The 72089-nt window shown below is 42.1% G+C and overlaps 1 protein-coding gene and 1 pseudogene across 1 annotated transcript; one reads left to right on the top strand and one right to left on the bottom strand.

Moving 5' to 3' along the window:
• The first annotated feature begins 21977 nt into the window (after positions 1 to 21977).
• On the top strand, positions 21978 to 23219 carry LOC142841239 (glyceraldehyde-3-phosphate dehydrogenase pseudogene; annotated as a pseudogene).
• Positions 23220 to 37852: 14633 nt separating this feature from the next.
• Positions 37853 to 66028, bottom strand: Fam199x (family with sequence similarity 199, X-linked). Its single transcript, XM_075956756.1, has 6 exons — positions 65578 to 66028; positions 56512 to 56731; positions 44219 to 44368; positions 43726 to 43887; positions 42030 to 42296; positions 37853 to 40764 (listed from the first exon to the last, which is right to left on the bottom strand). Exons 1-6 carry the CDS (start codon positions 65772 to 65774, stop codon positions 40594 to 40596), a joined length of 1167 nt encoding a protein of 388 aa, XP_075812871.1. The 5' UTR covers positions 65775 to 66028; the 3' UTR covers positions 37853 to 40593.
• Positions 66029 to 72089: the final 6061 nt, after the last annotated feature.

The raw sequence follows: 72089 nt of genomic DNA, 5'->3' as shown, positions 1-72089 counted from the left end.
GCCATAAATAAAGGACATTGAGCCTATAATTCATGACCCTAGAGAAGCTAAATAGGAAGGTGTGCCCCCCCCCAAAAAAACCATGCAGTTATCCTCCTGGATATTGGAAGTAAACATTTAACTTTTTCAAGTAAAGGGTTTCTAATTGAATAATTGCCAGTTATTTTATGAGCGTGATTGTACTGTGAAGTTATTGTAGTTCCTTCAGATAAAGTATTGTATCTATACCAGAATTTGTAGGATAAAATTATTGTAGGCCCTTCAGAAAAAAAGTGTCGAATCTACACCAGACTTGCCTCTCAGCGGAGGTAGAGACTATCAAAAATCATTATTGTGGCATTGTGGTGCATGCCTGTATGACCAGAATTTAGGAGGCTCAATTCTAGAAGTCAGAGACCTGCTGAGGCAACATAGTGAGCATTGTGAGACTCCATCTCAATGAGAGAGAGGAAAAAGAAAGAAAGGGAAGAGAGAGGCAGCCAGAGAAAGCGTGGTAGAAGGGAGCTATTTGCTTGGGAAAACATACTGTTTAGTGTTGTAAATTTGTATTACATTTTATTTATTTTTATTTCTCTCACACACATCATGTACATACACACATACACATGCGTACACACACATGCATTCTCTCTCTCTCTCTCTCTCTCTCTCTCTCTCTCTCTCTCACACACACACACACACACACACACACACACAAACAAACACACTCACTAAAGGTCAGAGGACAAGTTGGGGAAATCAGCCCTCTCCTTTCACTATCTGGGACCGTAATCTACAGAGCCGTCTCACCCTACCAAACCAGTTTTCGTGACTCACCCAATACTTTTCATTCCTTTCTCATCCACAACTGTGGATTGCAAACACCATCAAAAGCAGTGGTCTATCTAATGTGATTCTTTTACTTGCTGTCACAGGGTCACTGCCCCATAGGCAGCTTAGAGGAAGGAACATTCAGGAATGCATCCCCATAAATGCCCAATGTTGTCCTTTTCCAGGTGATTTTGAAATCCAATAATTGTAACTTCTTGTTGTTTCCACTCTGAACTATGGGATTTTTGTACAAATAAAAGTTTCAGGAACCTTTCATGCCTTGATACCTTTAGGCTCAAAAGTCAAACATGATCCAACAAAATTTCCCCACACTTGGTTGAAGAGATGGCTCAGAGGTTAAAAGTACTGGCTGCTCTTCCAGAGGACCCAGGATCAAATACCAGGACCCATGTGGCAACCCGCAATTGTCTGTAACTATAGTCCCAAGAAATCGTACACCCTCTTCCGACCTCTGAAAGCACCAAGGACATATATACCTGGTGCAAAGACATACGTGCAGGTAAAACATCCATACACATAAAAAGAAATTTAAAAAATTGAATTTCCATAATTGGCTCTCATATTCGGCCTGACATACACAAACAAAAAAGTTATTTCTTCTCATGGTAACTTGGTATGTGGGAAAGCAAAACTGTGAAAACTTTCACATAATGTATGAGGGCTTCCAGAGACATTACACTATTTTTAAAAATCATACAGATTTCAGCAAATTACTGTTTTCTTCAGTTTAGGTTTTAAATGTTTACTGCTAATACTGCTGCTACTACTACTACTACTACTACTACTACTACTACTACTACGTCTGTGTCTGTGTGTGCGTGCGCGCGCAGGCGCCGCGCGCTCTTCTGTGACCCGGGAACATTTATGGAGGTTAAAGGACAGCTTGCAGGAGATGGTTCTCTCTTTCCACCGTGTGGGACTCGGGTCATCAGATTTGGCATTAAGTGCCTTTATTTGCTGAGTCATCTCATTATCTCACTGGCCTCAAACTAGTTTTTTGTTGTTGTTGTTTTTATTTTTAAACAATCTTTTTTATTTTACGTACCAATCCCCGTTCCCTCTCCTTCCATTCCTCCTGCTCCCCACACCTTCTCCCGACCACCCTGCCTGCACCTGGAGGTGAGAGTCTGGGTTACTCCAGCGACACATCCCGAGCACCACCCCCACCCACTGAAGGCCCAGAGACCTGATAGCAGCCTCCCCTTATCCCCAACCAGTAGCCCGTGGCACCGGACTGGAGCCTTGGCCCCACCTGCTTCTGGAGGAGGTGGGTGTCTGGCCTCCCAGCCCTGCTCTGTAGGCCCTAGCTTCCCCTGCCCCAACATGGCACGTCCCAATCAATCTCCACCCCTGCCCACCGAAGCTCAAACTAGATTTTAACTGAGGATGTGCCAGGCACGATAGCACAGTACTGTAATCCCAGCACACGGTAAACAGGCAGTTGTAGCACAAGTTTGAAACCAGCCTGTTCTACATAGTGAGCTTCAGGCCAGCCAGGGGCCTAGGGAGACACTTTTTTTTCCTAAAAGAAAGGTTGGGAAGAAATATTCTAAAATAATCTCATCTCTCTCTCTCTCACACACACACACACACACAGCATTCATTCATGCCCACATGCTAAATAAATATGCCATGAATGAATGGTAAAAAAAAAAAGAAGAAGAAAAGTGAAGTGCCTCCCTTGAAATAGGTGGGAAGATTATTGTTTAAACCAGGAGGGAAGCCGGCAGGGGGATCTCTGTGAGCTTGAGGCCAGCCTGGTGAGTACCAGGACAGGCTCCAAAGCTACAGAGAAACCCTGTCTTGAAAAAAATAAAAGGAGGGAAATTACTATTAATTATATATACAAAAAAAACAGAGGAACAGACCTTATTTTGAATTGTTTTCAATTCATGAAATCATGAATCATGCTGGAATCATGCTGCATTGTACCTAATACTGGGAATGCTGCAGGCACAGGTGCCTCTGCTGGGGAGTTGTATCCATTGATACAAGAGGAAAAGTTGGTACACACTGGCCCATACAGTTTGGCCAGGCATTCTCAACCCTTGAATGGACAAACGCACGGGAGGAAACTTCTATCTTAATACAAAAATCTCATCACGAACCCCCTTTCTGGGAAAACAGTGCAAGAGATTTCAGGAGGCAGGATTTATTTATTCCCTACTATCCTCAGTTTTTTCAAGGCACTCTGGAAGGCAGCAAGCCCTCAACCCAGCAGCTCCTTCCTAGCAAAGGCATTCTCACTTGCTTTGGAGGCGCCTTCACACAAGATTACCTTAATTTCCCACGTGAGCCAGGCAGATGTCCCCGAGTCTCTTAGGAAAAGGTTGGGAACAGGATTCCAGTCCTATTCTTTCACACCACTCTTCCAAGAATTGCGCTTTTTTTTTTTCCTGCTGGGAGACATCTGATTTAAAGGAAGGAACTGCAGGGACTTTCAGTCACCCAGCACCCTTCATTTTACACAGGAGGGAGCCCGGGGTTGGGACAGTGCGACAACCTGTCTAAGATGACATGCAGAGTTCTCAGCAGAAAAGGCAAGCCTCTGTGTGATTATGTTGCTCCCCAGTGAGGAGCAGCGCACCACAGCCCAGTTATAACTCCTTAGTGGTTATCCCCCTCCATCTGCCCAGAATGATTTCTTTTCTTTTCTTTTTTCTTTTATTTTTATTGAGCTCTACATTTTTCTCTGCTCTCCTCCCTGCCTCTCCCCTCCCCTTCCACCCTCTCCCATGGTCCCCATGCTTCCAGTTTATTCGGGAGATCTTGTCTTTTTCTAATTCCCATGTAGATTAGATCTCTGTACGTCTCTCTTAGGGTCCTCATTGTTTTCTAGGTTCTCTGGGATTGTGATTTGTAAGGCTGGTTTGCTTTGCTTTATGATTAAAAATCACTTATGAGTGAGTACATGTGATAGTCGTCTTTCTGTATTTGGGCTACCTCACTCACAATGATGTTTTCTAGCCCCATCCAGGCAGAATACTGGATCTCCTCCCCAAGCTTAAATACTGGGCCACTTTATCTCTAAGAAAAGTGAGCAGTTTCTCCTGAAGACATGCAGTATGGCGTCCATTCTCCACCTCTGAACTGCAGGGCCTGGAGAGAGCGATACAATTTGGACCCTCCTCACAAAGGGCTGAGTGTGCTTCCAGGTTCCAGGATAGCCCTTACTTCTCCCAACCCCCTTGGAAAGCTGTGTCTCTCAACTGGCACCACAACACATAAGCAAGAGCCAGCTCTGGGCTTGTGCCGAATTAACGTTCTTGTAAAGCGGGCGAATAGTTTGGAAAGTGTCATTAGACAATTTGCAACCGTGTTGAAATATGGTAATTTATGCTTTGCCTTGATCGATGCGCGCAGGTCTGTAGGCTCCCCATGCAGAGCACAGATCTTAAGGAGACTAGAGTCCCAACATGGACATATAAATATTAGACTCTAAGAATACAAAACGACTCGTGAAACATACTCTGTTGTGTTTCGCGGACAAAGGGACACAGGCGATTGAAGAGGTGGCATACAGACATGGGCAGCATGATTGTTATACCTGGACCCTCCAGAAACACAGCGGCTGCAGGAAACTGGGGCCTCTGAGGAATGCAGTGTTCGAATATAATTTTCCACTTCAGGTCTTAGCCATTATACAACTAACGGGTTAAGAACACTGACTGCAAAAAAAAAAAAAAATAAATAAATAAAAAAAAAAAAAGAACACTGACTGCTGGTGCAGAGGACCCAGGCTTGAGTCCAGCAGACACATAGCAGCTTACAACTGTCTGTAACTCCACTTCTAGGGGATCCAACACCAATGTACATTTTTTAAAAAAGGAATAGAAGTCAACAAAATAATGTGATATTCAAAAAAAAATACAGTATCGGTACTGAAATTCTTTGCCTCTTACCTCCCCTCCACCGGCGGGTGCACAATCTCTGCAGTTAGGGGCACATCTCATCATGCCTTGGGTACTTTTAGAATAATCTCATCACACAGTTGTTAGGATAGGACTATCATTTTGTTCCCTGACACCACACACACACACACACACACACACACACACACAAAACAATGGGAATGGGAGAGAGAGAGAGAGTAATGGGATACATGTGGCCAGAGAGAGAGAGAGAGAGAGAGAGAGAGAGAGAGAGAGAGAGAGAACCTGGGGAAAAGGAAGGGAATGAGCTAGAAGGAGCAGTGGTTTGAGGAGGGCAGGGGGGGCTGAGAAGAAGTAGAACGAAGTATAATATGCTACATATGGATGAAAATTCCATCACAACACCCATTACTTTATATAATCATTTAAAATTATTTTTTTAAAAAGTATAAACATGACCCTGGTGCTTAGCTGCCTTTTGGGAACGTGTTCCCCATACTGTATGAGCTCGCCCAGCCTTGACTGAAGGGGAGGAGCTCAGACCTGCCTCAACTTAATGAGCCTACTTTGTTCTAGCCCCTGGCAGGCCCGCTGCTTTCTGAATGGAGGTAGAGGAGGAGTGGATGCGGACAGGGGTAGATGGGAGTCCCAGGGAGGGAGGGAGGGAGGGAAGTAAAACTATGGTCTGTTTGTAAAATAAATGAAAAAATGCTAATTAAGTTAAATTAAATTTTTTAAAAAATTAAAAAGTATAAATATGTTCAAAGAAAGAAGTTCCTGAACAATAAATATCTAAAAATTCAGAATCATTTACTGAAATAGACATTGGGCTCACACCTATAATCCAGCACTCAGTTCACTGAGGCAAATGAGTTTAGGGTCAGTCTGAGATACATACTAATTCCATGCCTGTCTGAACTACACTGTAAGACACAGGCCAAATAAACACACAAAAGGGTCATTTATTGAGAGGTCATTTCTTTGGTCCCTAAGATCACCGGCTTCTCATAGCCCAAAATAAATCTGACAGAAAATGGGGATGACAATGGCACTGGAGAAGCAGTTGATAAAATGGAACCACAGTCAGCCTGCGTACAAGGTACAGGCAAGCAGTTCCCTGGAGCCTTTGGAAACTGCCCCAAGCCTTTACAGTCTCAGTCTCTGTCAATGCAAGGCAAATTGCCAGATAACAGTGGGTTGCCCCTGTAATCCCAGCATTTGAGAGACTGACTTAGGAAGGCCCTGTCCATGGGGCCCACCTGAGCTGTATACACAGTGACTTCCAGGCCAGCCAGACCTAGTGTGAAACTGAAAAGAAAAGAAAAGAAAAGAAAAGAAAAGAAAAGAAAAGAAAAGAAAAGAAAAGAAAAGATGGAATATTACTCTTTAAAAAATAAGAACAAAATAAAGCAAAGCTTTCATTTTAAGATGAATCTCAAGAAACAAGTCAGATTCAAAGCTAGGCTGGTGCCTGCGGCTGAATCTATCTCATGCAAACTTCTGAAGCTTCTGAGCTACTGAGGAACAATGTGGAACCTCAAAACTCAGTGGAACTACGAAATGAACTGGTAAAAATTATCTACAAAAAAAACCCCACTTGGTCATCTTAACTAAAAGAGAAAGTACCTTAAAAAAAGCCGGGCAGTGGTGGCGCACTCCTTTAATCCCAGCACTCGGGAGGCAGGCGGATCTCTGTGAGTTCTAGGCCAGCCTGGTCTACAGAGCTAGTTCCAGGACAGGCTCCAAAGCCACAGAGAAACCCTGTCTCGAAAAACTTTATAAAAAAAAAAAGAGAGAGAGAGAGAGAAAGTACTTTATTAAAATCTAACTGCCAAGCCATAGTTCTTCATCGGGCCTTTTGACTTGGGCAGGCAGAAATTAACCAGCTCCCCCACCCCCACCCCCCACCCCCCACCCCCCATCCCACCCCTACCCCTGCCTCTGGTCAGCATCATTATTGTGAGAGAATACAGGGTGGGGATTGGGAGAAAGAGGCAGAATGGTTCATGACCTGGGGAGAGGAGCAGATCTTAGCGGGTGACGCTGGGAAGGAACCAGCTGATGTGAATGTCCTGCTTGCTACCCAGGTCTATGGTGATCTCCAGGTAAGAATGTGACACTATATAGGGGTCGTGCCGATCTGAGAGGCCTGTACCAGGGACCAAGTGATGTCCGGGCCTGAAATACTGCCAAGGACCATGTCTGAGTCCATGGTCCAATCACAGGCAGAATCTGTGTCGACAGCCTTGGCCATGTTGTCACCTAGGGCCACTGGGACATCAGGGGTCTGGATGGCCACCTAGAACTGTGCTCATATCCAATAGCTATTGATGCCTCTGCCGGAGGCATACAGATCTGTGTGGCCTGCACTACCACCCAGGGCCATGGCGTCGTCTGGGCCTGGGCTGCTACCCAAGAGGCCCAGGTCTGTGGCCCTGCGGAATCTGCAATCTGTGTTGAAGTTTGTAGCTCCTATTACCACCCAGGGCAGTAAGGACAGAGCTATGCAGAGTCGGCCCCGCTCCCACCCACCAGCTGCTGCACTAGGGACACCTGGACTTGCCCCTACCAACTGCAGCACCCATTGCAGGCTGGGAAATGGTGCTCCCAGGGTCACAAGAATGGGGTAGCTGACTCTGCTCTTCACTGGGTACAGCACTCAGGAGAGCAGGTCCCTCACCTCATGCACAGCACAGGAGAGCAGACCCTGCTGGACGTGGGGCTAGGTGATCCAGAACCTGTGTGGGGGACCTGAGGCCACCCCTCATCTAAGTGACCTTCCCTCCTCATGCCCTCTCCCCTCCCTGCCTGTGGCAGTAACAGAGCTGACCCAGAGATTGTGAGATTGGGAGAGCTAGCACTGACTTGGAGCACACTGGAGAGGGGGCCTTGCACTTTACCTGTGCAGCACAGCAGAGCTAACCCTCATTATTGCTGGAATGTAGGTAAGATGGCCCTGAGGGCAGGAGAGCAGGAGAGCTGACCTGCCCCCATTCCTATGCCCCATACAGCAATCAGGAGAAAGGGCCCTGTTCCTTGCCTGGGGAAAATGGGAGAGCTGGCCCTGGAGGGGTGAGTGCAGGTAAGCAGGATCAGGGGGCAGGAGAGCAGAAGAACTGGTTCTGTTCCTTACTGCCGGCCACATTGGGAGAGCTAGCCAGGACAGTGCTGGAGAGCTCGCCCTGGTGGTGGTGATGAGGGAGAGCTGGCGGGCTGACCAACACAGCCACTACCCAGGCCCAGATCCAGGGATGAGTTAGCCCACCTGGCATCCACCTTATCCATGAACTGCAGGAGCATGTGAAGGGGCTGGACCTACAGATCCAAAGCTACAGGATCTCCACGACACAGGACAACATCAGGATATCAAAGAGGAGTCCCAGTGAGGGCGCAGTATCCATAGTGTAACAGAATACTTAAAAAATACATGAACTAAAGGTGTATTGGGTAATTTACTAGGCCACTCTACAGCTTCCACATCAAAAATTCTCCTTCATATTCTCTCTCGCTCTCTGTGTGTGTGTGTGTGTGTGTGTGTGTGTGTGTGTGTGTGTGTGTGATTTTGACTTGTTTTAATTTTGTCTTGTTTTTGTGGAAGGTTGCAAGGGCAGATGTGAGGGGGTAGAGAGATGAGTGGGATCAGAATGCATGATGTGACATCTACAAAGAATCAATAAAACACTTTAAAATAATAATCTGAGGAAGAGGGAAAGAAAAACAGAAATTTAAAATAATTGCCCTATAAATGAAAAAATGTGTAAACAAAGGTAAATATAACAAGAAGAATAAAAAATAAAAATATGAAACTTACAAAAACTAAGTTTCATTTTTCAAAAGATTTCTAGCTAGTCTCTTTGTTTTGTTTTAAGGTAGGGTCCTCATTTTGTAGTCCTAGAATTCAGGTTCCCCCCACCCCAGGCTCCCAAGTACTTCAATTGCAGGTATGTGCCAACATTCCCAGCTTCAAAGTCTACTGAACTTTTTCCTCTTTTTTGAGTCAGGGCCTCTATATAGCTCAGGTTTACCTACACCTCACTGTGTAACCACGCTGGTTTTGAACTTGAAGCTATTTTCCAGCCTTAGCTTTCCCAGTGCTGGGATTACTGGAATATACTACCATGCCTGATTCAAATTCCATTATTGATTTTTTTAACATCTTAATATTATAGGAGTGGATTACAAATTCCTTTCAGCAACTGAAGGACAACTCTGACAAGCAGTTACTTACATGTTAGCAATGCTGGGATGAATCAATTATAACTTTGTTATGAGATCCGCATCTCTCTGACTAGCTTGTTCTATGTCAGTATTAGATAGCCTCCCTTACATACGCTGCAACATAAAGCCATTGCCAGACACAGAGCATATATTCTCCAGAACCGTGAACTAAATACACCTCTGTTCTTTTTTCCAAGCTTTTAAAAAAAGTTTTTATTTATTTATTATGTACACTGTGTTCCACCGGCATGTTTGTCTGATTGCCAGAAGAGGGCACCAGATTTCCTTGATGGACGGTTGTAGAACCTGAACTCGGGACCTCTGGAAAAAGCAGCCAGTGCTCTTAACCTCCCGAGCCATCTCTCTAGCCCCTACACCTCGATTCTTATTGGATTACTCTGTAGATGTTCTGTTACAGCAACAGAAAATGAACTCCAACACAAGATGGCCTCACATCTTCTCTGTCCCTGCTTCTGTATAAAACTATGATTCAACGCTGGGGACAGAGCTGTTTTGGTACTTGTCTAGCAAGTTCCATATAAACTGAGCTTGGTGGTGCAGGCCTGCAATCCCAGCACTTAGGAAGCAGAGCCAGGAGGATGAGAAATTCAAGGTCATTCTCAGCTACCTAGCAAGTTGGAGACCAGTCTGAGAAACATGAGACCTTTGGTATAAATGAGCAATTAAGACATAAACAAACTCTTCGATTTGAGGCATCCTCCCTTTTCTCTTTCTGTCTATACAAGCTATGATAAAGCTGGCTGATTGAGACATAGGAAACCTCCAGCGAAGGGGCCATGTCGTGGATGTCAGCCTGGCATCAAGTCTGCCTTATTTCACTTGTCTCTTCCTCTTCCTCCTCTCCTTCGTTTTTTTTTTTTTTTTTTTTTTTTGAGTCAAGATCTCACTATGTAAGCCTGGCCTTTAACTCACAAAATCTCCATTCCTTTGCCTCCTGAATGCTGGGATTAAAGGTATTCACCATTTCTGGTCCTTCTGTCATTTTTTTTTTGAGTTTGGATATTGCCATACAGTCTTTGCGCTTTCCCAGAACACACTATATAGATCACACTGGTCTTGAACTTCCCGTGATCCTCCTGCTTCTGACTCGCAAATGTTAGGATTGTGGGTTTGTGCCACCAGGCCTGACCTCTTCTTTCTGTGTCATTTATCTCAAACTAGATTGTTAGCTTATTTCCAATGCACCCTCTATTTTCCCTTATCCTCTCCATCAACATTGATCTCTGTGAAGTAATCTTAACATATCAGAAATTCTTCTTTAATTAATCAATTCATTCTAATTAACAAATCAGAAAATATCCCTCCTCTTTCATGGCTTGTAATTTCATACAATTTAGTAAGAAATGTTTGACTTCCAGGACCTTTATGCACAGCCTACAAATGCTTTACCACTGAACTCCGTGCCCAGCTCTCAGTCTATAAGCTTTTTATCATCATGGCCCATTTGCTTTGTCTCTGATTCAAGCAAAGGCCATGATTTAGTATGCACCCAGTGGAGCAAAACAGTGCAATGAAAAACTAAAGTGAATCATATATGTAAAATTCACTAGTAATCACAACTTTAAAAAAAATAAAGATAAAATTAAGCAGCTCTATATTTTAATTACTATCAAAATATCGCAAAAAAGCATATAATAAAATCTTTTTTCTTTTAAAATGTTTTGTCTGCATTTATGTCTGTTTACCACATTCATGCTTGGTGCCCATGGAGGCCAGAAGAAGGGGTCAGATCCCCTGGAACTGTAGTTATAGATGGCTCTAAGCCATCATATGGGTGCTGGCACCTCAAACTAGGTCTTCTGCAAGAGCAGTCAGTGCTCTTAACTGCTAAGACATTTCACCAGTCACTCAAAATACTACTGAGAGTTTGTATTCTTTCATAAAATGTCTCTGAAGCCAGGTGCATCCTTTAAGTTGACAGTACATATCAATTAGGACTAGTCACATTCCAAGTATCCAGTAGCCCCATTTTACTAGTGGTTACAACATTAGACAATAAAATCTAGAAGGGAGTCTTATGCTGCAGTTCAAATCTCAGCTCTAACTTAGAGCTGTGTGATCTGTACTAATAGCTTAACCACCCTGTGCCTAATATACCTGTAAGATATAGGAACACCAGTGCCAACGACATAGGGTAGGTATAGTGAAGATTAAATGGAAAATTGTAAGAAGAGTGCTTGTCCATGAAGTCCAGCTCATAGGAAATGAACCACTATTTTTAGCATTATTTTTGCAGCTACTGAAATATCTGGTTAATTAATTAATGCATGAACTGAAATCTCAGAATTCCTCAAATAGTGAATGCTTAGATTAAAAATTATTGCTGCAGGGGCTGGAGAGATGGCTCAGAGGTTAAGAGCACTGCCTGCTCTTCCAGAGGTCCTGAGTTCAATTCCCAGCAACCGTTACATGGTGGCTCATAACCATCTGTAATGAGATCTGGTGCCCCCTTCTGGCCAGCAAGCATACATGCAGACAGAACCCTTTATACAAAATAAATAAATCAATCTTTAAAAAAATATTATTAGCCGGGCGGTGGTGGCGCACGCCTTTAATCCCAGCACTCGGGAGGCAGAGGCAGGCGGATCTCTGGGAGTTCGAGGCCAGCCTGGTCTACAAGAGCTAGTTCCGGGACAGGCACCAAAGCTACAGAGAAACTGTCTTGAAAAAAAAAAACAAAAAAAAAAACAAAAAAAATTATTATTGCTGCAGGAGCACAGTGGCATACATCTGCAACCACAACAGTCAGGAGGTTGAAGCAGGAGGGCTGTGTATTCCAAGCCCACCTGGGTTACAAAAATGTGATCTTGTTGGCTGAGGCAGGGGACTTGCCTGAGCACAGGAATGCAAAGGCCAGCCTAGATAACACAGTGAGATCCCATCTCAAGGAAAACAGAAGGGAAATACACTTCTTTTTTTAAACTGGCCCCAGTGGAAATATGTGCTAGCACTCACAGATGACCAAGCTTGGCCCCAAACTGTGAACATCAGAGTTTTGAAAAGTATAATTGTCTGGGCCCTTTGGCCAACAATTCTGTTGTTCTGATGTACTAAGTAGTACAGGTGGGGCTTGGACACTGTTTCCTCTGAAATCACTCCAGGCGATGCTGCTACACAGCCCAAACTGGGAGCTGCAGCACAAGCTCTAATAGGTCTTAATAATAAAAGCTTGGAGTCAGATAATAGGGAGCCATTGATTCAGCCATATTGTTTTAAACGGTGGCTAACTTTCTTTTTTTCTTTTTATTTATTTTAAGACAAGTTCTGTGTAGCCCTGGTTTTCCTGTAACTAGATCTATAGACCAGGCTAGTTTCAGGTTCGGAAATTTGCCTGGTCCTGCCTCTCATGTTCTAGGATTAAAGTGATGCGACACCATGCCCAGCCTTGAGCCATTATTCTTAAAGGCTACCCAGATCAGGCATGAGACACTTGCCAAAGGAGCAGATTTCTGGGTTACGTGGCAAGAAAGAGTCAAAAGTATGTTGATGTGGGAAGATTTCTGGAGGAATAGTTCAGTTGATAGAGTGCTTACTGTACAGGTACGAAGATCTGAGTTCAATTCCCAGGATTAAAGATGCCAGGAATGGTGGTACATGTCTGCAATCCCAGAGCTTTGGAGGTAGAGATGGGAAAATACCTTGGGCTTGTTGGCTAGCCAGCCTGACCAAATCAATCTGTTTCAGGTTCAATAAGAGACCCTGTGTCAAAAAAAGTTGGGGGGTCAGTTGAAGAAGACACTGGTGCTGCCTTATGGCCTCAACATGCGCGTGCGTATTTGCTGAATGTGTATACACCCACATGCACATACTTGAACACATACACATAAATGCACCCACAGGCAAAATTAGCAGGGAATTTGGATCACAGGGAGTCTACTTTTGAAGACATTCCTTAGATGATGTTGCCTTCCTAGCATTCTCCCTACCCCTTCACCTAAATACACAACTTTCAAGCTATTCTGTAATGTAAAACATTAACCAGCCCAACTACACATATTTAGTTAGGGACTGATTCACTGTCTTTGGTCTCTGGACAAAAAATAAAGTCTCTTCCAAGACTGGGGATATAGCTCGAGTGTAGAGTGCCTGCCTAGCGCATTCAAAACTCCAGATTTGATCCCTAGCCATGCACATGGAAACTCTGTCACCTCCACTGGATCTCCCAGCAATGGCTACTCCATGGTTGAAATGTGAACTCACTCCTATGGTAAGCTCTGGTTTGGCATATCACCCATCCCACAGCAGCAGGAGGGATTCCCAGAGAAGTGGGCATCGGACACAGACCTTACGCCCTGAAACTAGCTGCTCTGTGTTTTAAGAATGAATTGAACTTGACTTTGAAGCACAGAGCGTACAATGTGACCAGGTTACAGAATCTCTCTGAGCCTCTGTTGCTGCATCTACTAAACAGATATGACTGGTTTAACTCTTGACAGCTTGAAGCCATGAAGTTTAAATAAGCTGCCAGTGTAGAAGACAAAACATTAGATTTATAACCAGATGGGTAGAGCTCCAAATTTAGCTCAGCCATTTAGTAGCTGTTTGACTGTGGGCGGGTTTTTCCTTTCTGAATACTGTTTAATTTTTAGGCTTTATCTTAATCATTTGTATCTGTGTATGTCTGTGTGTGGGTATGTATATATGAATGCAGATGTCCTGAGGCCTGAGGTGTCAAATCTTCCTGGAGCTGGAGTTACAGACTGTTGTGAGCCACTTGACATAGGACCTGCACAATAGCATTCTTGTCTCTCTTCACTGCTGAGCCTTCTCTCTAGCCCTGAATACTGGTTTCTTCATGATGTGTAAAAATGTGAGAAATTATACAGTTCATTCTCTTAATAAATATTTGTTAAATGCTAAATACTATACTCTGTGCAGCTCTGATGAGAAGCTAAACATTATTTGTTTCTAAGAATCTTACATTCAGCTGGGCCATGGTGGTGTAGCACTCCCCAGCACCCTGTCTAGAAAAAAAAACAGAAAAAGAAAGAAAAGGAGAGGGGGAGGGAGGGAGGGACGGAGGGACAGAGGGAGGGACAGAGGGAGCAAGGGAAGGAGAGAAGAGAAGAATCTTACATCCAGATGCAGTGACATATGCCTGAAATTCCAGCACCTGATTGGCTGAAAAAAGAGGATTGATAAAATTTTGAGTGAAGCATTACGGTACTCTTTGAGGAGTGGAGGATGTCTACAGTGCGGGGAAGGTGGGTGGCGTGGAAGGAGGGGAGGGAGTGGGATCTGAGATAGGTATGTAAAATGAGAAAAGATTGTTTAAAAATTAAATTTAATAAAAAAGTTTGAGTCTAACCTGGGCTAAGAAATGAGTTCTAGGCCTGCCTTAGCTACACAATGGCACTCTTTCTCAAAGAGGGTGAGAGGGAGGAAGAAAGAGCGAGTAAGAGGAGGGAGGGAGGTAGAAAGAGAGACTTAAGATTTTTCCAGCATGAAATGACAAACAGACATAATACCTTAGTGTTAAGTACTGTGCTGCAACAGGGAACCATAGAAAGGAGTCGAAAATGTGCTGTGAGGGCAAGGGTGCAAAGAGGAGCAGGGCACCAGGAGATTTAAACGAGATGTTTTAGGCGTCATATGAAAAATGGGTGAAGGCAGGTCAAAAATGCTAAATGATGTATAGCTATTTCAGTTTGCTTGCTTGCTTTCCGGAAGCACTGGGAATTGAACCCAGGACCTAGCACATGCTAGGCAGTGTTCTGCCATTTAGCTATATCCATAGTCCTCTTTTTACTTATTAAGGCAGGAGCTCACTGCTATACCCAGGCTGGACTTGAACTTATTTTGTAGCCTCCTTGGTCCTTGAACTTTTAATCCTCCTGCCTCAGCCTTTGTAGAATTGGGATCACAGGTCTAGAACACCAAGTTCAACTGAGATTTAAGTATTTGTCCCTTTCTTTCTTTCTTTCTTTCTTTCTTTCTTTCTTTCTTTCTTTCTTTCTTTCTTCCTTCCTTCCTTTCTTTCTTCCAAGTTTAAAAATCTTGGGCTCGATCAATCAGTCTTCAGCCTGAACCTCTCAGCTGTCTGGAACTATTGAATAAGAACATGTGCTACCACACTTAGCTATCTCTTACAAAACATACAAAAAGGTACAGAGAAAATAACTTCACAGTTGAATGTACTGCTACAAATTACAAATGTATAAAGCACCATAAAGTTCTCAACAGCACCCAAGGTGGTTTCCCCAATACTCACCCATATTACTATTCCTTTCCTCTCCAAAGGCCAACATCTTCACATTCCAAAAGAGCCAGGAATGCAGAGACGGCCTAGTGGTTAAGAACACATGTTGCTCTTCCCTAGGATCCAGGTTGGAGTTCTAACTCTTATATGGGGGCTCATAATTGTCTGTAACTCCACCTGTAGGGGACCTGGCAGCCCTCTTTTGTCCCCCAAATGGGCACCAGGCACAAATGTGGTGCACAGGCATATGTGCAGGCAAAACACCCATACACCCACACGCATACAAAAAACATGCTAAAGTAGAAAATAACAATAAAAAAGGGAAACTTTAGCCCTGGCTGTCCTGGAACTCACTACATAGACCAGACTGGCCTCAGTCTCGCAGAGATCCACCTGGCTCTGCCTCCCAAGTGCTGGGATCAATGGTGTGTGACACCACACCCAGCCCTTCAAGTATCTCTTAATGGAGAGGACCACAACCATCAGCACACAATCTTCGTGCCTTTCTGTTTCCCTTGAAACTTTTGTTGAGGAAACCGAGTCGTTATCCAGCTGAAGGTCTGACTATGGAATGGACAAGCTGCAGCCTTTCCTTTCCTCTCAGTTTATTCAAACTTGAGCCAAATATGTCATAGTCCTTAACCAGAGAGCACACCTATAAACTAGACCATCAAAACTTATACTTTACAGGGCCAGAGATATGGTTCAGGGATTAAGTGCACTTGCTGCTCTTCTAAAGAACCTGAATTTGGATCCCAGTACCCGTATCAATTCAAACGTGCCTGTATCTCCAGCTCCAGGGGATTTGGCAACCTCTTCTGGCCTATGCAGGCACCCATACACATATGGCATAGATACACACACACACACTGAATCTTATTTTAAAAACGTATACTTCTTCCAGCAATAGAAAAAGCACCCATTTTATATTAGTGCCAACATTGACAATTGATGGTTACTGGGAAAGGGAAAGACAAGGGCCTTGAGAGGCTTCCCGGGCACCAGGAGATGGTCCTACAGGCATGCACAAACAGGTAGCATTAAATAGATTCTATAGATTCTATGTTGGTTTTTTTTCTCATTTATTATTTTTATGTGCAGGAGGTATTGAAACAAAAATTTAAGGGTTTTTTTTCTTCTTTTCTATGGGTTTTTAAAAAAGAACACATGAAATAGAGAAAGAGGGGCTGGAGAGATGGCTCAGAGGTTAAGAGCATTGCCTGCTCTTCCAAAGGTCCTGAGTTCAATTCCCAGCAACCACATGGTGGCTCACAACCATCTGTAATGGGGTCTGGTGCCCTCTTCTGGCCTGCAGGCATACACACAGACAGAATATTGTATACATAATAAATAAATATTTTTAAAAAAAGAAATAAAGAAAGTGGTGGGGTATATATGGAAGAAATTCGAGGGAAGGGAATGGAAGGGTTGGTTTTTATCAGAGCACATTATATGCATGTATGATATTTCCAAACAAAAATTAAAATGGATATGTCAATACCAATACATAGGAGGTGGAGATAGGAAGAGCAGAAGTTCAAAATTACGAGATGTTGTGTCAAAACAGCAACCGAAACAAAAGAAAAAGACGCACACAATATCCATAAAATACAACAAGTAGCAAATTTACAACTGAAGATAAGATAGGTCTGGTAGCCCTGGTTGGGAACCCCAGACACTCACAATCTAAAGGCAGGAGGATTGCAAATCCAAGATCCGACTGGGCCACACACTGAGGATAATACTAAATATTTTTTTTAAGAAATATTAGCCAAGCATTGGTGGCACACACCTTTATTAATCCCAGCACTTGGAAGGCAGAGGCGGTCAGATCTCTCTGAGTGTGAGCCAGCCTGGTCTATAAAGTGATTTCCAGGACAGCCAGGCTGCACAGAGACCCTGTCTTGAAAAATCAAAGAAAGAAAGAAATATATGCATTGACATTGGGAAAAATAGATAATTAATTTTAATTTTTAGCTGAAAATACCTCAGAAATTAAGGAAATCAGTGTGTCCACGTTGGGCTACACTCTTTTGTTATAAGTACTACAGCATCAATCTTAATTTTCTTAGCTTTTTAAATGATTATACTTCCAGTGGGAAGATAAATATCATGAGGCCTGTCTCCTTTAAGTTATTCTCATAGTTACTGCTGAAAAGGCAATTTCCTAAATGCACGTGAAATAAATTGGATTAATACTGATGGACAAACTTGATCAAGGATGATTTACCAAGAATACTGACTAATTACAAATTAATGGCAACATTATGAAACCATTCTGCCCTTGGCAGGCACACAGCCAGCTCTAAATTTATACGCCACTGTGTTCATTCTTGCCATAAGCAGTAATTAATTGCATGGTACTTTGTGGTCCATTTGTAATGCCTTTCTATGTTTTGGCACATTATTGTAAAATATTATATAAACATAAAATAGCAGGATACTTTGCATAAATTTTGAAAAATGATCTCCTAAAAAAACTAGTGGAGAACATCCATAATATATTTATTGTTTACCTTGTGATGGTTAAGACTTACAACCTTATTAGGTCTCATTATTATAATCTAAATACTTTAGAAAGAAATAAAGAGTTCTGAAAAGGAAACACGTTAGTGGCATGAAAAACCACTTTCCCAAAACAAGAGAAAATCGTGACAGCACTCAGATTAACAAATCCACAATTAATATCAAATCACTACCGTTCTTCATACATGCAAAACACTTTTATGGATGTGAGAAAATGAGGACTAGAGGGGAGGACAGAAAAAGAAACCTAACTCTATGGCAGAATAGCATATGAGGTAAATAAACATCCTAAGGTAAGTTAGGGTTGCCTTAAAATGAACTAGACAAGAACTTCAGAAATACCTGTACGTAAGCCAGACCAGAATGAAGTCTTCGCTGATTTTTAACAAAATATCCGCACTGACAGCGTGGAAAGGTTTTCCATTCCACGAACCGTGTCTTGGTTCTCTCTTTTGCGAGACTCAGAAAACCAGTGCAAAAGTCAGACTGTGTGTGGTAGTTTACCTCTCACCCATAGGAGCTTAACACAACGCCTAGCCATTAGTAGGCGTTCCACAAGTACTGCTCAACAAATGAATGAGAGGAAGCAGCATCCGTTCGCCTTTGAAGACTGAGAAAGATCTGGAAGTTGTTTCATTTCTGTTCTGTAGACGATGTATCAGTTACCTAGCGCCAAATAACAAATCACCCCCAAATTTGGCACAACTTCCGTATTATATTATAGCAGAGTCCCCAGATCAAGACACCATATATGCCGAGATGATTACTCTGTCTCAGGTCTTCTCAGAAGGCTGCCATCAATATATTCTGGCATTCTATTGCTCAGTAGGACGACTAGAGATAATAATATAATGGACGCTTCAGAAAGAAGAGCAAAAAGAACTTGGAATGTATTCACTACAACGACAACAAAATATTTTATTCATACATATTTACCCCAATGTAAATATTAAATTATATATATATACATACATACAGAGGTATCAAACCATTACAATGTACTTCATATGTGTGTATAATTTTATGTGTCATTTAAAATAAGTTTCAATTAAGGCTGGGGATGTAGCTCAGTTGGTAGAGCACTTGCTAAGCATGCATAAAAGTCCTGAGTTTAATTCCAGCATACCATAAAACAGCAACACTTAGGATATAGGAGTAGGAGATCAAGGCCAGCTGGGGCTACATGAGACCCTTTCTCAAAAATAAAACATCATGTTCAATGCCAGAAAAGCTTCAATAACAAAATAAACAAAGTAATACTGAATCACAACCCAAAGCATAAACGGAACTAGAGGTTTGGGAGATGGCTCAGTGGGTAAAGTGTTTACTAGGTGAACATTTAGATCTGAGCTCAGGTCTCCAGTGCCTGCATAAAAGTTGGATGTGGTGGCATATGCATGTAATCCTATCACTGGGAAGGGCAGAAACTGGCAAATCCCTGGAGCTCGCTAGCCAGTTGGTCTAGCTATAATACCAAGTTCAGGGTTCAGGGACAGGCTCTGACTCTAAAAGTAAGGTTGATTAAGCCGGGCGATGGTGGCGCACGCCTTTAATCCCAGCACTCGGGAGGCAGAGGCAGGCAGATCTCTGTGAGTTCGAGGCCAGCCTGGTCTACAGAGCTAGTTCCAGGACAGGCTCCAAAGCCACAGAGAAACCCTGTCTCGAAAAACCAAAAAAGAAAAAAGTAAGGTTGATTTCAGCACTGAGGAGTCAGAGACAGGTAGATCTCTATGAGTTTGAGGCCAGCCTGATCTACATAGAGAGTTCCAAGCCAACCAGGGCTACAAGGTAAGAGACTTACTGAAAATAAATGAACAAAAAAACAAAAAGAAGATGGAAACAGAGGAAGAAATCCAGCATCAACCTCTGGCCTCCACAGGTATGCATTAGCATGTATACCTCACACATGCGAACACATACCACACACACACACACACACACACACACACAGAGAGAGAGAGAGAGAGAGAGAGAGAGAGAGAGAATATATTAGTGTATTATACATACAGTGTTCTGCCTGTATGTATGCCTGCTGGCCAGAAGAGGGCACCAGATCTCATTCTAGATGGTTGTGAGCCACCATGTGGTTGTAGGAATTGAACTCAGGACCTCTGGAAGAGTAGCTAGCGCTCTTAACCTCTGAGCCATCTTTCCAGCCCTGGAACCAGTATTTTCTAAAAGATCTGTACATGATTCTGATGTTCAGGGGAAGAGGGAAATATTATTCCAGTGGTTCTCAAATTTAAATATGCATCAGAATCATCAAGATGAACTGACATAGCATGAACCACTCCTACAAACATCTGTTTATATCCAGGGGAAAGGCTACACTCAGCCTTAAAAAGAGAAGCCTCTCCTTGCAGTGAAAGAAGATAAAGACAAAGCCGGGCGATGGTGGCGCACGCCTTTAATCCCAGCACTCGGGAGGCAGAGGCAGGCGGATCTCTGTGAGTTCGAGACCAGCCTGGTCTACAGAGCGAGTTCCAGGACAGGCTCCAAAGCCACAGAGAAACCCTGTCTCGAAACCCCCCCCCCAAAAAAAAGAAGACTCATGGCTGCACAAGATGCTGAGAATAAAGGACTGGTGAGGGCTCAGACTCAGACAAAATACTTACACCACTTGCTTAAAGCTCGGAAACCATTGTGAGAGAAGGAAGAGAATATATGAACTGGAAGACGGGGAAGGGAGCTGCAAAATACCATTCTCTAAGCAGGCTATGTGCATGATGAGAACCACAAGCATGACAGCAGCTGTGCAGGATACTCCTAACAGTCAGCTATGAAGGTAGAAGGGACCCATGGAGCCCCGCAATACGCTGCTGATCTGTACACAAACAACAGATTCTAGGAGGAGGGGAGAAGCATGGTATCAAATTGTGTACCAACTTGTGAGTCCATGAGGCTCTGAAGGCTGGTTCTAAACTTAGGATCACACGGACAGTCCTGATGAAATTTTCCATGAGACACAAAAGAACAACACAAATAGAGAAAAGAGATTTATAAAGGGGTGCTGGTAAGACCCAGAGGAAAATAGGAGAATATGGGAGTGAAAAGAAAGAGGAACCAAACATCCTGAGTGTACATGTCTGAAAGTGTAAAGGAGCAAACTTTACTAAGAGAAAAAATAAAGCAAATTCCCAAGCCTAGCCCTAAAGCTCCTGGCAGCTCCAAGGCTGGCTACCAACATCACCGGGATAAGCCTCCTGGGAATTATGATCTACTACTTAAGTTTGCAAACCACCACGGGAAACAATCTACAAAATCCCGGCAAACTCTCAAGATGTATCGGTTAACTGGCAATTGGACAGTCTGATAAGTTAAAAGGAAAAGAAAATTCAATAGTCTCAGAAACATAGTTTAAGAGTTGTTAAACACTGGGGGGGGAGCTAAAAAACTCCATTTCCTTATGTCTTCTATATGATCTTAATGAGTCTTTATAGTCACTTCTTTACCCAAATATTGTTTATAAATGTTCTTTTACATTTAAAGGGGATATGATATAGATATGAATAATTTGCATTGGTATGGATTTTAAGGTTAATTTTGTTATATGTATATGTATTTCTGATATTGATTAAGGTATTTTTATTGTGTAGTTCATTTAAAATGTAATGTATAAATAGGAAATATAGGTTGCTAATGGATAATCATCAATGATAGTAAAGCTTGTAGTCATGTTAGTTAGATTTTCTAGATATATAGAGATATATTTCAGTTAGATAGGCATTCTTCATATCTTTCAAAGACTGCAGAATATGGCATTTAAATGTTTTAATAACTTAGGGCTTTTCATGACAATGAGACACGTCTGCTCCTGACAGCGCCAATCTACTTAAAGAGGAAGATGGGCATCGAAGAGGCTCCTTATGGAGCTTGATAGCCATTTGGGCAAGAAACTGCTCTTGCCTGGACTGATGCATAAACTGGACACAGAGAACCCGCAGAGAGAGGACTGCTGAACTTGCCTAAAGGTTAGATGGTCTTTTGGTGTTCTTGATTCATGAAAGAGTCTGCGAGACATTCAGCAGGACACAGCAGAAAGTGACTGAACTGTCTTTGAAATTTCCTGTTTCATGAAAATGTCTCTGGATACCATGGGCCTGTAGGCAGAAGATGGATGCCCCAATGGTACAAAAGAACTTTGGGTGACTGTCCAGGCAGCGAGATGTCTCTGTCATTTCTAGAGTTTTCTTATTTCTTGTTTACTTAGGTAGTATTATATCCTTCTGGAGTCTTTGATGGAGTTGAAGAATGGATAGTTATAGTTTTCCTTAGTTATGATAAAAGATAAAATAGGGCTCTCTGCTCCTCCCTGTTCTGGAGACAGCCGCTTCTTTTTGTGCAGTGCCAGCCTCGTTCCAGAGACACGATGGTGAAAGTCGGAGTGAACGGATTTGGCCGTATTGGACGCCTGGTTACCAGGTCTGCCTTCACTTCTGGCAAAGTGGACGTTGTTGCCATCAATGACCCTTTCATCGACCTCAACTACATGGTCTACATGTTCCAGTATGACTCCACCCATGGCAACTTCAAAGGCACAGTTAAGGCTGAGAATGGGAAGCTTGTCATCAATGGGAAGGCCATCACCATCTTCCAGGAGCGAGATCCCGCCAACATCAAATGGGGGGATGCCGGCGCCGAGTATGTTGTGGAGTCTACCGGTGTCTTCACCACCATGGAGAAGGCTGGGGCCCACTTGAAGGGTGGGGCCAAGAGGGTCATTATCTCCGCCCCTTCTGCCGATGCCCCCATGTTTGTGATGGGTGTGAACCATGACAAGTATGACAATTCCCTCAAGATTGTCAGCAACGCTTCCTGCACCACCAACTGCTTAGCCCCCTTGGCCAAGGTCATCCATGACAACTTTGGCATTGTGGAAGGACTCATGACAACAGTCCATGCCATCATGGCCACCCAGAAGACTGTGGATGGCCCCTCTGGGAAGCTGTGGCGAGATGGCCGTGGTGCTGCCCAGAACATCATCCCTGTGTCCACTGGCGCTGCCAAGGCTGTGGGAAAAGTCATCCCAGAGCTGAACGGGAAGCTCATGGGCATGGCCTTCAGCGTTCCTACCCCCAATGTGTCCTTCGTGGATCTGACATGCCGCCTGGAGAAAGCTGCCAAGTATGATGACATCAAGAAGGTGGTGAAGCAGGCATCCGAGGGCCCACTAAAGGGCATCCTGGGCTACACTGAGGACCAGGTCGTCTCCTGTGACTTTAACAGTGACTCCCACTCTTCCATCTTCGATGCTGGGGCTGGCATTGCTCTCAATGACAACTTTGTAAAGCTCATTTCCTGGTACGACAATGAATTCGGCTACAGCAACAGAGTGGTGGACCTCATGGCCTACATGGCCTCCAAGGAGTAAGAAGCCCGCCCTGGACCACCCATCCCAGCAAGGACACAGCAAGAGAGAGGTCCTCGGCTGCTGAGCAGTCCCTGTTCCTAACCCTTAACACTGAGCATCTCCCTCACAGTTTCCATCCCAGACCCCCAGAATAGCAGGAGGGGGCTTAGGGAGCCCTACTCTCTTGAATACCATCAATAAAGTTCATTGCACCCCTCTAAAAAAAAGATAAAATAGATATAAATATTGTAACTGTAATTCTTGCTTGATAATTGTTTTGCTATATGTAATTTTACTATGTTAAAATGAAAGCCCTCTTTTTTGTTTAAACAGAAAAAAGGGGAAATGATATGGTAGTGATTTCTTTCTAATCTGTTGCTTTCATTGGTTAATTAATAAAGAAACTGCCTAGGCCCATTTGATAGGCCAACCCTTAGGTAGGCGGAGAAAACAGAACAGAATGCTGGGAGAAAGAAGCTGAATCAGGGAGTCGCCATGATTCTCCCACTCCAGACAGACGCAGGTTAAGATCTTCCCTGGTAAGCCACCTTGTGGGCTACACAGATTATTAGAAATGGGTTAGATCAATATGTAAGAGCTAGCCAATAAGAGGCTGGAACTAATGGGCCAGGCAGTGTTCAAAAGAATACAGTTTCCGTGTAATTATTTCGGGTAAAGCTAGCCGTGTGGGTGGTCGGGCACCAGGAACATAGCCCACCGCTCCGTATTTCAACAGTGGGAGCTCATGGACTCTGGGCTGATAACTGGGGAACCTGCATCAGACTGAACTAAGACCCCTAAATGCAGATGGCAATGGTGTGGCTTGGGTGGTGTGTGGGGCCACTGGCAGTTGTAGTAGCATTTCATTTTTATTTTAATAAATAAAGCTTGCCTGAAGATAAGCAAAGTAAAACAGTCACACTGGCCAGCCTTACAGATCAGGTTGCAATGACACACACCATTAATCCCAGTAGCTATACTAGCTTGCCATAGAAACCAGGCAGTAGTGGTGCACATCCTTAATCCCAGAATTAGGGAGCATTATAAAACGGGAGGAGACAGTTCTCTTAGTCTCATTCTGCTGTTGGAAATTCTATAGCCAGTAGGCTTTAAGTTACCTGCCCACTTGGGTGTAGCCTCTTCTACTGTTTATGCTGGTGTAAAGAGCACATGCGACCAGCCTCTTTTCCAGTTGCGGGATTTGGTTGCTGTTTTCCATTCCAGCAGAGGATTCTGATTTGTGAGTATAACCCCAAATAATTAAGTATCTATTATTCTCAATTCTGAGCTAGTGTTGGATTTCTTTTAAGAGTCCTTTTTCATCTGGTGCCCATGTGGATTCAGACTCCACACCTACCAGGTGGACAGCCTAAAGACCTAACCAGTTCACAGCCCAGAAAGTCTCCCAACCCTGCCCACTTGGCTTGCTTTTACCTAAGTGGTTTTTTGTAGAACCCCCTCCACAGCAAAGCTTACTTTGTGTGTGCAGCGACTTAGAAATTTCCCAACTGCACACACACCTGCTGCCCCCACTGCCTCCCACTGCCCTGTTCCCTGGCACAGTTCCCTGTTGAGGTTCCTTGTCATATGACGACTTGTGCAGCTTCCAGTTTGTGCTCCCTGCTGTGAGTTCTGGGTTTCTTGGTCCGTATATGGAATTGATTTAATTGCTTTTAATTTGTCAAGAAAAGCATATTTCTCAGTATTTAACCAGTACCAAGGTGGAAAACTAAAGCAGCTCAGGGCTATTCCTGTTACAAAGCAGAAGAATTAAGTAAGGTGGAACAAAGCCCTTATAATTCTGTCCAGAAAATGCTATTCACATGGTGCTAAGGGATTTTAAAGAACCTCTTAATATAGTTACTGTAATGATTGTTCTCTTTAAGAGACAAGCCATGCCCGCTCCCTTCCTGCTTGCAGCCTCAGAGCCCTACTCCTCCTCTTCCTGTCCCCTCTCTCAAAGAGGCTGCCAACTTTCTCCCTCCCTTTTTCTCTACCTCTTTCTCTTTCTTTCTCTCTCTACCCCTTCTCTCCTTTTTGCTTCCCCTCCATAATACATCTAATAAATGTTTAACTTACTCTGTATGGTATATTTATCCATCTCTCTTGCCTGCTGGCCGCAGTCACATGGAGACCTGCCGTGTGTTCGCATGGTCTCGTGCACTATCCCCGCTCGGGACTGGCTGCTTTCAGGACCCTGGCCCTTGCAGCAAACCCATCTGCATGGTGTGCCTATCTGTCTGCCCCTTGCCCATCCACCGCCCACATGGCTAGCCACTGGGGATGCCCAGGGTGTTACGGTTTTGGCCCCTGGTCCCTTTAAGAGACAAGCTACACCTACTCCCTCCCCCATCAGCTGAGGCAGGCTGATCTTCAGCTTCCAGCCTGAGCTCACTCTCTTTTCCATCTTCCTCTCAGAGAGGCAGCTTCGCTTCTGCCTCTCTCCCCACTTCTCCGCTTCCCCCTGTCTCTTTCTCCTTCTCCTTTTCTCACTCTCTCTCTCTCTCTCTCTCTCCCTTCCTCTCCCACCTTCTCCCTTCTCCCTCCATAACCCCCTGAATAAATATTCAACCTCACTCTGCATGTCCTGTCTATCCATGTCTCAGTCTCCTACCCGCCCGCCATGTGTCTCCCTGCCTGGGACCAGCCACTGTTTGGGGGACCAACAGTCGTCTCTGCCTGGGACTGGCTGTTTCCAGGGCCCGCTGTCTGCCACCACATGGGCCACTACCACCATTTGGGACCTACAGCATTTCTGCTGCCTACTGCTGCTGGGGATCTTGCAGCATTTTAAAAAAAAAATAAAACAGTGGACCAGCCACCTTTGGAGACCTGCTGTGTGGTGGGACCAGGCCCTGCCCTGGACTGGCTGCTCTTGGGACCCGCTGCTCCCTGCCTGCTGGGCAACTGCAAATCCATTACATTTTAGTGCTACCACTCAGATAGACTCTTCCACTCCAGTTCCTCTCCAGATATTGGGATCCTGAACCAGGGTTTTTTTCCTACTCCCACCACCAGCTTCCAGGCTTTGATTGGTGAGTCTCCACCGTTCTGCTGTGGTTGCTTCCCTTAACTAAAATTGTGTCTGGCCTAACCCGGGTTAGTCAGCCCGCTCTAGCACTGCAAATTCTGTGTGGTGCATTCAACTGGGGACCCAGGGTCCCTCAGATTCTTTATCTTTTTTCCCATTTCTTCTCTCTCTCTCTCTCTCTCTCTCTCTCTCTCTCTCTCTCTCTCTCTCTCTCTCTTTTTGTCCTCGCTGTAAAAGGCTGCTCAGAGTGGCCTCTGGCCTCTCAGGCTTCTGAGTCACCCCGACCAGATTCAGCCAGGCCATAGCACCCCAACCGGGGTCAGGGGACACCCAGCCCACAGATCCCTGTGGTGTCCACGCTGATTCACACCCCTCCACAGTCGAGAGACATCTCACAGTGTGCCTAGTGGTGTTTTGTGGGTTTTCACAATTTCAGCTGTGGGTAGCAACCATCCATGTCCATCCCCCGGCTTTTTTCAATTCCAGCCGTAGCATGGTGCAGTTTTTTCAGTTCCAGCTTTTTGCTCCCTTCTGCAGCTTGTGGCATAGCGGCTCAGCCACAGGGCAGATCACACCTCTAGGTCTCTCTTACCAAGTTTAAAATCCCTGCAGCTCAAAAATTGTGGCTCTTTCATACACCATGTGACCACTGCCATTTTAATTGGGGTCAGGTGACTTTGCCACCATCTTGGCTGAAAGCCAGGTCAAGTGACCAAGTTCTCCCATCTTTACTGAGATATTCCCTGCCTGGTTCTCCAGTGTTAGTTCTGTTACATGGGTGACCTTACCGCTGAGCCAGGTCAGGTGTCCAGGTTCTCCCATCTTTATCGAAGTGTACCCTTCCTTGACCCCTGGTTTTCACTAAATTCCTCTTGTTGACTCTGTTGTATGTATGTTTTCTGCAGTGGCATGCCTTTGGTAGGGCCCACCAAGACCATTCACTTTCCCCAATTCCTGTTCACTCTATGTGTGTATGTGTTCCTACATGTAACTTAAATACACCTATGCTTAATATTATAATTGTTACATCTCATTTCAGACTACAAAAACAATAAGTCTCATGTTTTAAACTGGTATATACTTTTTTTTTTTTTTGGTTTTTCGAGACAGGGTTTCTCTGTGGCTTTGGAGCCTGTCCTGGAACTAGCTCTGTAGACCAGGCTGGTCTCGAACTCACAGAGATCCGCCCGCCTCTGCCTCCCGAGTGCTGGGATTAAAGGCGTGCGCCACCACCGCCCGGCTCTGGTATATAACTTTTAAGTCTCTCACAAAAATACCTTATATTTAATCCAACCCTCATTTAAAATATATTAAACTGTTCCCTATCATTGTCAGTTCAGCTGTTAACCTTCTATTACAAGCAGTTTCTTCTTCTTTCTGCCTTTTTAGGAGTGTAAATCTTACCTGTTAAGAGCCAGTATAGTCAAGCTCAGACTCAACCTTCCAGACAGATTCTATATTGTAGTTATATCTAATAAACAGCCCTCAACTTCTCAGAGATTTGGGGAATGTGATATTTAAATATTTAATTATTAAAAATAAAAAAAAAATCATTTCACGTTGGACTAAAGACCTGGAGCAGAAACTATTGTTCTCCCTCATCCAAGGATGGGAAGCCCAATGTGGTTGGAGCACAGTCCATGAGATGAAGCAAGATGAAGACATTTTTCTGAGCTTGCGAGACAAATTTTGTAACCTCTGTTTCTCCATCACATGAATTACTCCTGGAATGTGCTTTTGTGCCCTTCCCGGGCATAGCAGAGAGGAGTGGGTTTGCTTTGGAAATCCCATTGACTTACTTTTGTTATTCAGAGACGTTCCCAAGCACAGGTTGTCCTCATGACTGTATGTAGCCTAAATTCATGTGACTTTTGCTCATGGCCTCGCTTAACCCTCAGAGTATAAACTGTCTGATGTTCTGAATAAAGTTGGCTATTGCATGAAAAAAAAAACTTTTCATAACAAAAAGAGACAAGTTGGCTCCTAGCAGCAGCACTCTGCTTCCTCCAAAAAAGATGTAAGAAAAAAGGACACACAGTAACGTCCATCCGCAATTGCTTCAACTGCCAAGCACTGACCATTGGGAAAAACTGCCTTTCATCTAAGCTGAAGACCTCCTGATGTGGACAGAATCACTGGAATCGACACCCTAGCTGCTCAGGTCAAGGTAGGCTTGTCTTCCTACAGATTTCTTAGCCCACAGGGTCTTCTGGAGCCTGGCAGGCCCTGCACTAAACAGCAAAGGCAAATGCAACCTTCAGCGACCATGGAGGACCCTAAAGAGTAGTAGCTCTTGGTGCCAACCAAGTAAGTTCTCTGTCATTTTTTAATCAGTAACTCAAATAAAATCTTATCCTTCTCAAAGATCTCTGATGCAGTTTGACAGCTGAGAGGTTTTGTCAGTTTAAAAGGACAACCTCACCAAACAAATTTCAGATCAAATTTCTCTCTCATACTGCCTTCCATAGTTTTAAAAATACTTTTCATTATACAAAAATATGTCACAGTCATTATACAATGTATGTGTCTAAGACTTCTGTTTTCACAAACCCAAAAATTATTGTGAGTTCCAGAGAGCTGAATTGAAGGATCCACCGTAAACAGGTCAGATACATTCCCCTCAATTCCCTGGTCCTATTTTTTTTTCCTTAATATAACATTGTCCTCTGTTCTGTCAATACCTTAACCAGGTGTAAGAGATACCAGACATTTCCATACCACAAACACCGGACAGGAGCAAAGAGACCAACTATGCCAGGATGTGGCCAGCGCCCAGCCTTCTCAGGTCCCCCCCCCAAGACGATGCCCACAAATAAGCTAGAAGCAGTCTTGAGAATCCGCCATCCCAATTCCTTCAACCTGTGGTGCATAATCCCCTGCTTTTTATTATAAAAAAAGAGCTGGGAATGAAATGATTGTTCTTTTTTTAAAAACATATTTATTCATTTATTATGTATACAATATTCTGTCTCTGTGTATGGCTGAAGGCAAGAAGAGGGCACCAGACCTCATTACAGATGGTTGTGTTGCTGGGAATTGAACTCAGGACCTTTGGAAGAGCAGGCAATGCTCTTAACCTCCGAGCCATCTCTCCAGCCCGTTCTGTCTCTTTAAGAGACAAGCCACATCCACTCCCTTCCTGCTTGCAGCCTCAGAGCCACACTCTTCCTCTTCCTGTCACCTTTCTCTCAGAGGCAGCCTCTCTCCCTCTCTCCCCCCACTTTTCCCCTTTTTCCTTCCCCTCCATAACCCATCTAATAAATGTTTTACTTTACTCTGTATGGTATGTTTATCAATCTCTCTCGCCAGCCGGCCGCAGTCACATGGAGCCTGCCATGTGGTCTCTGTGCACTATCCCCGCTCAGGACTGGCTGCTTCCGGGACCCCAGCAGCTTGCAGCAAACCCATCTGCATGGTGTGCCTGTCTGCCACTTGCCTACAGGCCGCACACATGGCTTGCCGTAGGGGACGCCCAGGGGACCAGCCACCTTTGGAGACCTGATGCGTGGTATGCCGGGGCCCTGCCTAGGACTGGCTGCTCTTGGGACCCGCTGGCCCCCTGCCTGCCAGGCAGCTCGCAAATCCATTACAGTTACTGATTCACAATATGCAGAAAGAGTTGTCTTACATATTGAAACTTCTGAATTTATACCAGATGATATAGAATTGACTTCATTATTTATCCAGGTGCAAGGCATAATCAGGAATAGGCTTTGTCCAATGTACATAACACATCCAATTCCATATGGGTCTCCCAGGTCCTCTAGCACAGGGCAATGTAGACATTGATCAGTTATTGATAGGAAACATGTTTCAGGCCTCAGAATTTTATAAAAACATCAATATCAAATAGCAAAGGTTTAAAGAAAGAGTTTTCTATTACATGGCAACAAGCTAAAGAGATTATAAAGAGATGCCCTACTTGCTCTTTCTATAACCAAACACTGCTACCTGCAGGGACCAACCCAAAGGGTACTCAAAGGAATGAAATCTGGCAGATGGATGTGTTCCACTTTGCAGAATATGGAAAATTAAAATGTGTACACCATACCATTGACACTTATTCAGGTTTTTAGTGGGCAACTGCTTTAAGCTCAGAAAAGTCTGATTCAGTAATCACACATTTATTAGAAGCTATGGCCATCATGGGTATACCTGCACAAATAAAGACAGATAATGGTTAAGCATATGTCTCTAAGAAAATGAAATTTTTTGTTTATTATATTAAGCATATTACAGATATACCACACAATCCTAGAGATCAGGCAGTTATAGAAAGATCAAATCGAACTATAAAGGATATGGTAAATAAACAGGGGTGGAAAATACCCCCAGAAATAGATTACATAATGCTTTATTAACCTTGAATTTTCTTTTTTTTAATATTTATTTATTTATTATGTATACAATATTCTGTCTGTGTGCATCCCTGCAGTCCAGAAGAGGGTACCAGACCCCATTACAGGTGGTTGTGAGCCACCATGTGGTTGCTGGGAATTGAACTCAGGACCTTTGGAAGAGCAGGCAATGCTCTTAACCTCTGAGCCATCTCTCCAGCCCAACCTTGAATTTTCTTAACGCTAATGAGAAAGGGACAACAGCAGCAGAGAGATGCCATGGAGCCGCCTGAGACAGACACTGGTCAGAACTTTAGCAGGTAAGCCACAGCCATGTGGCGACACAGATGAATAAAAATGGGTTAAATTAATATGTAAGAGTTAGCCAATAAGAAGTTAGAGCTAATGGGCCAAGCAGTGATTTAATTAATAAAGTTTCTGTGTGATTATTTCGGGTATAAGCTAGCCAGGCGGCCGGGAACCAACAAGTGGCTCCCTCCCCCAACATCATTCTGAGTTTTCCTGGAGGCAGGATCACCATTTTCAGACTGAGTTCGAGGTAACAGCCAGTGGCTGGCTGCTTTGCTTTTCTGGTTAAACCCCAATATCTGTCTCTGAGTCAGTGGGACCAGGATCTAACCCTAATGCATGAACTGACTTTGTGAAGTCCATTCTCTATGGAGAGATGCCTTACTCAGCCTAGGCATGGGGGTGGGGTGGTACTTGGTTCTGTGTCAGAGATGTTGGGACAGACTTAGTTTAGTTCCTAGGGGAGGCCTTATCTCTCTGAGGAATGAATGGGTGTTGGGGGTTGGGGGGGACGTTGGGGGAGCAGGAGAGGAGGGAGGGGGAACTGGGATTGGTATGGAAAAATAAGTAAGTAAATAAATTAAAACCAACAAATCTTTACCATTTGATCTAATTCTAACTAAGGACATTCTTGTGAGTCATGTATAGAGACCTGATTTCCATCAGGTGTCTTTTTTGATTGCTCTCTACTACATGTATTGAGGCAAGGTTTCTTGCTGACCTCAGTGGCTCCAGCTAGTGTAGCAAGCCAACTCGCCCCAAGGATCCCATCTCTGTTTTCCAAGTGCTAGGATTCTAGGCATCTGCTACGCCCATAATCTGGTTTGTGTGCCTTTCGTCTGGGCTATGGAGATCTGTGACTGTCCTTATGCTTTAACACCAAGCACTTTATCCACTAATCCATCTCCTCATGCCACGAAAAGAAAATTCTTGGATACAGAGGCACATCAAACAGCAAAGCCATACTTCAAGTTACTGTGATCTATTCCCTTCCTGCTGCCTAGGAACTCAAATCATTCTATGACTTTTAACAACATACTAAGGAAAACAACTGAGACTCTGTTTCTATATAAAAGCAATAGATATAGTGCTTCAAAACACATGGGGGTCAAGGCCTGGGAACGTAGCTCAGTTGGTAGAGTGTTTGCCTAGCATGCACGAAGTCCTGGGTTCCATCCTATCATAGCATACAAACAGGCATGGAAGATCAGAAGCTCACGGGTAGCATGCACTTCATAAAACTCTGTCATGAAAAGGGAGAGAAAAAGGAGAGGGCAGTGGCCAAGATACCACCAGAACTCAAGCAATAGAAAAAGTAATTTATATTAGGGTCAGCAACATGCAGAATTATTTTTGAACTTAGTAACAATAATAGTTATGATTTTTATTGTAAATAACTACTTGACATTAGGAAGTATTTTTATAGATATGATTAAATACGTGTGTGTGTGTGTATATATATATATATAAAACATACACATATATATACAAGTATGTTACAGAAGTACATTTATTTTTTACAAAATCAGACTGAGATGAAATTGTCATCTGGGTTTAGCTTTTGTAGCATTAGGAGCTGTTCTCATCCTATGGGTCTCAACCCAGTGAATGACCCTTTCACAGTGGTTACCTGAGACCCTTAGAAAACACAGATATTTACATAACAATCCATAGCAGTAGCAAAATTACAGTTATGAAGTAGCATATATAGTGATTATAGCATTCTAGTGAATGTCATGCTAAAAAAAAAATCAAGTAAGTGACATTGGACCTAAATCTAGTAACTGCCAGCCTATCACCAAGAAACCCAGATAATACATTATAATATTCCACTTACCATGAGGTGCAAACCAACAGCAAGAGGGTAGAATATTGTCAGGCTTAAGAAATAGTGACTTTATTAGAATCTCCTATCACAAGAATTAATAAATAAACACTGATCCTGTAGCTCACACTTCTATTTGTAAGAAGAGTTTTACTAAATTAAATGTAATTACATCATTTCTGCTCTTTCCCCCTCCCATGCCTGACCTTCCCCTCCCTCCCAAATTCATGGCTTCTTCTTTAGCCATTGTTGTTACATATACATCAATCCACATACAATGCATCCTGCTGAGTCTCTTCACTGTTGCCTCCATGTTATTGTGTCTAGGGCTGAGCACTCGGCATTAGACTGTCTTTAAAAAATGTCTGTACTTGGTTCCGTGTCCTAATACGGAAATTTACAGATTTATGTCAAAGGAAGAACTCACAGACAAAGCTGCATGATAGCCTCTTTATAATAATAAAACTAAGAAATTGTGGGGTCAGGGGTAGAGCTCAAGAGTAAGAGCCCAGGTTCAACCCTTACCACCGAAACTAATCTGTCACCTTATTCAAACAATAACTTTCTCAGAGTCAAACGAAACAGCCAGTATCGGAGAAAGTCTTCCACTAAAACCACAAGCTTCCAACTCTGGCAGTGGTTTCATTATTTTTTTTAAAGATTTATGTGTTATGTACACAGTGTTCTGCCTGCATTCACACCTGCACACCAGAAGAGGGCGCCAGATCTCATTATAGATGGCTGTGAGCCACCATGTGGTTGCTGGGAATTGAACTCAGGACCTCTGCAAGAGCAGCCAGCGCTCTTAGCCTCTGAGCCATCTCTCCAGCCCTTGGCAGTGATTTTAATGAAACAGAAAACCAAGTACACTTCACTTACCCTCTCACACCAATCAATTACCAGCTTTGTGGGCAGCAGCTCTTAGCCACTGAATACTGTTAACTAGTAGAATGACGATGACCGCTTGAGCAACCATCAAATCTCTATAGCAGCTCTCTCCACAAGAATTCTCTGTGATTGTGGAACATTTTTAAAAAATTGTTTGTTTGAGACAGGGTCTCTTTATATAGCCCAGGCTGTGCTAGAACTCGCTCTGTAGCCCAGGCCGGCCTTGAACTCAGAGAGCCACCTGCCTCTGCCTCCCACATGCTTGGATTAAAGGCGTGCGCCACCACCATGCCCAACATTGTGGAACATTTTTCAGATTCTGTGTTTCCAAATTAAAAATTAGCCTGAAGCCACATGTGGGTATTCGGACACTTGAAATATTGCTGCATGACTTAGGGAAAAAAAATCTGAACTTCATTTAATTTCAATTCATATACACAGTCACGTTTGTCTAGTGCCCACCATTAGGACAGTGCAGCTATGGAGTACCTTAAAAAAGAAACACACACACACACAGGTTTTACTTAGTAGCTAACATTTATTAAAAATGGAAGATTACAGACAGCATGAGTAAGACTGCCTTTTTCATTAAACAAGCTTAATTAGTCTACCTTTGACTAATAGATGAACATAATTACTAAGAAAACATTCTGAGGATAAGTCTATGCCAATCTGTGAAACTTAAAAAAAAAAATTCCAAAGCAGAAAAGAACCATAGACGTCCCTCTAGTGGTAAGAAATAACATTGTTGATCAAAAAACAAAAATCAAACTAAAAACCTACACACACACACAAACAAAAACAAAAATCAAATCAGAATGGCACCTGAATCTACACATACAACTGATCATAGACATTTCTTTTCTGGAAACTTAACTTTAAAAGGTTCTACAGCAATACATAAAGAAAATACATCGTTTTTGTCAACAACAACAAAAATCGACCTAATTTTCACTTATGGTGTGAATTATAATCTCTCTAGAAATCTGATCTCTTCAGAAAAAAATGTTTTACTCATGACTTTTGGGAGACTGAGACTCTCACAAAACAAATTTGTAAAGTCCAATCAAACTGCCACAACCATAAGGACAGTTGTCTGTTAGTGGTAAATGCTCAGGAATGGAACTTTGAGAGGAGCTGATCCGGAGTATACAGTAGTAATAGCAGTGGGGTTTTGAAAAGAGAGAATTAAGATGGAATGATTACCATAATTCTTAAAGACCAAAATGACTCCTTTCATTCTGATATTGGGTTCAAAAGACAATTCTGCCACATAGCCAGCTTCAGTTATAATCATACATATTCGTTTAGACATAACAGCTAAAATATTTTCATGTGTGAGAAGGAACTCAACATAGAAACCAACTGCACTCCCTCCTCACATAGCTTTGAGAAAAACAACCAGGTTTTATATACACTGTAGTAGGTACAGAATGTACAGGAGACTGTCATATATACAAAAGTGCATTAATAGAATATATTTTGCAGGAATACAGGAAAAAGTCCTGGTTAACAACCTGATACTTTACAGTATTTAAGACTACTTGCAGATTCTCTGAACCAGTCACCTTCCTACTACTTTGGTTATGATATTGATGCTACATAACTAATTTTTGAAAAGTGGGGGAGCCCCACAATTTGCAACTCTTAACCATCTGTGAAATGCTTTACATGTGCTTGTGTTTATTGTTATATTGTTATTTTTGGCAACAGTCCTATTAAATTGCTAACACAAAGATTTATGAATAATAATTTTTATCTAAACTAGCGTACTCAAACATGAAATTAATTTCACCCACTACAGGAAGAGACACTACCAGCTCCATTCTCTAAAAGCCTCGAAATCTCAATGTAAACCTAAAAGGTCAGCTTCAGTTTAAGAACAAACAACTTTACAGAACAAGCCACGGCTGTTCTTCTGAACAATTCAGCATCTTAAGTGTGTACTTATCACCTGTACACATTAACTCTACAATTACCTTGACATAGTCAAAACAGATATGTATTAATTAAGCAATTCTTCCCTTTTCCACCCCATACATCACCACAAAAAAAGAACACATATCTCCACAGGTTCCATTCACCACAAAGACGTAACAGAAGAAACCCGACAATAAAGAAAAACTACTATATCCTGAAATCAGCGAAGACCACACTGGTTTCTCTGAGTTTGGCATCAATGTCAAATTAAAATGCAATTTGCCATTGTCTGGTCTAGGTTAAAACATCAATAACCTCAATTCAAAAAATAATTGGATAGGGAGCTGTAAACAAATTTAGTATTTAAGAAATGGAAATTAAATCATAGTGAGCCAATTTGGACCTTGAGCTACGCCATGCAACTGCCTTACTCTTAATATCCAGTATAAGAAATGTCAGACTTCCCGCTAAGCCTCACAGAGGATGGAAATTATTTTTCAGAGACCAAATTTAAATATTCCAAGGATTGTGTTCCAAATACTACTCTGACAGAAATGCCTAGCTAAAAATACCCGAGAGGTCTTACACATTTAATAATGTTCAGTTTTAAGATAAAATTTATTCCACTTTATTAAGTTTAAAACTACTGCAAAGTTACCATACTAGATTTTTACTCAAATATTTATTTCCTAAAAGTCCCTTTCAAGACGCAATTTACCTCTCACTTAAATATGTTGAATGTCAACGAATTCAACATCCACACTACTATTGAACACAAAAGAACTATACTATCAGCTAAGTCAAACTGACTTCACCCTCCATCAATTCCAAAGAAGAATTCTTAAAGACAGAGCGCTAAGAGGTAATTTGTTAAAAAGGAGAGAGGACAGGGTGACCTGATGAATATACAGAGGAACTCAATGAATCCCTAACATTAAAAGAAGAAACACCTTGCTCTAAAATCTTGGTTCTAGAAGAGTTTTTGTCTAGACCCTAAAAATTCTTTCATGATATATGTTAGCTAGTTTAAAAAGGTACACTCCCCAGACATGTCTGCATCCCAAAACCCAGAGAAGCTAAGGGGAAAGCATCAAGAGTTCCAGAGCAGCCTGGACAACATAGCAAGTTCAAGGCTAGCCTGACGTATATAGGGAGACCTGTCTCAGAAAGAAAAAGTATCCTGGCCTCAGACATTTTTCTCCCGTGGAAAAAAACAATACATTAATTAAAACTTTACGTAAATGCAAGGCTCTTCAATAATCCTGTGGATCAAAACTAGTTTTATGCAATCGTGTCTAAGATCTGAAGGTTTTTTTTTATCTCATTTGATACTCTATGACTACTACTATTGGTAAGTTTTGCTTACTAATATCCAAACACCATGAGCATTACATGAACCAAATTATAACATTCTGATATTTGAGTTTGGAAAAGCCTGATATTGATGAAAATGTCAAAGTTCACCACCTTTAAGGCACATGAGGCTACAGAGAAGCCATGAAAAAAAAAGTCTGCTACGAGAACCCAAAACAAACAAGACTACTATAGAGTTTATGTAGTAACATTTTTGGCTTAAATATGAAGATATACAATAAATTTTACAATTTTTAAAGCTCATCAGAATCTGGATACCTTTATACAATAATTTCTTATAATTTTTCTTTTTGAGGGAATTTACCACTTTTAAAAAGCTAAAAAATGAGATGTCTATGCACACTATGGGTCATTATTTGATAAGTCAGCTTTTGGGATTTAATTCAGCAATATCTAACTTACCCACAAAACAGAGGAACTCAATAAAGCTGCCACTATCTACCAAAGAATGACGAAAAAGTTTCATTTTACTCTATGTTCTTGGTAAGACAGAATAAACCAGCCCGTTACAACCTACTACATTCTAGAACACCGCCTTCCTTTAATCATTTGCAAAACTGTATAAAAATACATGCCATTTGGCTTAACTCACTGCTTGCACTTTTAAAAGCAGTAATAAGGACTGACATGATCTTCCAAGATCTCTAATAAAGTCTGGATAAATCTGTAAAAGAGGAGACTTATTCACTCCACCGTCAGCTTTGTACAGAAGATAACCAACATTGGAGCAAATTCGAGACTTCTCATTCATTCACCTATTTATCCATACATATTTATAATCTACTTTGATCATATTTAACTACCATCTTTTGCCCCCACCCCGTTCCTTTTTTACTAGATCCTTTCCCCTTCCCAAATAGTGTCCCCTTCTAATTTCTTAATTTGCATTTTATTAAATCTAGATTTCACATGTAAAAAAAACCCACAATGTTTGTCTTTCTGAGTCTGCCTTACTTTGTTTAACGTGACGATCTCCATCTAGTTCTATCCGTTTTCTTGCAAATGACATAATTGCAGTCTTCTTTATGGCTAAATACAACTATGCTCTGCGTATGTGTCACATTTTCTTTATTCATCTGCCGATAAGAATCTATTTATTGGTTATTGGTAACAATACTGCGAGAAACATGGAAATAGAAGTATTCCTGCCATATGCTTAGTTCATTTATTTTGAGCACACTCAGGAATGGTACAGCTGGATAATTTAGTTCCACTTGTAATTTTTTTAAAAAAAGAACTTCCATATTGACTTCCACTGACTGGTACAGCAGTTCTGTATTCTCACCAGCAGCATATACAGATTCCTTCCTCCCTCCCCCCACCCCGGCCTCTACTCTCACCAGTATTTGCTTTTGGTTTCCTGGATGATAGCTGTTCTGACTGGAATGAGATAGACTCTCATCAGTTTGGATTTGCATTTCCCTGATTTGCCTTTTAATTAACTGATTATGTAGGCTTTCCATTGAAAATGAAAGAAGAGATCCTGACTTGAATTTGTTTTAAATATACCCTACAGAGATAGCAGATTTAATAAATTACCACCCATTCCAACAATTCTCTCTCAGTTAGCCACATGAAACGTCCTGACAGATAACAGCCTTTTGTGATATAGCTTCTATTTTGGAAGGAAAGAGAAAGACTTTAATCTCTATCTCTTAAATCATAAACAAGTCCAAGAGTTCCACTTTTTGCTTTTAAATGAAAGTAGTATTTTCAATCTCCTCCAAATAGAGTTTATATTCTGGTTCTAATGTATAGAGTGAATAGACTCACATAAAATTTTATGACATATTTCTATAAATATGCAAACTTTTATAGACATTAAAAATCTGCCAATGGCACTTTGGTAAACTTATTCAATAGTGACTTAAGTTAAATCTAAGTTAAGAGGACTACATGATTCTTGGGAGGATAGAGAAATTGGTCTTAAAATTATAACCTGAACCAGCTTTGCATTTTCCTCAAATCAACAGTTGGCAACTGTGTGACGGATAAATGCTGCTCTGCATCTCAGGGTTACCCATCTTCCTTAGAGGACAGGAAGAGCACGCAGAAACTCCTCCGTGCGATTTTGCTACTAAGGGAAGGCAGCCAGTTTAGATGCATTTGCTTCTCTTCTCTGTTCTATTTCTGTGCTTGGAAGGGAAAACAGAGCACACGTTTCCTCAATTATTCTAGGGTCTGACCCTGAGACCTCTTCGGTCTCTCTAAACTAGACTGGAGCACCGAAGGAGACGGGAGGAAAATCACAACTCTTCCTCGAGCTGAAAGCACACAGCCATCCTTTCACTTGAGGAGGCCGGAGCACAGAGCTCAGCAATGCTGCAAAGCACGAGTCTTTCCTCTCAGTTTCAATTCGTTAGCCTTCAAGGAAGCAAAATAAAACTTTTAAAGGTATACAAAATTTCAGTAGCACTATGCAGCCCAGGCTGGCTTTGAACTTGTTATCCCAGCTCAGCTTCCTGAATGCTTGGATTAAAAGTGTGTTCTAACACACCAGGATTAAATCTTCACCTTTAATTTATTCAAATTTAAGCCCTTATACCAACTGAAAATGAAGGAAATTTAAGTTGTCAATCTTTTTGAAGAACTAAACTTAAATACTGTTGAGAGCCTATCAACCTCTGAACTCTGCAGTCTTTTCGAAACATGGATTACACAATCAGCTTGCCTTCCAAATGCTGTCATAAAAATGAAAGTCAGAAAGCAAGTCACCTGTCAGTCTCTGTTTCCATCTTCTCTAGCCCATGTGAATGCCCTAACACATGTGGGAAAGGAATCAGACTATTTCTAAGTTCATGATCATGAATTCTTTGAAAACATTAAAGAAACTCCATGATTTCACATTTAGACTTAGAGTCCTATCAGGAACCCACAAAGGTGCTTTCTATACTCCACTCACAGCGCTTTCTGAAGGTTGGTAGAACTCTAAGTGGTTTCGCAGATAAGGAACATTAGCCTGTTCACATGCCTGCAAGCTGGCAAATGAAATGTATAACGTTGGAGATGTTCTGCATAAAAATCTGGGTGTTTTCTGATAGATAAATGATCCAGTTTGCAGATTATCTGACAGCCTAAAATGTAAGGATGCAATGGGAAAGTTTGATATGCTACCACTGTTTAGTTGGAATCTCCATTTGAAAATTAATCAATAAGGCATTAAGTCTAAAATTTTGCTAGTGTAGCCATTATTCTCTCAGTAGTTATTACTTGCAGAAGTGATTCTCACTTGACATAAAGTATAGAAAGACAAAAAAAAACCACATATAACTGAAAAAGATTAGGGCCTTTGCTTATACCTTTGTATTAATAATTAATGAAATCAGAACTAAACCTAATGAAGGCACTATTGTAAACAGCAATGCATGACTTATGCGCACCCTCACCTAAAGGAGATTTGCCCCTAGGAACTGATAATTATATTATGGCCCTCTTGAAAAATTAAACTAAGAAATGTTATCATTAAGAAGGGAACTGAATTACAGATGTTACACATAGTAACAAACTACCTGTCATCTATACATTGACATCCCCAAAATTGCAAATGTACTAGTCTTTGAAAAGCCCACTTAATCACCACAAAGTTAAAATAGTTAAGACATTTACCAGTGGTTCTTAAATCAGAATGTGCATGAGAATAATCTGGCATTGGTTAAAACACAGTGCTGCCCCAAATCCACACAGTCTATGGGTCTGGAATGGGGCTCAAATGCAATTCTAACATCTTTTCGGGTGATGCTGAAGCTGCAGGTACTGGGACTGCCCTCTGCTAACCACTGGCCTAAATGATTAATGGTACATCAGCACAACCCTAACCAAACTTCTGGTCAAGATGCATGTAAGCCAATGAGAACAGAACAATGCTAAGAAGACTGCTGATAGATTTACCCTATTACATTAAAACATCAACATCTGCTTCGTGGTCTTCCTCAGTCACTTTCAAGGACAGCACCTCTTCATTGAGGAAGAGCCCACTGAGCCTCTCCTTCCGAGCCTGCCTCTGCTCCTTCAGCTGCCTCTTGCGGAAGGCCTTCTGCTGTAGCTTTCGCTGCTTGGATCGCTTCTGTCAAAGTGAAAAGTACAAAGTCAGTAAGGTGTAGTAGACACTGTTGTATGCAGCCCAGGGTTATGTGACTCAAATTCTCTATTTTCCACATTTTAGGAGCTGCTCAAGTTTCTCTGCAGAGTGATTCTTATACCAACAAGTAATTCACCAGCTTAGATGTAAAAAAAAAGATTCTATTTTTATTGCATCTGACTAGTGATTCTTGTGGCTAGCAAGGGCTGATTCTTTATTGTTTGAGCTAGCTATGGACAACAAAATACTGTCAAGAATTTATATTTTTAAAATTCAATTAGGGTAAAAAAGCATCATCACAGCAAAAACAAAATGTTAGAGTACAATACTGGATATAAAATGCAGAAAACATTGTCCAAATCCCTAATATTTACGTTTTCAAGGTACACTTTACCCCAGAATACTAAAAATCTCCCAATGGCTACGAAGGAATCATGCTTTCCTAATATCAGGCAAATGCTATCTTAAAAGCCTGTTAGGAAACCTGAATCCTCATCACTGGTAAACTAATACCAAAAAAAGAATAACCACGTATTCAGTGAAATCCCTTGGTAACCACCAAAGATGGCTGTTTCTTCTACCTTGACAAAAACAAGCAAAACAAAACGGGAAGGAATCACTGTGTATCTTCTGATCACTGGATTTCCAAAGAGTTAAAGAGATTCTCTCATCTTTAAATGGGCTCTACTCTGTGCCACTGCAAAGAACCATACATATGCCCACGCTGAGCCACATACATAACCATTCCATATGTACTTCTACTTTCTTTTACAAGTGCCCAACAGTAAGTTTCAACAATAAAAGAATAGAACTAGATTACAGAAAGTGTTACTTTTTACTTAGTCAAGGAACAGTTAAGGTTAAAACATCAAGAAAATACACACACACACACACATGCATAACCAAACACACACCGAAGGCATACACGACAATTTTAGAAGCTAATAAATGGCAACATTAGCAACATAGTGAGATTCACTCAGTAGTGAGTTACAATCTTGAGAATAAGCTGTTATTTTAATATTTCTAGTATTTCTTACTGAAAGACTGAAGGCGGCATGGTAGTGGGTGAAGAGTATCTGAAAGCACTCAAGCTTTCTTCAACAGTGGAGCACTCTGCTTGTTCAATCAAAACCAAGACCCACAGGCATCCAGAGAGTGGAGCAATTTTTAGTTTGCAAGAGATGGAAGCGAAAGCGTCCTAATGCTAACACTGAAAGGTAAAGTTTTGTATTGAATAGACATTTTACTTTTGAATCCCGAATCCGCTCTGCTGCACTTGCAGACAGGTTGCTGTCGCTGTGTGCTCGACTCATGTTGGCACTGGAGTTTGAAGCAGAGTTTCCAACACTGGACCCACTGCTGCTTGCAGAACTGACCATGCTGGCACTGCTGCTGCTGGCGCTGGCACTGGCACCGCTCACGCCACTGGTGCTTGCACAGCTAAAGTTGCTTCTCTTCCAGGCCTCCCTTGTAGGCCGCTGACGAGGGCTATGCTCCTTGATATAGTTTCTGACCTTAGGACACATGGACAAGCACTGGTAAGTATTGCACCTTGATATTCCACCCTCAAGATGCTGGAGGGAAAATCCTCACAGTGTGTTCAATCTGAATGATGCTCAGATGCATAAAAGAGGTAGAATAGAAGCTAATAAGAAACACCCAAATATAGAAATGAATACCAAGTCAGGTGTATTAGTTCTAGCACTAGGTGTATCTAGTTCTCTAGGCTGAGGCAGGAGGGTTGCAACTAGTTCTGCAGAGCCTGAGCTTAATACTGCATTCTAAGCCAGTCTGGACTATAGAAAGGAACTGTTTCAAAACAATACTCAAGAGAGGGGCAGGAACAGCATGAAGGAAAGGAAGAGAAGGGAAGGGAAGGGAGGGGAGGAGAGGGGAGGGGAGGGGAGGGGAGGGGAGGGGAGGGGAGGGGAGGGGAGGGGAGGGAAGGGAAGGGAAGGGAAGGGAAGGGAAGAGAGGAAGGATGACCACAAAACCAGCAGGGGTCAAAACTCCAGCAAACACATAGACCTATATTTTAAAAATATAAAAATTACTTAGCAAATTCTATTGGCCTTTAGAATTTGAATTTTGAGAAAAGAACACTGAAAGAGAAACAACAAAATCAAACAAACGTGGTTACACTAAAAATGAGGTAAGCATATTAATGATTCCGTTTCTGACTTGTGTGCATTTCCCCCTAAATTTTGCGAGGGGGACAATGACACCCAGTTTTAAATGCAACACATCAACTTACCACACTAAAGAAACTAGCAGAAACGGGGAAAGATATTTCGTTTTGAGAAATGAGAATTTTCAAATGCCAAATGTAAGACACCAGAAGCAGAGAATTAAAAGCCTTTCTATTAAAGCATGTACCAGAGAAAAGGTGCAGCAAAACTGTTATTTGGAAGGGATCGTAAACGTACAGAGTAAAACACTGGAGGAAAAGTTCCTCAGATGTCACTCTGCACAGGCTGTTATTCCACAAGGCCACTCAAATCCCTCGGCACGCATGTCTGGCCACATAAAACTCTCCTTAAGTAGGGACTTGGAGGTTTCAGTTTTTGTTTTGGCTTTGAGACATTCAGGATCTCAGGTATTCCAGGCTGGCCTTCAAGTCTTTAACAAATCAAAGATGACCCTGAACTTCTGTCCTCCTAACTCTACATCCCAAGTGCTATGATTACAGGCGTGTGCTGCTACTCCAGGTCATTTTTTCCCTTCTTCTTTGCAGTCCTGGGGACTGAATTCAGGGCTTTGTACATGTTATCCTCTAGCCCTGAGCTCCAACTCTTAGCTCAGCACCAGTGCTTCCTAATGTTACATCTCACAGCAGTGATTTTAGTCTTGATAATGACGAGTATGCACATGATTACATAGGCCTACACTTCATAACATGGTGGCATCTTCAGTAGATAAACAATGTACATTTACTTTTCATACCTGCTTCAGTTTTTCATCTGTGAGACAGTTAAGTTCAATAATGAACTCACTGTCAGTAGGGGAGATCTGAGCAGAAGGATCAATGATCTTAATAATATCAAGTTGCTCCCGAAGGCCCATCTCAGTACTGACTTTACGGCTCAGATACTCAATATATTCCACCTATGTGAAGAAAAATAACAACAAACAATATCAGTGTGAATAACTGACTTTTACTATGTGAATTATAACATGATTTAGACATTAGAAGAATTATTTTGCCCAAGGCTCCAGTGAAGCACCAACCACTGTCTGAATAGGAAAGCTGATCATTTCTTATGATCGTTGCTAAGATGTCCTGATTTCACTTGCTTCCTAGAAAAAGTTAAAACTCAATTTCAGACTTCACACAATTTGGGGGCTACAAAGAGGTAAATAAAGGAGGCTTCACATCTGCTCTCCACGTAAGCTTTATTCCACATACACTTTGAATGAAGAATGCCAACATGTTTACCTGCTCGTCATTTGTCATCGCACTCCAAGCAAGTTCATCGAGATTCCGATGCTTGTTCTTCTTTTTAGGAAGCAGGCAAGGTGAACTGGGGATACTGGGTATGACGTCAGAAAGTACATCACTTCCACTGGCAATGTCACTGCCTGGTAACTTTAGAAAAGTAAGAAGTACAGGGGTTAAAGAAAGTAGAAATTGAAAACTGCATTTTAAATATGGCAACACATTTTATGCATCAATTAAAGTTATTTTGGTCAGCCGTGGTTGGTTACATATGCAGGCAATCCCCATACTCAGGAAGTAGAGAGTGGACGATCAGTGGTCTAAGGACAGTCAGAGCTCAATAGCCAGCCTCAGGTCACCCTAAGGTATAGAAGATCATGTGTCAAAAACAAAATAAAATTTACTTCAATATATGACTAAGGCAAATATACAATCAGGATTTTATACAAAAGGACCAACATCAGGATATTCTCTTTGAAGATATCCCATGAAAATGTACTTTCCAAAACGCATAAATCATAAATATAAATTACAAAAATGCTAATCTATGTTTCAATATCCACTAAGCTTTTTACTTTATAGCCACAATATTATCAGAGCCCTAAAACCTGAGTAAGAAGTACTGATCTCCATCACAGGAGACCTGAGTGCTCTGCCAACAACTGGCTCTATTAAACACACATAATTCCACAAATTTTTCTCCTCAAGAGCACCGGAGCAATATAAGAACAACTAAAGTAACTTAAAATATGCTATTGATATAAAGGAAAAACTCAAGAATGGAAATACTAGAAAACAAAATAAGAAAATAGAAAACAATGTGTAGAGAAAGGATAAAAACTAAACCCAAAAACACAGAAAAATCAAATCAAATCCATTTAAAGAAAGACAAGTATCAAGAATATATTGCCTCTAAAAAGAGTGGATTAAATAGCTTCATTAAGATACACTTGATAAACAAAAACTACACAGCATATAATTTGATATATTTGAACATGCACCCACGAAACCAAAACATGTCACATCAAATATCCTCTAAAATTAGTTAATTTAATGCACTATTTTTAAAATACTAATTAAAATAAAATAGGTATTTTTTCCTTTCTTAGCAAATTTCAAAGAATATTTTCATGATTACAAGCTACATCAACTTTTATTGGTTTTTTTAGTACCCAGAATTTGCAACTACATTTGACTCTGAATGATTTCTAGGCTTTGAATTTTCAAACAGGACAAAACTTTAGCACTAAAAACTATTGCTTTCATATGTATTTAAGATGCTAATACATACACGGCACTATAATGGGTATAGGGGATTCAACAAAGTGAAATCATGTTCGATATATTAAAATTTTATACACCACGGTACCATCCACTTACAAATGCAAAAGGCACACAAGGTGGATGTAAAAACAGACAGACAGATCCTTGGGGCTCACTGGCCAGTCAGCCTAGGTTAAGGTCAATTAGAGAAATTAGAGACGGTATCTCAAAAGATGTGGATGATATTCCTGAGATTGACCTCTAAACTCTGCATGCTCTCACTCTCTCTCACTGCCCCCCCCCACAACTAAAAATACCTATACTTGGGCTGGAGAGACGACTCGGTGATTAAAAGTACTTTTTGCTCTTGAGAGGACCCCGATTCCCAACACACACATGGTGGTTCACAACCATCTGGAACGCCAGCTCCAGACATCAGGCATGCAAATGATACCCAGACTTACATGCACACAAAACACTCATAGAAACATAAACTAAATAAAGCTAAACAAATAGAAAAACTTCAACTTTCAAAATTTAGTAAACTTTTCTTTGAATCTTTGGAGACTATCTCTTCAGGGTCAGACTATATGATAAGCACTTAAATTCACATCTTTGGTTTTGTCTGGTGTGGGAGATGAGGAGATATAAAAAAGTTATAAATAATAGTTTTGTCATTTTTTTAGGGAGAATTTAAAACACCCTAAAACACAAAACCTAGTTCCATTGCTCACCAGAAGTAAGATCTTGTATAACTTATTTATTTAATGGCTGATTTTCTTTGAGAAAAGATCTCACACTGTATGTCAGGCCATGTGGAACTCTCAATATGTAGACTAGGCTGCCTTGTTCCTCCCGCTTCAGCCTCCCAATACTGCAATTACAGGGATCTGGCATCATACTTTGAGTCAGTCTTCAACCATGGTTTCTGAGACCACTAAAAAGGTAGTAAAAGTCCTTATAGAATGTGCCCTATGTTGCCAAAGTGGTGTTTAACGACTTCAGAGGGACAGAAAAAGACATTTGGGAAAGAAAAATAATTTAGTAAAACCACAGATGGCAAAAACACAGGGTAAGGGGAAAAAACCCGACATAAAGAAAAAAAGAAGCCAGGTGTGGTGTAGCGCACCTCTAATCCCAGCACACAGGAGGCAGAGGCAGGAGGATCTCTGTGAGTTTGTAGCCAGTCTAGTCTATATAGTGAGCTCTCTAGGACAGTCGGGGCTATGTAGAGAGACTCTGTCTTGAAATGAATAAAAAATGTTATTTTAAAAAAGAAGGAAGGAAAATTATTACTGAGGATCGGAACAACGGAAGAACTAGAAACACTCCCATGCCATGCCGGAGCGGATGGACACAAAACATTTTCTAAGCGACAGTATCTTGATGAAACAAAACAGGATGAAGAACGATTGGAACGAAACATGAAGCCTTTGCTGTGATCATGCCTATCCTCTAACAAGCAACAACAGGAAAAACAGATGACTATAAAAGTTTAGAAGACAAACGATAATGTATAAATCATTTAGAAACCTTCATTGCTCTCTGCTTACTGGCTACTGATGCTAGTAGCTGCCCTGAGAGTCTGCTTCCAGGAATTACCCACCACAAGGGAGTCCACCCTCAAAGTAGAAAAATAAAGCCTTCCTTAAGAAAAAAGAGCTGTTTGGTAACTGGCTGGTTAGCAAGCAATCCAATATTCAGACCAGAGGAAAATAGTTCACAACCATAGAACCCACACAGGATGGTACACTCAAAGACTTCAAATATTAATCATTCTAACTCAACACACTTATTCTAACAAATAAAGGGGGAAATGGTATCCAATGAGACTTGAAGAACTAGTGACTAAATCCAAAGTAGGACACAAATTCACTGTATTCACACAAGCCAGGCAATCTGGACTTCAGTAGGAACTAAGAAGATGGTGCAGTGTGGGATATGGGTAACGGGAAAATGGTAGGTGTGCAAGTATACTCTCAATAGACAACGGTCATTATTCACCATACTGTAAGATATGTCACAAAGGCTCGTGGACTTTTTCCATGGGAAGGCGATTTTTGGAAGTGATATCACTGATCGAGGACTCAGCATCTCAGATAATGGGTTACTATAAAATAATAAAGTCATTCAAGTGGAAATGTCAAATAGTCAATTGAACATACGGGACTAGAGTAGCAGCTGTATAGCAGAATTAATTGTATGGGCGCTTGTGTATTTATTAGGCCAGGAATTTCCCACTTTATATCTGATAAAGTATTTCAGAATAAAAATGCTTAATGAGTCCTATCCTATATTTTATAGACCATATTCAGTATATTTACACCATCCATATTCAGTATATTTATGCCATAATCTGTAGCCGTGACACATGGAGAGAATTAAATCAAACCTCTGTCATATTTTCTGTAAGTTTCAGCAGAATTCTGTAAGTAACCTCATTTCTCTAGCCGCTGATGTGTAATTTCAGGTAACCCCTCTAGGATTAAAGTAGGACAGAAGAATCACTTGCTCATCGCATCCTCTAAGCTCTCCTGCTCAACAACAGAAATGGTTTCTTAAATGCAACTTTCCAAAGAATCTGTGAATCATACATATTAACTACTGTATCCCCAAAACATTTACTCAGAAGTTTAAATAGATGGAGCTTTTAACCACAAGAGCTAATATAATTTTTAAACTCTAAAACAATAATTTTCAGTAAATTCTAATATAATTTGTAAGCACAGTCTTGTATAATTTCCTGAATATTATTTTGAGATCTCACAAAGATTAGGAAGCATTTTAAACTTCTCATCATAGTTCAATGTTAAATGTCCATGAGCACGGAGTACCTATACTCCAGTGTAAGGAGTAGAAAAAAAGTCAATGAAATGATTCCTAATGATATTCTGCTATAGTCATAGATCAGAGCCCATCCCAATCTTCATAGAGGCTTTATCTAGCAAGTGATGAGAGCAGATGCAGAGATCCACAGCCAAGTATTAGGTGGAGCTTGAGGAGCCCTGTGGAAAACGGAAGGATTGAAGGAGTCAGAGTGCAGTTCGGTGTTCTTGTGAGACTCCTAACAGTGGGAACGGTGACTGTCTGACTCTTTTGCCTGCTTTTAGGACTCTTTTCCTCCTACTAGTTTGCTTCTCCGGTCTTAATGAGGGCATGTGCGTAAACTTATTGCAACATGTTATGGCATGTTCAGTTGATGTCCCCAGAAAGCCTGCTTTTTCCTGAAGGGAAACAGGAACAGTGGATCTGATGGAGAGAGGAGATAGGGGAAGGGGAACTGGGAGGAGTGGAGGGAGGGGAAACAGGAGGCAGGATGTAAGGTGTGAGAGAAGAATGCACTCTGGCTGGACAGATGACTTGGCAACTTGCTGCTCTTGCAAGTGGATCTCTGGAAAAAGAAGAGCAGCTGCTCTCAAAGGCAAGATTTTAATCTTTGGATGAGGTAGCATCTTAGCATGTGCATTGGCACCGAGTCACTTTACTGACAATTTCCTTTGTTTGCAATCCTTCAATTATTAAATTAATAAGTAAATTAGGAATCACTCCTCTTTTGGAGAATAGTTTATAATATTTTCTCATTTAACATATAAAACCTTCCACGATCTACATTAACACCTATACAATTATATAATATCCCTGGTATTAGATAGGCTACAACAACTTATGAAAGTGCTGACCTTATTTACATTTGCTTATTTATTTGTTTGTATTATTTTTGGAGATAGCGTCTCACTAAGTATTCCTAGTTGGTATGGAACTCACTGCATAGACGAAACTGATCTTGAACTCGCAGAGATCCACTTGCCTGGGCATTCCAAGTGCTGGCATTAAATACATACGCCACCACACCTGAGTTTTTCTAAGAGGCCCATATTTCTCTGATTCTAATCCTAACAGACTGTGAATCCTGCTTGGATAAGGAATCGGATAAAAGGCAAGCCACTTGGCACTCTACGACATTTTCTTTAGTAGATTATTAAAGTGGGAAGACCCACCCTAAATGTGGGTGGCAATTCAGATAAAAGAAAGATTTAAAAGATAGAAGAAAGAAGCTCTCTCTTTGCCTGCTTGACTTCACTTTTCCTAGCAACTTCATCTATTCTGTTGCTACTGCTGCTTATTAATCATTTCTTATACTTCGTTGTGCAAGGAGGAGGCTACTTATGGTCTCACTATATACCCTAGGCTGGCTTCCAACTGCCTCAGTCTCATGAGCGATGGGGTTGTAGGCATGTATCACCATACACTTCAACACTGGATGAGCTGGGTAGGGCAAATAAGCAAGAAGAAAAAAGACTAGGAGGAAAGAAAGACAACTATTCACTGATAGCATGAACTTAAATATGGAAAACCCAAATGAATCCACACAGGAGGAAACTACAGAGCTAACAAACAAGTTCAGCGCTAGTTACGAAAATCTGCATTAAAAAGACTGAATTGTATATTGCTTTATATATACAGTGAGAAATCTACAATTGAAATTATGAAAAGGACACTTCCAAAAGCAAAATAAAGGATTTTTTTAAAACAAATTTAACCAAAAAAGTTTAAGATTTGAATACTGAGAACTGTAAGGCATCACTGAAAGAATTAAATAAAAACAATACCACTTTCATGAATTGGAATGTTGAAATTAAGACAGCAATCCTCCTCACAGGCTTAATTCAATCTGTACTAAAATTTCAACTGCTCTATTTTGTAGAAATAAAAAACTGATCCTAAAATTTGTGTGGGATTACAAGAGACCCCCAAAATCCAAATGATCTTAATAAAGAGGAAAAACAGTTTGGGGCTGTGCGAGTTATCTGGCGGCCACGGAGGCAGCGGCTGTAGCACACAGCGGCTTCTGGTCGCCACCGGAGAAGAAGCTCCCCTGTGGAGTGGGGCACAGCCGAGGCTCAGTGCCAACCCAGGGGAGAGTTAAGCACCCTGGGCTTAGGCAATGATGCTAGGAGTTCGAGCGCGCCGCGTCATAACTGGAGCCTGTGGCGAGCCTTCCCAGGGCCTGCCTTTGCTCAGGCGACGAAGGCAGCGGTGACGAAGGCTGCGGCAGCGAAGGCGGCGGCAGCTGCGGGGACAAAGGCGCTCCTGGAGGCAGTGGTGGCAACGCCAAAAGAAACGGAGGAAGAAGCTGCGGAGGCGCTCAGTATCCTGAAGCCCTGTCCCCCGCAGGACGAGGCATGCACGGAGCCTGCGACTGTGGCTCTAGGGTCTCTTCCCCGCCAGCCTTCCCCGCTTCTGTTGCCTGCACCCCGAAAAGTTCGACCTCCGCCACTGCATGGAACTCACGGCCAACACTCTGCTACTGAAGGCTCGTCAAGAAAAGGATTTTAGCAGCCTTTGTGACAAGCAGCCAATAGGAAGACTTCTTTTCAGACAATTCTGTGATACAAAACCAGATCTAAAGAGATGCATTGAATTCTTGGATGCAGTGGCAGAGTAGGAAGTTACCACTGAAGAGGAGCAAAGAGAGTTTGGGGCTAGCCATCTTAAATAGATTCTTTTTTTTTTTTTGAAAATATCACATATACTGTTTGCTTTCTTAGCATACATTAGTCATACATATTAAGGAATTTCATTGAGACATTTCCACATAAGCACACTGGACTGGCTGGTTTTATGTCAACTTGACACAGGTTAGAGACATCAGAGAGGAGAAAGCCTCTGTAAGATCCAACTATATGCAGCCTGTAGGGTATTTTTTAAATAGATTCTTCAAAGAGAAGTCAGAAGTTCCCTTACCACAGATACCTCCAGCTCTTGCGAAAACCTGTAAATGGAATCTGAAACAGAATTCCTCCCCTAAAAATGTTTTCCAGAAATATGCTGGAATTGTCTATGCCTATTTGAGGGAAACACCATTTGAAGAATACCAAGACAGTGCGTACTTCTGTCGATTTTTACAATGGAAATGGTAGAAAGGCAGCCAGTAACAAAGAACACGTTCAGACATTACAGAGTACTAGGAAAAGGCGGGTTTGGAGAGTCCCTTTATCATTTGTATGTAGGAGGCCTACTGATATCTTTTAGTTGATTTTTGTATCCTGCCACATTACTGAACGTGTTTATCAGCTCTGAAACTGAGAAGTTTCTAAAAGCAAAGGACACAGTCACTAAGACAAAAACAGCAGCTTACAGAATGGGGAAATCTTCACTAACCCCACATCAAACAGAGGGCTGATCTCCAAAATAAATAAAGAACTCAAGAAATTAAACCTCAAATTACCGAATAATCCAATCAAAAAATGGGGTACAGATCTAAACAGAGAATTCTTAACAGAAGAATTGCAGATGGCCGAAAGATACTTAAGGAATTGCTCAACATCAGAGAAATTAGCCATCAGGGAAACGCAAATTAAAACGACTCTGTGATACTCTGTGATCGTACACCAGTCAGAATGGCTAAGATAAAAGGCACCAATGATAGCTTATACTAGAGAGGATGCAGAGTAAAGGGAACACTCCTCCATTGCTGGTGGAGTGCAAACGTATACAGCTACTTTGGACATCAGTGTTGCGGTTTGTCAGAAAATTGAGACTCAATCTACCTCAAGACCCAGCAATACCACTCTTGGGCATATACCCAATGGATACTCACTCATACCACAAGGAAATTTGCTCAACTGTGTTCATAGCAGCATTATTCCTAATAGCCAGAACCTGGAAATGACATTGGTGCCCCTCAACTGAAGAAGAGATAAAGTGGAGTACTACTCAGTAGTAAAAAAAAAAAAAACCAGTGACATCTTGAAATTTGCATGCAAATGAATGGAACTAGGAAAATAAAACATCCCGAGTGAGGTAACTCAGACTCAGATAGACAAACATGGTATGTACTCATTCATAAGATTAGACATAAAGCAAAGGCAAACCAGCCTACAGTCCAAGATCCCAGAGAAACTAGGTAACAAGGAGAACCCTAAGAGAGACATACATAGATCCCCCTGGGAAGGGGAAACAGACAAGATCTTCTGAAAACATTGAGAGGGAAGGTGGAAGGAGACAGGGAGGGGGAAAGGGGAAGGAGGAGGAGAACATGAAGGAACGGGATGCTCAAGAAGGGAGAAGGACAGAGAGCGAGAGAGAGGAAAGAGATATCTTGATTGAGGGAGCCATTAAAGGGCTAGTGAGAAACATGGTACTAAGGAAATCCTAGGAATCCACAGGATGACCCCAGCTAAGACTCTAAGCAGCAGTGAAGAGGACAGCTAAACTGGCCTTCCCCTGTAATCAATTTGATGATTGTTATCATAGAACCTTCTTCCAGCAACTGATGGAAGCAGATACAGAGATCTGCAGCGAAGCACTCGACCAAGCTACCTGAGACCAGTCCAAGAGAGAGAGGTGCAATATATGAGCAAAGGGGTCAAGACCATGATGTTGCTATCCACTGAAACAGCTGATCTGAGCTAGTGAGAGCTCACTGACTCTGGACTGATAGCAGGGGAACCTACACAGAACCAAGCTAGGCCCACTGAATGTGGGGGACAGTTGTAAGGCTTGGGCAGTCTGTGGAGCCACTGCAGTGGGACCAGGATTTATCCCTAGTGCTTGAACTGGCATCTTGGAGCACATTTTCTTTGGAGGGATACCTTGCTCAGCCTAGATATAGGGGAGAGGGCCTTGGTCTTGCCTCAGAGTGAAGTGTCCGACTTTGTTGATTCCCCATGGGAAGCCTTACCATTTCTGAGGCGTGGATGGAAGTGGATGAGGGAAAGGCTGGGGTGGGAGGAGGGGAGGGAGTAGAAATGGGGACAGCTGTATAAAATGAGAAAAGATCGTATTAAAAAAAATTTAATAAAAAAGTCAACTTTCATTAAAAAAAACACTGTTTGGGAGCAGGGGTGCAAGTCTTGAACCCCAGCATGTGAGAGTCAGAGGCAGGTGGATCTAGTTCAAAGCCAGCTTGATCTACATAGACAGGCCAACCAGGGCTACATAGAGAGACCCTGTCTGGAAGAGAAAAAAAAGCAAAAACCAACCAAACAACAACAACATGGGAGAACGCACACTTCCCAAACAGCGCTGTACGAGCACAAGGACAGACGCTGGCATTAAGACAGGAGAACTGTGAGTCCAGAACCAAGCCATTTGCAGCAGGGTGCCAAGACTATTCGATGAGAAAAACAACAGACTTTTTAGCAAATGACGCTGGATTAAAAAAAAATACCTAGAAACCAACATCCACAGCAATGAATTTGTACAAACTGAGAGTAGACGAGAAATTCTTCTCTATCATACAGGGAATTTATTGAAAAACTACACTAACATTACACTCAGTGGAAAGACTGGAAGCTCTCCTTTCCAACTAGGAAAAAATACAGGAGGTGAGTGTGGGGGGGGAACATACACAGAGAAAAATCAAAACACATCAAAGGCCTATACATGTAAGAACTAAATCTCTAAACTCTAAGAAGAAACAGGTAAATTTCATCATCTTGAGTAAAGCAGTTTTTTATACAACAGTATAGGCACAATGAAGAAAAACACATGCAGAGGAATGGGGAAAATGTATAGCTCAATAAAAACAATAAAAAGAGAAAAACAGGGGGCTGGAGAGATGGCTCAAAGGTTAAGAGCACTGGCTGTTCTTCCAGAGGTCCTGAGTTCAATTTCCGGCAACCACATGGTGGCTCACAGCCATCTGTAATGAGAACTGGCACTGTCTTCTGGCGTGCGGCCACACATGGAGGCAGAGCATTGAACACACAATAAATAAATCTTAAGAAAACGATGTAAGTATGAAAAGGTGCTCAACATTACACATCAGAGAAATGTGAAACCAAACCACAATATGACACCACTTCACATTCACCATGCTGGTTGAAATAAACAAGATAAACATCGAGTATAGACCAAGATGGAGAAATTCAAACCAGAGAGGAATAAAATCCATGCTACAATATGGATGAACCTTGAAAACAGCACAACAGCTCTATATAATTGTGTACGTCCATTTACACAGAGAACAGGAAACCGAGGTCATCAGGAGAGCTCAGAGAGGAAAGGAACTTACAGTCCAGTCTGACAAGCTAGGTTTGATTTCTGGGATGCACGTAGTGGAAAGAGAGAACTCCCTCAGAATTCATCCTCCGACCTCCACATGCACATGGTGCTACACGTGCATGCGCACACACACAAACACAACACAAAAAACAATAGAAAACATTTTAGAGATAAATCTACAGAATAGATTGGTGTTTGCCAGATGACAAAGGCAGAGTGTAAGTGAAGCTCTCTGCTTAACAGGTATACAGTTCCTTTGTGTGTGAGTGTGGGAGAGGGAGATTATGGAAATACCCTGGAATTAGTGGTGATGCCTCTGCAGCACTGTGAGTATATTAATGAGCATTTAATTATGTTTTTAAATTATGTAAATGCTCAATTCTATCATTTTTAAAGGTAAAAAATAAACTTTTATCTGACGTATATTTGCATCTCTTTGTGGAACAGAAGCTGAAATAACACACAAAAAATGGGGGTGGTAAATTATTTTTCCTCTTTAAAACCTCTTAGCTTAGCATAGCACTCTTTATGGCTCATATATACACAAAACTGAAGCCAACTAAAAAACATTGTGACAGTTACAATACGGCTCTGAAAATGAATGAGATATTTCAGAATCTGAAAAAAAACATACAATTACTGAGTGAAATATTTATATATGAACATACATACTATGTATATAGGAACATACACTTCTATCTGTAAAAGCGCTTCACAGTGGTAACCAGAAGAGTTTTTGAGACTTTTAATTTATACCACCTCATATTATTTCATAATTTCATAAAAATAGTTTTAACTCAAATAATATCTGAACCCTTTTTAAAAATATAAGTTCATATATTCAGATGACTGTTAAAATATCAGAGATTCAAGTTTATCTGTTGAATAAAACATGCAGTATATGCAAGGGAAGACTTTTTAATATTATTTTTTTACAATCACAAAATGGATGTTCCAATAAAGCAACATGATTTTCTAATATATCACATTTATTATAATGCAGTATTTGTAGACAACTTGCCACAAAGACATTTTACATATTATATATGCCCCAAGAAAAACAATTATTGTGGCCAGAAAAACATCTATGTGAAAAAAGAATATAAAATAATAAACTAGCATACTTCGGATAAGAGAACCAAAAATTAGATGACTGTGATAGAAACAACTTATCATATTTGATATCTAATATAATCTGATGTGTCTTCTAAGCACAAGAATGCTATCAATTATGAAATAGGGAGAGTACATTTGCATAGTAAAGTGCTGAGTGCTTAATACACAAAAATCTACGAAAGGATGACTGTAGGATCAGAAGCCTAAAATGCATATTAGCAATATTATAGAATGTGCATTCCATCTATTTCTTAACTGTATGACACACTCTGCAAAACATACAAAAGAAAATTGACTTCACCAAGACTCCAAGGTGGCATCATACTAGTGAAAGAGAAGGCAATGGATGTTAAACTGGAAGAGCTGCCATACTGAATACTGATGGAAGATTTCATCCCCAAAGTCATTGCTGCTCCATTTCAGATTGGTTAAGAGCAGTATTACAAAAAGAATGTCAACACAAGAAAAGAGACCATCACTAGCGTTAGCATGGGGCTGACCCATAGCTTATGTGTGTTTCAGCTACTTGGAGCTAACAACTTAGGCTTTTTACAAAGAACTCAATTATGAGGAATGGTATAAGTACCACTGAAAAGGAACCAGAATAGAAGGCACTCTGTGCTTTTTAACGTGACTTCCTGCCAGCTCCCAATCATAAAGAATTCAAGTCAGACTGAACCTTTTCATAACCTGAGAATTAAGGTCCAAGAAGAGGTGAGTGGCACATGCAAAAAAAATAAAATTAACAAATACTTGGAGGTAAAAATGAGAAACTTGAGAGAATTTACACTTTTACTTATTTAATAATGATGTTAACGAGTGGGGGGGGGAGATTTACCTGCCACTCAAAACCCACTTTTACTTATCTAATAAGAATGTTAGTAAGAAGGAAAAGAAAATCTTACCTGCCACTCAAATTCGCTGTCTGACCAATCCCAGTAAGTGCTGATAGATGAGGAGACATCACTGCAGACACTTCCCTCAGGGAATAGGTCAAAAGAAGTGAAGTCTTGATCATCCAACAGCGAATAGCAATCATCTTGATCTCCCACGGAAACGGACGAAAACAGCTCCTCGCTACATTCCGAGCTTGCGACACTTGTTCCACAAGAAGTTAGGTTCCACCTTCAAAAGCACAAGAGAAGTAACATCAGGAACCCCAGAACCACACAACGTGAAGACATTAACAAAACCCACTTAGGATATTTGTGACGAAGGACTTTTGCAGTCTGAGGGTAGTGTGATTATTTTTTAAAGTCTTTAACCTTTGGCTGAGTTACTATGAGGGATTATATGAAAACCCATATAGAAAACTTAACACATGCTAAAAAAAAAAACACTAAATACACTAACCACTAAATTTACACATATATGCGCATGTGTGTGTTTGGACCAGAATACAACCTTGTGTCGGTTTTCAGGAACTGTCCTACCTTTGTTCATTCACCCATTCAACAGTTGTTAGTAACAGCTAAGTGCCAGATACTATCTTCAGTGCTGGGGGAAGCTGCAACTAATTGTTTTTAATTAGAATTGCCTTTCAGCATGCAAAAATCCTGTGGAAATATGTTTGCCTCCCTGAGCAATAATGACGTTCTTCACATGAAGTCTGTCTGCCACACTTAACAATAACTAGTCAATCAGTGACAAGAGTCAGGCCTTTGCTTGCTTTTGTACTCTTACTGTGCTCCTTGAGCTTCCGTGTGTGTGTGTGTGTGTGTGTGTGTGTGTGTGTGTGTGTGTGTAACAAGGCTCTAGAATCCTCTCAGATGCCACGGCCTTTTTTTTATCAGCATCGAGTGAAAAGGATTCACAGCTAAAACAAAAAATTGGCAAAACAGAAAAATAGCACCTTTTCCTGTCACAGATTTTTAAACTCCATATATGTATAGCTAGTCTAATTTAGAAACATAATTCTTCTTATCTTTAAGCAATGAAGATAAAACAAAGTAAGTAATATTTATCTATTTCTGGAACTTGGTTCTATGTGAACAAGAGGTTTATAATTCCCCTTCTAGGAATCCACTCCCTTCCCCAAATAGAAATTTGAAAAATAAAAGATGTATTACAAATATGCACAGATAATATTATTCTATTGTTTTGTTGTTGTTGTTTGGTTTTTATTTTTTCAAGACAGGGTTTCTCTGTGTAGTCTTAGATGTCCTGGAACTCACTCTGTAGACCAGCCTGACCTCAAACTCAGAGATCCACCTGCATCTGCCTCCCAAGTACTCAGATTAAAGGCATGTGCCACCATTGCCTGAAAAAGAATGTTATTTTAAAAAGATAAAATAAATGCCCTAAATGCCCCTAGATGGAAAATTGGATAAAAAAAAGTAGTACATTTACACAATGGAGTACTACACAGCAGAAAAAAATAACGATACCTTGAAATTTGCAGGAAAATGGATGGAGCTAGAAAATATCATATTGAGTGAGGTAACCCAGGCACAGAAAGAAAATTATCACATGTACTCACTCATAAGTGATTTTTAATCATAAAGCAAAGCAAACCAGCCTACAAATCACAATCCCAGAGAACTTAGACAACAATGAGGACTCTAAGAGAGACTTACATAGATATAATCTACTTAGGTAGTAGAAAAAGACAAGATCTCCTGAGTAAATTGGGAGCATGGGGACCATGGGAGAGGGTTGAAGGGGAGGGGAAAGGCAGAGAGGGTAGCAGAGAAAAATGGAGAGCTCAATAAAAATCAATAATAAAGAAAGAAAGGACCTCAAAGCATCAAGAATGACAGCTATATCTCAATACTGGCATTTTCAGACTATGAGAGTTCTGGGCTGGGGAGGTGGTTCAGTGGTTAAAGCACTTGCACCACAAGCCCAAGGACCAGAATTTCAATCCCAGAACCCATGAAAATATTTATGGTGGGGAATATTGTCCACCAGTAATTCTAGCGTGCTAGCGTTCTAAAGGCTGAGAGAGGGGACTCCCCCGCCGGACAAGCTGGTAAGACAAACTAGCTGTGTAAGCAAACACTGGCTTCAACTGAGAGATCCTGCCTGAATGAACCAGGAGAGCAGAGAAAAACAACTATCAACACCACTTGAGCCTACACACACAAACACATAGCACATACTCACATACGTGAACACACGTGAACACGAGAAAAAATAGAAAAATACACAATTGCAATAAACGGTTCACAAATTAAATTGTGAACACACACACAGGAGAGAGAGAAAAAAAGCCGCAAATCCAAAACTTTTGTCAGGCAAGCTTTATACTATAAATAGGACATTCCACTCTGACCTCATATGATCGGGTACAGTCAAAATAAAGGTATGCTAAAAATATTATATGAAATTTTCTTCAAGCTATGCCTGCACTACTCATGTGAAACATAAATTCAGCATTTAGACTTTGGTCACATCTCTAACATATCTCATTATGTATGTGAATACTGCAACCAAAAAATATAAAATTAGAAACATCAGATTCCAAGTATTTCACATGAGCAATCCTCAATCTGTATTTATATATATAAAAAAATGAAAAGAAACACAGTGTTGCCAATATTCTCTCTGAGAAAAGAGCGGCTTTTTAAAGAGCCTTCAATTTCCTATAAAGAGCTTTTGAAATAAAAATTTAAATAAGATTCTTTTAGACTGTTCTGATAGTTTTGAATTCTCAATGAATGTTGAGTGTGTGTTCAGCACGGATTCATTGAAAATTACAAGCCTTTATACTTTTAAATTGCTTAACTATTTTATGTGTATGGGTGTGCATACCATGTGCATGCTTGGTGCTCAGAGAGGCCAGAAGTAAGCACTGGATTCCTTGGAAATGGACTTACAGATGGTTATGAGTTGCCAGGAGGGTGCTGGGGATGGAATCCTGGTCCTGGGGAAGAGCAGCCGGTGCTCTTAACCACTGAGCCATCTCTCCAGCCTGAGCCCTTACATTTTAATGCTGTCGAACACCAAAATATGACCATAACATTAGACTCAAAGGATGAGAGTAATGATATGGTTGTAGTTAGAATCTGAAGAGAAAAATGTAGACAAAACTGCCAATATTTATGGTGTTTGACTTTAACAATTAAGCTTGCTGTTCTAATTGCAGGGTAATTTTTTTAAAGAGGAAAGCCAATAGCATTTCTTCCCAAGATTGTTCTAGTATACATATGGACTAAAGACTTGGTTATTTTGATAAGCAAACATTTAAATTCTAAAATAAAACCGTCTGCTTTTGCTCAAGCCTGATCCCAGTACTCAGCAAGCTACAGCAGGAAGGAATATTTATGAGCTTGAGCCCAGCCCAGGCTACAGAGCAAAATTCAAGAGGACCCTAGGATATACAGTGTGTTCCAGGCCAGCATGTCAAAAATAAAATTAATTAGAAAAGTTTTTAAAATTAAAAAAAAAGAGCTAGGCAGGTCAAGTGGTGGCAATACATGTCTTTAATCCAAGCAGAGGCAGGCGGATCTCTGTGAGTTGGAGGCCAGGACAGCCAGGAGTGTTTTACAGAAAAATCCTGTCTCAAAAAACCACCCCCCCCCCGGAAAAAAAAAACAGAAGAGAGAGAGAGAGAGAGAGAGAGAGAGAGAGAGAGAGAGAGAGAGCGAGAGCGAGCGAAGAGCTAAGAGCTAGGCCCTTTTCTGAAGGGAGAGACAGTGATAGATACGGAGAAGGAAGGTGGGGGAAAACGGTGGGCGGACCATATGCAGTCGGGATGTGATATATGAGAGAAGATAAAATAGAAGGGCATGGGTTCTAATCCCAGCATCAGGAAGTAAAGATAGGAGGAGAAGCAGCAACATAAGTCCCAGGCCAATTTGGTCTTCACAGTGAGTTCCAGGCCAGTTAGGACTATATAACTATATGAGACTGTATTTAAAAAGCAAAAACCATGAGGCGATCAAGATGGGTTAAAGTGCTTGGCACGCAAGCCTGAAGAACCTCCAGTTCCATGCCTACGTGGGAAGATTACAGGTGTATAAACAGCACAAGCCTGGAGATGGGGATGTATCTCAGTGGTAAAGAGCAGTCCCTAAATGTCTTTATCCCCTACAGTGCTGACAAAATAGGTGGCTATAATAGCTCACAACTGATCTGGGCCTGGCCTTGCTGCTCCACGGCTGTAATCCCTAGTGCTCAGGAGGTGTAGAAAGGAGTGTAACTTCATGGCTAGCCTGGGCAGCTCAGCAAGATTCTGTAAGATGAAAATAAACATAGGACAAGGGATATACAATAGCAGTAGAGTATTGGCTCAGCATGCATGAGGCTCTAGGACAATCTCTAGTTCTGCAAGAACCAATCACCCAACTGAGAAATTGATGTATTCAGAAGCTCATTTCACATCCTGCCAGAAAGGTACATAAAAATCAGGCAATCTCCTCACCCATTCGCTTTTCACAAGGGTTTATGTTGATGACATAGTCCCCTGACAGATGAAGGGAACGACTCATCTGGCAGTTTTATTCTCCTCTTTCATCTCATATTTGAGTTAGAGGACTTACCAACATTGCTGGGAAGGAAACAAGAAATCAAAGGAAGGTAAACGAAACCTCTTTTTACTATGGAAAAACCTCACCAAAAGGAAATGTCTTAAGCATGCATATATACTTAATCCTGACATTTTGTTTACAAATCTACTCATTTTTGACTTATCAAAATTTATTCTTCTCTTCCAAAATTCTAGACAAACCCAATTACATCATAAAATATAATCATAGGAAAAGGTAAATGTTTCTGAGATGGAGTCGAGAAACTTAACCCAGACCTGGTTCAAACTCCTGGGCTCAAGTGATTCTCCTACCTTGGCATTTCTGTGTGCCACCACAATTATGGACAGTGAGTTCCTTAATAAAGGCATATCCTTGTCACGGAATTTACTTTTCCCCAAATCTAGTCTGTAGGTATGGTAATCAATGTCACGGATGAGATTCAACTTTAGAAGCCATTAGTACTAGTGCCAGGACTCCCTGGACTAATGAGACTGGTATCTGATAAATGAGAAGGCACAAAATTGTCATCATCACAAGGCCCTTAGCAAGGGCAGTATTTAAACAGTCTGGCCATTTTCTTATCTGGTAACAAAGAGGGAACAAAATCAAGATAAACCAAATATCTAATCACTGACAAGTTCCTGGATGCAATAAAGTTTGTTTTATAATGACTAAATCTTAAGCTGGATTTTTATGCTCAACTATTCAGACCTGGTCTGTGGACTATGGCGTGACTTGGCAAACGATGTGAAGCAAAAAAGGGATGCATTCAACTCCAAAATAAAAGAACTCCCGAAATTAAACTGTGCCCACATATATGACTTAGCTGCTTGCTTCTCCCGGAAAAGAATCAGCAGCAAGCATATGATCTCCTCAAACACAATTCTGAAGAAAGGCAAGAAGGCAGAACACTGCTTGAGTGTGAAAAGATCTAAAAAGAAAGGCAAGCCAGGTATGAAGCCTCACACTGGGGAAGTAGGGTCTCAGTGAGTCTAGGGCCAGTCTGGGTAGAATAGTGAAGTCCAAGCCAGCCTGGGCTACAGAGCAATAAAACTTTCTGAGGGGGGAAGGGGGGAGGGAGGGAGGGAGGGAAGGAAGGAAACAGAAAAGAGCCAGGCAGTGGTGATGAATGCCTTTAATCCCAGCACTCAGGAGGCTGAAGTGAGCTCATGAGCTCGAGGTTAGCCTGGTCTACAGAGTGAGTTCCAGGACAGGCACAACTACACAGAGAAACCCTGTCTCAAAAAACCAAAAAAATAAAATAAAGAAAATAAAGAAAAAGGAGAGGGGAAAAAAGTCATCAAGTTTAGTGACATATGCCTATAATCTTGACACTTAGAGACAGAGACAGGAAGATAACAAATTCAATGCCACCCTTAACTACATGAAACCCTATCTCAAACCTCTAGCCAAACAAACACACATTAAGATAGCAATAATAATAAACAAGGTAGTCTGGGGCAAAAATCCATTTTGTGTGTGTGTGTGTGTGTGTGTGTGTATATATATATATATATATAATTAACTCCTTTCTCCCCTACTTTCTGATGAAAAATACACATATCTGGGATTCCTGCTTATTGTTCCAAGCCTTGTGAAAAGATGTGTTGAAAAGGGATATTCAAAATGAAACAGTCAATCCGGGTTTGGTAGCTCCTGCTTCAAACCTAGTACTCAGGAAAGCAGGATAGAACTGTCTCAAGTTCTAGCCCAGCGTGGGCTATACAGAGAGTTCCAGACCAGCCTAGACTACATAACGAGACCTTGTCTGAAGTAAACAAAAATAACTAAATAAATAGGCAGACAGGAAGTAGGAGAAATTATGTTTGAGTTCAAAAAGCAGAGCCTTAATAGGAGCCTACCCTTTCCACCCTGGCTGCCCTATTCTGGAAAACAGTCTTGACCTTAAAAGAGTCTTGAATGGGTGATAACAGAGAACGCGTTGTAAAAGAAAAACAACAAAAAAAAATTCCTTGAATGCTGGGAACCGAATCTGTGTCCTCTCTGGGGCATTACAATGCTCTTGACCATGGAGCCATCTCTCTAGGCCCTCAACTCTCACCCAGTCCCTTACCCTTAATCACCAGATTTTGCAGTGCTTATCCTCGATCAATCACCAGAGATGGCAAATTCTGAAATTATTTAAATGTACTGGGCATATAACTTTGTCTAGTGCTTCAAAAATTAAATACCTTAAGCACACTTAATTTTGTCAATTTTCTATGTATGTTTGTTATATCATGGGCTAAATAGACTTAGTTTAAGAAAGCTCTGTGATCACTAATAACATTATATTCTTTAGTTGTTTTTTTTTTCTTTCCTGTTTTGGCTTTTTATTCTCAAGACAGGGCTTCTCTGTGTACCAGCCTGGGCTGTCCTGGAACTTACTCTATAAACCACGCTGACCTCGAACTCAAGAAATCCCCCTGCTTCTGCCTCCCGAGTGCTGGGATTAAAGGAGTGTACCACCATGGCCAGCAATCCTTTAGTTCTAATTCAAGTTTTCTCACCGGCTCCAAAGGTGTAGTCTATGACTGAAAGGTCATAGACTAGAAATTATGAACTTCACACTTGGTTTCTATCTCTGGGCCTCAGTTTCTTCATTATGCAATGAAGACTTAGCTTATCAGAAACTCCCTGTCATCTCGTTTTAAAATGTGTTGTGCCGAAATTCTAGATGATTACTAAGCTATAACATTTTCTTTCCCCAAACTGTAAATTTACTTTTTAAAATCTCATTATAAACCAGGCAGTGGTGGTGCATGCCTTTAATCCCAGCACTCAGGAGGCAGAAGCAGGCGGATCTCTGTGAATTTGAGCCCAACCTGGTCTACAAGAGCTAGTTCCAGGACAGCTAAGACTGTAACACAGAGAAACCCTGTCTCGAAAAAACAAAAACAAAACAAAAACAAAACCTCATTATATATGTAAATGCATGAATTACACAGTAAAGATAGGTCGATTTAAGGATTGGGGGGAATATATGCAAAATATGGATAGATGTAACCAAACACACATAGCAAACTTGGACCAGAAACCAGAACTGGATTCCTTATTTCTAATCCATAGATGGATCATTTCCCTCTTCTCTTATCCACACTCTGCCAGTCCTGGTGTGTGTGTTTGTGTGTGTGTGTGTGTGTGTGTGTGTGTGTGTGTGTGTGTGAGAGAGAGAGAGAGAGAGAGAGAGAGAGAGAGAGAGAGAGAGAGAGAAGTTGAGGGGCTAGAGCCAAGGCTCCACGGTTAAGAGCATGTACTGCTCTCGCAGCCGAGCCAAACCCCTTCCCAACATCCACATACAGGCTGTTCACAACCAGCTGTAACTCCAGTTCCAGGGAGTCTGAGGTCTCTGGCCTCCATAGACACCTGCACTTTCATACACGTACCCACCCCTGACACACACACACACACACACACACACACTTGAAAATAAATCATTTTTAAAAGTTGAGGCCAAATTGAAAACCCATTTCAAACTGCTCAAATTAGATATAACACTTAAACGCTTGCATGTCCAGAACACTGCCTTCCAATAAAATAATTTAGATGAACCCTCTGAAGAAATTATTTGTACAAACTAACCCATCCTACACTCGCTCTACTTCCCTCGCCAGGGATGCAAACCACGTGGTATGTTTTAGGAAGGAATCTTCCAGAGTTTACATTTTGGGACAGCCTACAGAAGTAATGCAAGGTGTTCACAAAGGAAGGAGAAAAAAACTGACTAGTTTCTAGGGTAACTAAGGGTATAGCTCACTTGGCAGAATGATTAGCATGCATGAGGCTCTGGTATCAATCCACAGTGCTGCAAAAAGAAAATTATAAACTGAATTGATTAAAATACAGTAAACTTAGTTGGACATAACAAATGTTTGTAATCCCAGAATTTGGGAAAGGCGGGGAGGGGGTGCCAGGAGTTCAAGGTCATCCTCACTGAGTAACCAGTTTGCTGAGAGAATAAGCTACAGGAGATCCTGCTTTCAAAGCAACAAGGGGGAGGCGGCGGGGACACTAATTTCCCAATGCTCTGGTACAACGTGGATTAGAACGGGGTTAAATATCGAGAAAGAGGAGGTTCGATAAGATCCACAGATCGATTTGGGGCTCCCTGAAATCGTGTGCCGGAAATGGAAGGGGTTAAACTTTGGAAGATGAATCTAAAAATCAAGAGTTTGGGGTTTAAGATTCTCGGCGTACAGATGGGGGCGGGGGTCACAAAGAGGTAAAGGAGAAGATCTGGAAGGAAGGAATCAGTAGAGTCCAAAGAGGAAAGGGGGAAAGAAGAAAGAAGGCGCAGGGAAACCGGTCTTAAGAAAAATCAGAGGGCAGGGGGTGAACTGGGAGGAGCTGGAGAAGAGCGCTGGTCAAAGGAAGATGGGGGAGGGGGTAGCCTACGGCTCAGCCCAGCACGAGGGACCAAGAGCAGCCGGCAGGAGGGCGACCCGGCATCTCCCAGCCGCCTGCGGGAAGTCCGCCCCTGCTCTCGGAAGAGCTCCTTACCTGTTGGTATGAAACCGGTGGAGCGGATCCGTGCGATGGCAGGAGGACAGCTGGCAGCCGAAGTCGCTGATGTCCAGGCAGCCGGGTTCCTCGCTGGGGCAGGTGCCCACCCCACGAGGGGCTCCTAGGAGCGGGAAGGGTTCCTCTGGGGTTAGAAACTTCTCGTAGGAAGTGGTGGCCGACGTCTCGTCGGACATGGTGGGAGATGGGCCGGCTCGTACTCTGGTGCTGGAGATGGGCTACTCCGATGCTCGCCCCTTCCCCCACGCTAACCTGTCCGCGGTGGCCGCCGCCCCCGGGTGTGCCCACTGCAGCCACCCGAGGAGTGGGGGGCGCTGCACAAAGGTCGCTGGAGGCCGCAGGGACCCGCCGGCCACCCAGTCCGCTTCTCCGGAACCTCGGAAGCCGCTGCCGCTGCCGGGCCCAGCGAGTCACTGCAGCGCCGCCGCCCGGCCCGGCCGCCCCGCCCACTGCGCTCGCCGCCCGCTGCGGCTTCGGTCCGCCCCGCGGCCTCCACCAGCTCCAGTGGCCCCAGCCGCTGCCCTTGCCCCCTGCCGGAGTGGAGGAGGAACTGAATGTCGGTGGTTGAAGGCCAGGGCGACCTGGCTGGCCTCCTGGATTCGGGGATGGTTGAAGGGCCCATGCCTCAGCCAGCCTCTTCCTGGCGCTTCCCACTCGCATTCAAGAACAAAATGTTAGCCAAATAACAACTGTACTCCTTTGGACTAGGGACTTAGCCAAGGTCACACTGAGGGAGCGTGTGAAAAACGAGTCTTAGGTGCCCTTGAACACCAGTAGGCTGGACCACTGTGTCTGCTTCTATTTATACTGAGCCCCCGCAGTATGTGAGCCCGGTCAAAGCAATGAGCTAGCTGTAAGGGAAATGGGTCCTAGAGAGAAGGGAAAAAATACCCGCCACTCTTTTAAGTCACTTTAGTCCAAAAAGAACCCTAATACAGCTGCTAGGCTACTCAGAGCTGCTGGACGGTAAGGTTCTTTTGTGTTCGGCGCTTTCTTTCTCTTGTGGACTCTGGAATGTCCTGCCAGTCTCCTCTGCTAATCCCTAAATCCCCAGCTCAAGTGCTATCTTTTCAGTGAAGCCTTCCCTACCTCTCAAAGGAGGAGACTTAATGTACTACTGCTGATAATGGCCCGCAACCCTGCTTCCGTTGATGTTATGCAGCTTAACTTGTTCGACCGAAATTGTTATGCCTTTCATGGCTGGCTCTTGCCAAATCAACTTACTAGGTGGCACATGGGGGCTCCTTTCTCCTAGCACTTAACTTTTCCTGCGTTCTAGCCAAGTGATTCCAAACATCCATCGGAGGCATGTTTTTGTTTTAATATCCAGCTTCTTAAATGCTCCCTTAAAAATGCATATACAAAAAATAAAAAAGCCAGGCGGTGTTGGCACATGCCTTTAACCCCAGAACTCGGGAAGCAGAGACAGGGAGGCAGAGACAGGCAGATCTGTTGGGAGTTCGAGGACAGGTCTACTAGAGGTAGTTCCAGGGCTCCAAGGCTACAGAGAAACCCTGTCTCAAAAAAAAAAACAAACAAACAAAACAACAACAACAAAAAAACACCAAAATGTATATACACATCCCTGGGGAAAAAAATCTGATTAATCCTGATTGTTATTCTTTCGGTCCCCGCCCTAGCCACTTCCACTTCTTTTAACCTCTAACCTGGCCCACCATGCTTTTTCCCTGTTTTCTCTCCCGGTGTACACAAGGGGCTTTGCCTCTCTCCTCCTCTCTCTCTCTCTCTCTCTCTCTCTCTCTCTCTCTCTCTCTCTCTCTCTCTCTCCCTCCCTCCCTCCCTCTCTCTCTCCCTCCCCCTTTCTCTCTTTTTTTCTTTTTTAATAAATACCTATGCCTATCTTATGTGTTTATGTGTCTGTTACCTGCCGCCACCGTCTGCGCAGCGTGCGCCCTCGCCCTGGGGACCGACAACCGTCTCTTCGGGGCTAGCAGCTGCTTTTATGGCTCCATGGGTCTGCTCACATGCGCCCACTGCATTGGGGGTTCTACCGCATGGCTTCCTGCTGCCGCTGGGAACCCCCATATTTTTAAGAATAACACTGATTACAGGATCCCTAAAAATAAAATTGGTGGAAACTCAAGTCCTTAAATAAAATGATAGGGTATTTGTTTTTTTAATATTTATTTATTAAGTATACAATATTCTGTCTGCATATCATTACAGATGGTTGTGAGCCACCATGTGGTTGCTGGGAATTGAACTCAGGACCTTTGGAAGAGCAGGCAATGCTCTTAACCGCTGAGCCATCTCGTCAGCCCCATGATAGGGTATTTGTATATTATCTGTAGAATAAAATGGCCAGCCAAAGAAACCTGCTCCGGCCCTGAAATCGGGACCAGTGAAAGAAACACATCCTAGCTCTGAGACCCTAGCCAGTGAAAGAAATGCGTTAGCCCTGAACTCAGAAGCAAAGAAATACACCCTGACTCTGAAACCAGAGCCAAGGAAACACACTTTGGCCCTAGAATCAGAGCCAGTGAAAGAAATATGCCCTGGCCCCAAAACTAGAGCTAAAAGGCTAAAAAAGGCCAGTGAAAGAAACACAATTTGGTCGTGAACCCAGAGCCATATATGCCCCTGACCAACTAGGCAGAAAACCAACCAATCCAGAAGCAGAAAACCAGCCAATCCCTGAGCAGAAAAACGAGTCCCTGAGTCAAAAACCAGCCAATCCCTGAGCAGAAAAACAATCTCTGAGTAGAAAACCAGACAATCCCTGAGCAAAAAAAAACAATCTCTGAGCCGAAAACCAACCAATCCCTGAGCAGAAAACCAGCCAATCCCTAAGCAGAAATACAATCCCTGAGCCAAAAACCAACCAATCCCTGAGCAGAAAAACCAATCCCCGGAGTCGAAAACCAGCCAATCCCTGAGCAGAAAAACAATCCCTGAACCGAAAACCAGACAATTCCTGAGCAGAAAAACAATCTCTGAGCCGAAAATCAGACAATCCCTGAGCCGAAAACCAGCCAATCCCTGAGCAGAAAAACAATCTCTGAGTAGAAAACCAGACAATCCCTGAGCAGAAAAACAATCTCTGAGCCGAAAATCAGACAATCCCTGAGCAGAAAACCAGCCAATCCCTAAGCAGAAATACAATCCCTGAACCGAAAACCAGCCAATCCCTGAGCAGAAAAACAATCCCTAAACCGAAAACCAGACAATCTCTGAGCCGAAAACCAGACAATCCCTGAGCAGAAAACCAGCCAATCCCTAAACAGAAATACAATCCTTGAACCGAAAACCAGCCAATCCCTGAGCAGAAAAACAATCCCTGAGCCGAAAACCAGCCAATCCCTAAGCAGAAAAACAATCCCTGAGCCGAAAACCAGCCAATCCCTGAACAGAAAAACCAATCTAGCCAATCTGAGCTCAAGGGACTGAAATCTAATTCCCACCCTGAAAATCTTCTCCAGTGAAAAACTCCTCCACTAAGAAACCCTATATAAATCCTGCATCTGGCCGGGCAGTGGTGGTGCACACCTTTAATCCTAGCACTCGGGAGGCAGAGGCAGGTGGATCTCTGTGAGTTTGAGGCCAGCCTGATCTACAACAGCTAGTTCCAGGACAGGCTCCAAAGCCACAGAGAAACCCTGTCTCGAAAAACTAAAGGAAAAAAAATCCTGTGTCTGTTAAGTTTGGTGTTGCTCTTTTTCCACCCTGGCAGAGGCAGTCACTCTCCTGTATTCCTTCCTCTCGAATGAGGTTTCAGTGAAAACTCCGGAGCAGAGGCAGAGCGGGGAAGGGCTTGTTAACACCCAGCAGAATGGAGTTGTTACATGCTGGGGCACCAGCCGAACTGTTACATCTATGGTTCAGGAAGCCCTCTCCTATCAGAGCAGAGTTGTTACACATTGGACAAACCTTTCCCCAGAGCCAGAATGTATGCGTCCCTGACCTGTGTTATTTCCTGGTCCCCGCAGCCAGAATATGCTTCCATCCAAGCTGTAACACTCAGCATTCCCTGGTCCCTGACTACCGGTATACTTTTCCATCTGAGCTGTAGCACTTACTCCTTGGCTCTCGACTGCCGGAATCCCTTTCCCCCTTTCCATCTGAGCTGCAATGCTTACATAATCTATACACATTTCCCAAAAGACTTTAAATCATCTCTAGAGTGTATAAATGATATGAAGTTATGGTAATTTGTTCAAAGGATAACCAAAATCTGCAAGTTTTAAACACGTGTGCATCACTATATGGTGGGAAGTGAACCGAGGACCTTGAGCATGCCTCACAACTGTTCAACCACAGAATTGCACCCTCCACCCTTTCGCCCCACTAATATTCCCCCCAAAGTGATTACTTCAATCCAAGAAAGTGGATTTCAGAGATGTAGCTAGCCAGCCCTATGTTCTGGAGGGAGGTATTGACATGCCAGCTGAATGTGGCTGCTTTATTTAAATTGTTTTTTTTTTTTGTTTTTTTGTTTTTGGTTTTTCGAGACAGCGTTTCTCTGTGGCTTTGGAGCCTGTCCTGGAACTAGCTCTGTAGACCAGGCTGGTCTCGAACTCACAGAGATCAGCCTGCCTCTGCCTCCCGAGTGCTGGGATTAAAGGCGTGCGCCACCATCGCCCTTCTATGCTTTATTTAAATTGTAAGAAAATGTATTGCATTGAGAATGTAGCTTTCAAAATTATCATTCCTTAAGATCTAATTGAGTTGGCCAATTTAAAAACTGTACAAATGATAGTGTTCTGCATACAGTCCCCAGTGCCGCAATCCACAGAGGTCTGTCTGTCTAGGACTAGTGAGGTTGAATGAGTGACTGCGTATGCAAAGGAAGTTGTGCAGCATTTTGAAAATAAGTGTTGGGCAAGTGGAAACCCCTTAGGCAGCATCCTGAGGCCTAGGAGCATGCTCTATCCAAAAACTAGTATGTTTACATTTCCCAGGAACGTTTTATTTCAGCAAATATCACGAGCCATATTAAAGTCCAAAAAATCTTGTACTCAGTTTGTAAGTTTACTTTCATAGTGGATTTATATAAGAAGCTGAGTGTACAGCTAGGCAGTTTTTGTTCTCAGTCCCTCCTGGGGACTGTAGATTTTTGCCTACACAAAAGAAGAAACTATTACTAACTCAGGGTGTAAGCCAGGGAATATGACTCGTGCCAGCAATCTCTGCACTCAGGAGGCTGAGGCAGGAGGATTGGCAAAAGTTTAAGTCCAGCCTGGACTGCCCTGTAGGGCCCTGCACATAAAATAAAATAGCATGATGTAATCGTTCCATATCTTCACTATTCAAGGTGTCACAATGACGCATCAACCTCTCCTCTATGCTTATTTGAACCTCCATGTTTTGAGTTTTGTCAGAATTTGCATGTCAGATTTCCTTGTACTTCTTGCCATACGACAATTTGTTGGAACATTAGCTGGAAAAGTGGATGTGATGGGAAATCACACATCTAAAAGTAAGAGCCAGACAAATTTTTGTAACGACCATGATAGAAGTTGTGGCTAAGAATGCTGCTCAAAGCAAGGGAATAGGGTCCATGCCCAGACTGAAGTCTGCAGAAATAGCTATAATTGTCCAAACTATCCATGGTAAGGTGTAATCTCCAGGGATCAAAGCATTACCTATTATTTATTTATTTTTTCAAACATATTATTTTTTGCTTTATAAATAATACCATTCAAAATTTCCACCTCCTCCCCTCCTCCCATTCCCCTCCTGCTCCCCCACTCACCCTCCTCCCTCCACCTCCCTCCTTAAGAGAGGGCAGGGAGCCCTGCCCTGTGGGAAGTCCAAGGCCCTCCCCCCACCATCCGGGCCTAGGAAGGTGTGCATCCAAACAGACTAGGATCCCAAAAAGCCCGTCCATGCAGAGAATCAAAACCCAGTGCCTTTATCATTGGTTTCTCCGTCAGCCCCCATTGTCAGCCACATTCAGAGAGTCCGGTTTATATTTTTGTATTTATTCATTCTCTCTCTCTCTCTCTCTCTCTCTCTCTCTCTCTCTCTCTCTCTCTCTCTCTCTCTCTCCATCTTTATCTCTCTCTCTCTCTCTCTCTCTCTCTCTCTCTCTCTCTCTCTTTCTGTTTTTAACAAAGACAAATTCTCCCTCAAGAAGCAATCTCATATCCTGAAATAACTATTCTGAACCAAGGCCTTTTCAGTTTCATGACCTAGGACAAGAAATTCTTTAGTCTTGAGTGCTATTTTGGATTTCTGAAGTTAGTGTAAACAACTCCACAAAGCTGGTAACTTAAGACAATGAAAATTTCAATTTCTTTTCAGGCAGTTCTGGAGGCTGAAAGTCTGAGGTCTGGGAAGGCCACACTCACTCCAGAGTTGCAAGGAGGAGAAATAGTTCCTTCTCTTTCAGCTTCTGGTGGCTGCACATACCTTCCGGTACTTGTGACTTCATCTTTACATTGCATCTTAGTCCTGACAACATTTACCAGGTTTGCCTTATGTCTGTAACCACACTGTCACAAGGCTTCAGGCATAATGATCTACTTCAG

Source organism: Microtus pennsylvanicus, chromosome X (genome assembly GCF_037038515.1).
Source record: "Microtus pennsylvanicus isolate mMicPen1 chromosome X, mMicPen1.hap1, whole genome shotgun sequence".
NCBI classification, from domain to species: Eukaryota; Metazoa; Chordata; class Mammalia; order Rodentia; family Cricetidae; genus Microtus; species Microtus pennsylvanicus.
This window is presented reverse-complemented; position numbering and strand designations above follow the sequence as displayed.

What these genes read in the sequence shown, in the direction of transcription:
- Fam199x (XM_075956756.1), bottom strand. Translation starts at nt 65,774, where the DNA reads ATGTCCGACGAGACGTCGGCCACCACTTCCTACGAGAAGTTTCTAACC. An exon ending in ACAGCGAATTTGAGTGGCAG is followed by an intron (nt 44,369 to 56,511) that starts GTAAGATTTTCT and finishes ACTTTTCTAAAG; the next exon opens with TTACCAGGCAGTGACATTGC. An exon ending in AGCGGATTCGGGATTCAAAA is followed by an intron (nt 40,765 to 42,029) that starts GTAAAATGTCTA and finishes TCACTTTGACAG; the next exon opens with AAGCGATCCAAGCAGCGAAA.